We start from the raw sequence: 64,360 nt of genomic DNA on the forward strand, positions 1-64,360 counted from the left end.
TAAATATCAGATAATAGGGATATTATTATATTACATTATCGCGCGTATTATTACATTTTCTCTTCTTATTAAAAAAAGATTATATAAACAATGATTACATATATAATATCTTTTCGTATATCAAAGAAACACAAACTGCATTCTCTTATTTTAGATAAATACATATCAAATTTGACGACGATCGGATAGAAGGGATAAATTTTTCTTCATTGAAATTGCTTTACAACGTGAGGTAAATAAAATAACAGAGTCCAATCGATAATTCATTTCTTTGGATTAGAAAAAACAAACTTTTACATCGAATATATTACTTACTGTTCTGTTTGTTTTTGTTTTATTTATAGGACTGTTTTCAAGCGATACTGAATTTTTATTAGATCAAATTTCAATCGCTATAATTTAAATTCTACATTTCTTCTATTATTAGCAGAAAAACTTACATTAAAAATGAAAAATATATATATAAACAAAAAAACAAATGAAAATCCAAATAAAAAATGTAGAAAAATGAACGTATTGCATTCCGTGCATTTAATATTCTGGTATATATAGTAGAAATACGTGTGTATCTTTGATATTTAAGTTACATATCTAAAACTGTTTGGCTATACATATATATATATATATATATATANAATGAAACTTCTAGCATCCTCCCATCATTAAATTACGATGAAAGAAGCTTTCAATTATAAATATCATGTGAATATATATATATATAATATGATTAAGGAAAAAATGTTTCTATACATAGTAAAGAATATTTAGAAAATCATGAACGATGATGATCATTTTTAAAAGCAACACAACGGCTTTGATATGCAACGTTAGCTCTAAATAAAAAGTTGCTGAAAATAATAAAGAAAGAAAGAGAGAATGAAATATTTAGAAACTTACTTTATGAGAACGTATATATCTTACTGCATGTGGTAGTAAGATAGTGTATATTATATATTAATCATTTGTAGAATTAGATGGAAAAAATATGAGATAACACGATTGCAGTATTTTAGTTTTTTATTATAAAATGTTCATTTTCAAATCTAAAATTGTATGTGAAATATAATTGTTTAAAATCTGTCAGGCTTAGAAACTTTATCTTCCAAATATATATTATACGCATTTAAATTTTTTGAAGATAAATTCTCTCTAGGATTTGAAATATTATTATTATATATATATATATAATGTACATTATATACGTAAAGTTCTTCTATATTATTATATCATTTCAATGCGTTGTTAAGTTATATATTTTATTGTTATTAGTTATATTATTCGATAATAAGTATATAAAATTTGTAAAATTGTATGCAAAATATATATTGTAAGATCATACAAAAATAAAAAGTATACATACAGGGTGTCCCAGTTGTGTTTTGCTCAATTTTAGCAATATATTCTATGAGGAGAAATAAGGAAACCTATAGATTTTCAATATAAATGTTAATTTATATTAGATAATTGGACGCATAATAAAAAATTATAATTGTAAGTTAAGACAAACTTTTAATCGCAAAGAGAGAAAAGACTTTTAATAAAATAAGAAAAGTCATTATTACAAAATGTGCAATGCAGATAATTGATATATATCACTGTAATATGATGAAAACGACACTTTGATTTATTTACAAGATATAAAATATAAAATTTTTAAATTTCATAGATATCAAGTAGAATTAGAATGTGTCATATCGACTAATGCTTTTTGCCTAAGCGTATAAAGTTTTTTAACCCATTTATCAAAGCGAGCTTCTTGATCGTGCATAATCTGAAAGTAAAAAGAAATTAAAAATAAAATAATAATTTATAAATAACATCATTTATATCAATGGACTGTGTAGAATAATATTATATTTTCTTACCGAAGGATGAAATATACTTTCTGGTATAGTGCTTATATCTGTTACAGTTGGAATTTGAATAGTATCAGCGCTAATATCGATGACAATGTTTTTAAATTTGCTTTCTTTCGTATGAGAAGATGAAGAAGTAAATTGTTTAGGCATAAATCCTTCAGAATTAATTTCTTCTAATACGCTTTCCTTGATACGTGGTTCAATTAAAAAGTCATCTAAATAGAGAGAAAGAGAGATAGAAAGAGATATTTGTAGAAGATAAGTGTTAATATGTTGAATCTTTAGAATATTTCTTTTATCAACACGATATGAGATCATAAATCCAGTTGTCTCAATGAGACAACTAAAATGATACCTTTGGTAATGGGATTATTAGATTTGTCAATAATAGGTTTAACGGTAGACTGCGAACTGCTGGAACGACTTCTAGATTTATCTCTAGAATTAGATCTCATTTTTCTTTTGCTACGATCAGAAGAATGGGATCTACGTGTACGTGAACGATAGCGACGCTTATCTCTATCACCCGAATTGCTTCTGGCACTCTTGTAACTCTTGGAGCTTCTATCTCTGCCTCTACTTCTGGAGTGCGAACGATGTCTCCGTTTTGATTTTGAATGTTTAGATGATCTCTTACGATACGGAGATGATTCGCTTGTATCCGAACTGGTGGATCTAAAGTATAAAATTGATAATAATTATTCATTATTTTATATCAATCTAATATCTTGAATATATAGTTTGTGTATTTATTTATATATTATTATATAATTTGATATAATAGTAACAAACCTAGATTTTCTGCTGTGTTTTCTTTTGTATCTGTTGCTATAATCTGAATCTGAATCACTCGAATATCTTGCCATAATTGTTAAGTACTAGAAACAAAATTTTACTTAAAATCTTGTCTATAATTAATTATTCGTAATTATTCGTTTGAGTTATATCAATTATGAAACTGCTGAACACGTTTGTTTTGGGCATTGTCAACAAGATGATATTAAATGAAGTCTATTGTTATACTAAGGTGCTATTCGATCACATGTGTTGTCTAGATAATTTTCGTTTTAATACAAGTCAATTTGTTAGGATAAATTGTTTAAACAGATTGTGACGTCTTAAAACGTTTCCTCGAACGTGAATTAAATGATTATACGTTATTATAGTATAACAGAAACTATGTACTCGAACTGTATGAACGACCGTCGGTAAAGACAATTCCTATGTAATCAACTCGGATGGTAATTATTGTTTTGCTCTATCGGTAAAAAAGTTTTTTTTTTTAAAATATAACGAGCATTCACGCCATCTTCAGAACTTAAGATAAACTAATAAAAAGCGCGATGATTTTTGAATAAATACACAAATGTTGAATCGAAAAATACAAAAGGAACATTTTGTTGTTGTTTTATTAATTGAAAATAAAATAATAAGGATTTATTTGTCAAGTAGGTAACTGTGTTAATCGACATTTATTGCGATAAAGTGTCGGAGATGTTTCGATTTGATATCGGAAGGTAGCATAAATACTTGGAAAAGAAATGAAAAGAAAAAGAAGAGTAACGAGACGTGTTGTGTGTATATATACTTTGAAATGTTGCGGCGAATATACATCGCGATGTAAATACAAATATGCTCTCAAGTATAAAATACTTGAGTGACAGTTACATTAGCATCAACCATATCGTATAATGTTGCTCTTGCTTTAAGAGTTAGCATGCAGCACCCAGCCTCGGTTTGATCTGTTTGCACGTGCTTCCTTGATAATATCGATAGAAAAGCTGTTAGGTAAGTTGTCTCATGCCCAATAAAAAGGACCACGTATGCCAGGCAAGTGCAATCGTTGTATCAAAATGTAAATTAGTTTTTCGCGTTTGACGTTTTCTACGACGCACAACGGAAGAATATTATTAATTAATCATCTTAAACGATACGAGAATAGGAATGTTCCCTTACCTATTGCCGTTCGAAAATGAAACAAAAGTAATTTGAGTTTTGAACTGACTAGCCGAAAGAAAGAAAGAAAGAAAGGAAGGAAGGAAGGAAGGGAGGAAGGAAAGAAGAAAAATATAATTAACGAGTAATATATTAGGGTTGGGGGGGGGGGGCTAGGACAAATAATGAAATAAATCAGAAAAAGATGAGTCGCTTCGTTTAATCGAAATCAATAATATCTCGTTTATTACTTTGAAAAATTATATGGCTTCGATATGGTGAGGCTTTTTATTTTAATTTAATTTAATTTAATTTAATTTAATTTAATTTAATTTAATTTAATTTATTTTAATTTTAGTTTATAGTTTATTTGATCGCGAATAGGAGCGAGAGAAGCTAGAAAGATTCTGCGTGCGAGGTAACTCTACCCATTGTTTCACGATATTTAATTAATATTATCGTCTCTCTCTCTCTCTCTCTCTCTTTTTGTTTTCCATTTGATCTCTTCCTTCCTCCTTCCAATCCTTCGATTCTAAGCGTAACGATAGGAAAGCGTATATTTTCCCGGCGGAAGAGGAAAAGAAGAAGAAGAATTCATTGATTTGTATATGGAAGATTTATACGCGGTGTTCCATAAGTCACATTATCGAAATATCATATTCGATTGTATCGGAAAACCAAATGCTTAGCTTTCTCCTTTTTCGGTAAAGTAAAAGCTAGTGGGACACCCTGTACATCGTATAAATAATATCATCGAAAATAACTTTTGTTCTTTTTATTAATAATCGGAGAGAAATGTATGGTAAGAATGAATTAACGATTTATGGTTGTTCCTAAAAAAATAGCGATCTCTCGGTCAATCATTGTCACTGACTATTTTTCTTCCTCCTTTCCTTCTCTCTTTCTCTCTCTCTCTCTCTCTCTCTCTCTCTCTCTCTCTCTCTTTCCTTTTTTATTTATAATATTTCTTTATATTTTTATAATTGTTTGCCATTTTCTTACATAGAGATTTCAGTCTATGAAAAATAAAATACAGCAAATGTTATCATTATTACAATTATTATTATTATTATAATTAATATCATTATTATTATACAAGTGGCAGTGTGAAACGCCATAACCCGGTTGGGTTACCCTAACTTAAAAAAGAAAAGATACTAGGATATCAAAGAGATTATTTTTTAAATGCTGATTTATGTGTGTGTGTGTGTGTGTGTGTGTGTGTGTCGTTAATTTGAATGAAAAATTATTCCTCTTCATTTTTCAATTGAAATCAATGTAATGTGCATCGATGATGATGACGACGACGATGATGACGATGACGATAACGATAACGATGACGATGATTGATTGATTGATGACAATTGAAAAGAATTATATTTATATCTATATCGTATTATATTTTTCTCTTTTTTCAAAATGGAGGAATATCAGTAATACTGGTCGACATTTTGTTTTCTCTTCTCTCTCTCTCTCTCTCTCTCTCTCTCTCTCTCTCTCCCTCTCTCTTTTCCTCTGTCTCATTTATTCGAATCATGTGGAATTCGTGCAATGTAATTAATTTACTCACACTTGTACACGTATTTCGTAAAATGAATAATGTTGTTAATTTGTACAAAAGTGACCCAATTTTCATCAAAGTTCCTGGAAGCGAATGAAAGAAAGGGAGAGAGATCATGTCAATGTAATTAAGTCCACTCGTTCCTCTTGTTCTAGCCAATCAGAAACGTGATAAATAATACATGTAGATAAAAAAAAAGAAGAAGAAGAAGAGTCTTTCGATTAATATAACGATTTCAATGAACTATTACAAGAAATTTCATTTTTGGGCTTAAATTTTGTACGAGAGATATTTTTATTATTATTATTATTATTATTATTATTATTATTTCTAATTAATATTATAATTATAATGATATTTTTGTTTATTACGCGACCTCTCTGGGTAGTATCGAATAACTACAATGAGAAGAAGGTGTTTATAGAGAAGTGCCTCGAACCCCGTCAAAGGGAGAGTAAAAAGACGAATTGTATTTTATTATTATTATTATTATTATTATTATTATATTTTATTTTATTATTATTTATTATTAAAAATTAATAAACTAAAATTAAATAGTTAAGCGATTATGTGTTTAATACTAATTGGAAGGAACCATGACGGACACACACAGCGTGCTTAGGCGACAAATATATAGTATATATATATATATATATATTTCGTTGTTATTTTTATTCTTTTTCACGAATATTTGTCATAGCAATCAGACGCAATGAATTGTTGTTTGGATGCAACACTGTAACACTGCGATCCACCGTTAACATGGATAAGAGAGAGGATGATGAAATGTAAAATACTTGTGGAAGCATGATCGATGATGGTATAACAGTATTATTTATGCAGTTGTTTTACAATAAATAAGTCTTTAATAAATATCCTATTTTTAGATCGAACAATTCGTTTTTACGACTCATGTTTGAAAGATCTAGAAGACGATCGGAGGATCTAGGAATTTTAGGCGTTCAAACGCGTTTTCTCTTTCTTTCGTCTTCTTTTTCTTTTTATATTTCTCTCTCTCTCTCTCTCTCTCTATCTCTCTTTTTCTATTTTTTTTTTTGTCTTTTTTTATTTTCGTTTCAAAGTTTAATTCTCAGCAGTTCTACTACAGTAGCGTTTGAGAAATTCTGATTAACTGTTCTTTCACAAAGCGACTAATTTACTAGCTTTGAAAAATACATCGAGGATATCTATGACATATATCCGAACGACGATTTCTCTCTCTCTCTCTCTCTCTCTCTCTCTCTCTCTCTCTCTCCTCTCCTCTCCTCTCCTATTCTCTTATTTTCGTCCATCTAGGAGAAATATTCTCGATATGCCGACGACATTCTTTTCGTTTGATTGATTTCATATCTGCTAAGTTATCAAGATTTTGATTTACGAAATGTAATAGAAAAAGATGACCGACTCGAAAATGATTATTTTTTGGGAGGTCCTTTTCCTTGTTCGTCGTGTTATCTGTAAATTTATGAATCAGGATATAACTCGGAAGGATGTTATTTAACGGACTTTTACGAGGCTACATAATAAGTAAGAGTATTAAATGCTTAGTTAAATAATTATATAGCATTAATCAATATAACGCATAAACGCGAGGAAGATGATTTAAATCAATTGCAATATCTTGGGAATGGCGCGTCGTTAACGAAGGAACGAGTCTTTTCTCTTATCTTAGAAATGGTGTCGCTTTTACATAGGAAAGGTGTTACGTTTCGACAAGAAAAGTCTAACTGCAGTAAAGAAAGAAAGAAGAATAAGATAGGAGGATAAGATAAGATAGATAGAGGTAGAGATAGAAATAAAGCGAGAGAGACATACTTTAGGATTTCGCGTAAGGCATAGTTCGGCATCGAGTTCCAAGATGATAACCGCGGAAGTCATTCGAAAAAAGATAGATATGCAGATCGACTATAAATATGTACACATGCACCACGCATCTATTGTGTTCGCATAATAATATTTTAATTATCGTTTACATGGCCAGTCTCTCGAAACGCTCGGTGGTCGCGTTAGATTCGAAAGAGGAACCGTTAACGAACCCACCAAAATTCCACAAATCTTTCGACCGGGTCTCAGGAACTGTTGTGGTCGTGGTCGTGGTCGTTGTCGGGCTCAGCTTCGGTTTGTCGTTGACCACTACCCTCTGTTGCACGAGTTTTCGTCTTACTTGGGATGCGGCGTTCTTCTTTCGTTTGGGGGAGGAACGGTTCGAGGAGGAGGCCGAAGAGGACGAGGACGAGGAAAGCGAGGAGTTCGTCGCGGATACCGACGGTATTTCCCCGACTGGCTCCCTTTTCTTCCCTGCTACAATCCCCTCCTTCTGTTGCTCGTTCAATCGTAGACGATGATCTTTCCTTTCCACCATTTCCGCGATCGCTTTCCTTTTCTTCTTGCCCTCCTCTCTCGTCTCTTCCTCTTCCAGGCCCTCGGGTTCGGCCTCGTCCTCCTCCTCCCCGCCATCCTCCTTCTTCCTGGATAACGGGTTCCTCCTCCTCTTTGGCCAAGCGGGACCTCTCTTCCTTTTCTTTTTCTTCTTCTTCATCTTCTTCTTCTTCTTTCCGTCCAGCAAATCAGGCTTTTTACTTTGACTAATGGTGCCGGCGACGTTTGACTTTTTTGACGTTGCTTGTTCAAGGTTCTTACCGATGCTCGTGGTGAGGAGCTCCTCCTCCTCCTCCTCCTCCTCCTCCTCCTCCTCTTCCTCCTCCTCCTCCTCCTCATCCTCGTCCTCGTGGGTGGCGGGGGCGTTGGCGGGGGCGTTGGCGGTGGTGTTGCTCAGGTGAAGAACATCCGGCGTTGACGCGTCCTCCGTCTCGGTGGCGTTGCTGCCAGTCCTCGTCCTCGTCGTCGTCGTCGTCGTCGTCGTCGTCGTCGTCGTCGTCGTCGTCGTTGGTTCCCTTGGACCTTTTTCCACCAACGAGCTTTCCTCACCTATCCGGAATTTCTTTTTCTTCGAGGTCGCGGGGAGGGCTTGCCTTTTGCACGCTTCCTCGTTGACAGCCTCCTCGCAGGTTGCCCCAGATAACGATGACGACGACGACGACGACGACGACGTTTCTCGGCCTTCCGGTAATTGACACTGCGGACCAACTTTCTCCCCGGGTCTACACCGACGTTTTCTCTTCTTTCTCTTTTTACGTTTGCGACATCTAAACTTATCTCTACCATCCTTCTCTTGGGCTGGGAGATTCGGGCAGACGGTCTGCTGCTGCTGACTCAGGTCACCCTGGGGGGATTCCTGGTGATGCCGATGCTGTTGCCTTTGAGCATGACTACCGTGACGATGGCGGACATTGTGCTCGGCACCCAACATCTTTCTTTGAAGAGCTTCCACTCGATCCGGCGGTGCTACCTGCGTGAGCACCCTCGCGTAAGTCGACAATCTACCGAGCGTATGATCCTTAGCTTGGACCCTCCTCGGTTGTCCGCGACGATTTAATCCAAGGTAGAGCGTCCTCTTTCCGGTCGACCATTTTACCGAGCTGTACGTGTTGTAGTTGTGCTGTTCCAACGTCTCGTTGAACACGCAGTCCTCCGTGTACTCCCGCTGGAAAAAGAAACATCAACGTACGATTAGCTAGGCTAAATGGATTAACTTTAACTTTTCTCCCTTTCTTTTTTTTCTTTTTTCTTTTTTATAATAGAAACAATATTTACGAACGTTGGTTACGAGCAAGTGCACGCGAAATAAGTTCAACGATATTTAATATGGCATTGTGCAATTACTGGCTTACCTTGCCAAGGTTCTCTATAGTCAAGCGAGTTTTACGTCTCTCTCTCTCTCTCTCTCTCTCTCTCTCTCTCTCTCTCTTTTTACTTGAAACTATAATTTGCGATACCGGCATGATAATGAAGGGTCATTAGAAACATTGTGTTCGCTCAACCCGTTACTTCTCCTTCCTTCCGACCTTGTACGTAAAGAAAGAAAGAAAGAAAGAAAGAGGAATACACCATTTACAATTTGTACCATTACAATTTGTTGCAACTTAACGGGGCAGAAAAACACAGGACATTGTTCTCTCTTTGAAGAAGAGATATCCCTGGACATGCAGCGGAATTTAATAGCTTTGTTAGAAATCTTTTCATTGAGATCGCTCCTTTCCAGAAGAAAGAAAAAAACGAGTTGTAGGTTTTACTCTCTCCCTCTGTCCCTCTCTATTCGCGTTTGGTGATGTAATTATACGGGTCCGCACTCGGTGTCGGGCTGTTTGTCGAATCTCTCGTTTGTCGAACGTTTGTGTCGATTCGTTTTTGTCTCTTTTACTGACTCAGACGACTAGAATCTCTACGGTTATATATAGAAACACGAGGACGGATAGACGGGATAGTTTTCAACGTTGCGCCGCTTCTTCTTCCTTATTGCTGCGGTTAATCGGAACGAATGAAGTTGACATAGCGGGGCCAGGACCGCCGCGTATCGACAGAAAATTTATGCGCGGTAAGCCCTTCGATGACGGATTTATTATTAGAGAACCATTAAGGATACTTTAACTCATAAAAGTATCCTTAGTGGTTCGTAAGAGCTGTCTTTCAAGAGAAAAACAGGGACCCCCTAAGAACTTTAGTTTTTTCAGCGAAATGCAATTTCGATAAGGATGAAGAGACCTACTTCTAGTTTTTCCTTTTTTTTTTCTTGTTGCCTTTCGAGTCGTCGCATCGGCTCGCAAAAAACGAACCTTTCCAAAAACGAGACTTGCACCCAACGAGAGGTTTCGCTGCTATCACTTTTTTCCTCTTTTCAAGGGAAATTCTAGACACGTATACAATTAAATCTGGTTTCTGATCTTCTCAAAGTTTGTAGTATCTTTAAAGAAGAACAACAACGACAACAAAAAACAACAACGGAAGAGCAGAAGCTTCAGAATGAAAGAAAATCTTTCCGAGTTTGCAGGTGGAATCTTAGATAGGGAAGTGTGTAGTACGTATACTTACTTATGATACCATTGAATCTGGTTCGTCAAAGAGAAAGAAGCTGTCTTAGTTAGTCGCGCGCGTGTCATTCGTTACGCGAAAGGCTACTCTACCTTCGACACGGAAGATCTACGAGACGCCTTGATCTCTCGGATAGGAAACGGCTAAGGATTATGCGTTCTTTCCTTAAGAAGGAATGACAACTTTGCTTCGACGGATGAATTCCAAGGAATACTGCTCGCTTTATTTCTGTTTCATTTTTTTTACATAGAATCGAGCAACAGCCGGAATTCCACGAACTCGGATGAATTTCATTGAACGAAATCGTTCGAGGCCAATTATCTACGACGACGATCAAACGAAGGAAAAGTATCGGAAAGCACCGGCGGTTGCCAATTTCCCCGGCGACAATCGAAACAAACCGAATAAATAAATGTTTTTAAACTAGATCCTAGGATCTCTTTTAAACGCACCCAGGCAGCCACGCTATTATCACACTCGACTATTACGGAAATGATTATTTCCAATGCTAGATTTTCCTAGGCTTCCTCGATTCGCAACAGTCGCGTCGGGAGAAGGGATTATATATTTTATAGGGATACTATCGAGGAATAAGATTCTTCTCATCGTAACCTTATATAGCGTTCTTTTCTCACGCTATTAACGAGGTATAATAATCATCAAGTTGATGGTAATAAGCGTAACACAATTTACGAATCAGTTGAAATCTTTCCGACTGCGATGATTATTACCGAAGCGTTGAAATAATTTGCTGAACGATCTCTAATCGGGTTGGTTTCTCGTTAAACGGATGATACGAATGTTCCTCCTTCTACTAGGAACAAAATAAAGGGCAAAAGGTAGAAAAAAAAAAAAAAAAAGAAAGGAAGATCTTTTCATTCCGCAGCTCTCGTAGGAGAGAGAAAGAGATGAGATATACGATCGGTCTTTGGCAAATGAAATGACACGGAGAGTCGAAGATTTACGGCATCCTAATCGTTCAAGCGCCGTTGCTAACCCCACCGGACAACCTGTAAAGTAAGAGAGGAGAACTAATCGAATTAGCAAATTAATAGCTTTGGATGCTTTGGAAGCCGGATATGGGGAACTAACCACACGCGCCATGCCAATAATCGTAAATCATGGGATTGGATTTGGTAAGTCGATTTATTCTCGACACCATTTGACCACGATTAGGATTATACTTAATCCGTGGGAGCCTATTGGTTCGATGATAGCCTTTGTGAGAAAGGACTTGGTCGAGTGTAACGCCATCTCTCAGAGGTATCTATGGATAGAATATATTATTCGATAATGTACCAAGTTCTAACGCACACGGAATCATTTCTAAGGAACGTGTCCAATAACTTTGACGCGGTTGGATAACGAAAGTGTTAACGGACGCCCTGACGACGTTTAGGCTTGAAAATTACGATCTCGTATAGATTGTTCGGGTCTAAGTTAACACACTGGATTGGGGGGACGATCCACCGACAAACCCCCGTGTAGTTTACTTTCTTCTTGTCGTTTAAAGGAACCGCACTCGTAAACCAAGCAAAATACGATGTCAGCGTCTTCCATACAACAAGACGTATCGTTTGCGAGTCTTCAGTGGTTCTTCTTTCCAATTGTCTTCTAGTTGATACTACCTTTAAACGAACCGCTCGATCTAACGTTTCGTTTATACAAATCACTAATTGGATTCAACGTTAAATGGATTTCGTCGAAAACCCGTCCGTCCGTCCGTCCGTCCGTCATATTTTCTTTTACACCCGGAAAGATGCACTTTCCGATGGCGGAGAGGGAGATTTGAGAACCCCCATGGGGGTTTGGAGTTATGGCATCGGCCAGTGACCAGCGTAGAGACATCTCTCCTCTTCTGAAAATTATTTAGAGGCATTTCTTCAACGCCCACTGCTCGCTCTCAGTCACGAGCCACAAGCTGTTTGTTGTCTTCTTCATCGTCTTCTTCGTTCCAGGGCGCACTACTGGACCACCTTCCAAACTATTTATCTCTGACGCGAACCAAGTATACAATCCTTGCGTGCTATAATATCTTTCAATTTTTATTTTTCAATTACAAACCCATTGCATTATAAAAACAAACTTTTTATGCCTTTTTATTCCGCTGCCGAATAACATCGTTATCGATCATTATATCGTTAGTTTTAATTACCACCGATTTCACGTTTATTTCTACGGTTTTACGAGTTTTTACGTTCAGGCCTACTACCCCGCCGAACAAGATGGTTGTATATTCTAATATTTTAATCATCCCGATTTTATTGAATATTTGAATATCTATCTTTAGATTCTCTTTATAAGCCTAACAAACAAAGCAAAATAATAACCAAAGATATCTCTTTCCGAAGGTAGTCGGTATATGCTTTTGAACAGATTAATAGATTTTTGTTCTCGGTGTTTGATGTATCGCTGGGTCTAACGATGTTTATCGTGTTGGTAGAAATGCTACTTATACGCCGACCGGTGGAAAAATAATAAATCTTTCAGAATGAAAATCTACATTTTCTTTCTCGCTATGTGTTCTTTTCTACGAATAACGTAATTTAATCATCCCCCGTAGACGACGTATTAATCTTTCGTGTAGACGCTGTAGAGTTTTATGGGATAAATGTTGGGAGAAAAAAGCAGAACAAGTTCTGTTGCGTTGTGAAAGGGATGTGGGGTTGAGGCGCGGATGGTCCAGATTGATCGACACTTTTCTGTCAGGGTGGTCTCTCCTGATCCTCTCAACTGATCCCTCCCATTTGGTGTATTCCCTGCACGCCACCACCTTTTTTTCTCTCCAAAGAGTAAAACTTGTCCGTAAAGAGACACACTGATTTTCCATTTGGCAAGTATCTCCCATGGGAACTCCACATATGTCTCTGAAAGATCGTCGATAGGTTTCTCTTTCTTTCTTTATTTCTTCATTTCTACCAGTTGTTCTCTTTTTAGGAAAGAACATACAACTCTATCGGGGAGTGACACGAACGAATTATAATATTTATGTGACACCTCGAAATGATAAAAAGAAATGAAAAGAGGGAGAGAGAGCCAATTAAACTTGAAAGTCAGCCGAAAACTGTGGAAAACAACCCCCCGCTGTTGTTTGACGCGTCATTGAATCGTCGAGCCTTCCCTTTTTTTTCCTTTTCTTTTTTTTTTTTTTTTTTTTAGATTTAAGGCTCTCTCTTCGAGGGTCTTTATTTTTCCCTCGCCTAGCTTCTTTTCTCGATTCCTTGTATTTTCGAAATACCTGTCATCAAGGACATGGATCCTTAGATAAGAGGACAAGCAAAAAAATCCTTCCACTTGTCCTTCTATGTTAGACGTCATTACTTAGTTGAGTTAGATGATTTTTATAATCGATTATAATCGTAAGAAAATCAACGAGCTCTTTTCCGTTTTCTTCGTCTACTACTACTACTACTACTACTACTCATCCTCCAAGTTTGTACCGAAAGTCGTTGAGCTTTATCGCGTATCCCAAGATATTTATTCGAGGCGTTTCGTTTTATTGGTACCTATACCTAAGTACATAGGTGGAATCGAAAGTTGTCGTCGAGAGGTTGCCGAGAGGAGTTCCTTCTTCTTAAGTTGTTCCTACTAACGTTGTTAAACAACGTTTCCCTATCTCAACGTGACTCGCTCTCTCTCTCCAAACTTCTTTAATTTATATACGTCTACTTCCTCTTCGCGATAAACTTTACTCTCGTGCATTTTCTACATCCGTGAAATCCGTGGATCATCGAGGAACACCGTAACCAGGTCTATTTATCGATCGCGTGGGTGGATTTAACTGCTGATGTTCTTGCCCATCCTAACAACTCTCCGCTTCTTTTCGTTACTCCCAACGTTTTCGACTTTCACTTTCTATCTCTCTCTTTTTATTTCCTCTCGTCTATCTTTATTTCGATAGAGAAACAAGAAAAATAAAGATACCTCAGGGACACGCGCGAATTAACACGATCGTTCCATCCAATTGATTATCTTAAAGGTATACGTTTTAATGATTCCAATTTTTCTATTTTATTTATCGAATTTGACAAATACAGCCATTCGCGTGTCTCGAACATGATCATCAAATCATTCAATAAAGAGTGCTTTATGTTTATTTTATACATCTTAACTTCGCATACTTTTTTTTTATTTCCTTCAGAAGATTGGGAATTTGACGTTGTACAGTGGTTCTCGCGTTCTCCCGTAATCTAATATTTTGTATTTATTTTGAAAATCAAAAGGGAAAAGAGAAAAAGAAACGAAGACACCTTTCACGTGGGCGCGATAATTAAAGGCACCTTTATCTAATCCGAGTGGTGGGGCTGGGCGATCGTTCTTTGATGAGATGCCGAGAGTAATTTGGGGAAAGAAATCTTTCCAATCCTTTCCTCTCTGGCCGAGTACAAATGAAGTATTTAAGATAATTAGCCGGGGCAACGCGCGCTCCTTTCCCATTCCATGGCGAAAAATCCTTGAGGAAAGAGACCGCCTCGCCTTATTTCTATGTGTTTCAACGAGAAGGTGAGATCTTATCTTTTGGTACAGACCAGGTTCCAACGGATTCCCAATTTTCAGGGAGCTTCCATGGAACTGATTTACGTGAACGTATCAACTAACAAGACGGAGACGATTAGCGTTGTTATTTCAAAGCTAGCCAAAGCCCAATTCGAATACGTTTTTTTTCCATCTCCTCCAAAAAGTTCCTCGATTAGATTAACATTATTCTTTCGTTTTACTAAAGACGAGCTGACAAATTAGGCTATTTCGAATTTTTCGACTCAAGTGCAAAACTTGTTTAAGTCTTCCATTGAAATACAAATAAACGTGTTTCCCAAAGCAACATAATAGTAATAGAAATAAGAATAGGGAGATTTGATTTTACCAAGATTACTAAACCTGCTAGAATTTCTAATAACGTCTAGTCAAATTCCAACTAACACGTAACTCCCCCATATATAGGAAGCACAGGAGTATAGGCAAGCCTGCTATTAACACGAGCACATCAGATTTCCGTAATAAGATTTCAAGTTCGTGTACGACTTAATCCACTTTATCAGCTAAGCCCACGCGCATTGATGCTAACTTTCAATTAACTCTGTCGTCGTAAACTGAGAGAAATAGAGAGACTCGCTTTGAGCCACGTAACTCGTTTGAAATTTATATAATCCTGTTTCCCGAGTAAACAAAAATAAAAAGAAAGAAGAAGATAAGAACCCTTAAAAAGTAGGTGCACATAAAAAAAAATGGGAAAGACATAAAAAAAAAGTAAATCAAGGTATTCGTTAAGTCGAAGAATCTACGCGAAGAGGATTAATGATCGGTTAGAAATTTTCTAATCGAAATAAACGTTAGATCGAGAGAGTCGTGTAGAGAGTTAACGATCGGCCGATCGAGCACGCGACGATCGTTAGTGAAAGAAGATCGTCGCCAAGTAGAAATCTCCTCGATCTGTTACCACCACTTCGGGAGATAGGAAAAAACCAATGGAAAAGCAAAGGAGGACACATAGGTAGATAGACGGAATGATTAGGTACAGGGTGCCGCAAAACCTTAACTCTATTATTTTTCCTTCCAACTTTTTCACTTTTTCCTTTGGTCAAACTCCCTCGGCTGCTGCTAAACGATTCACGTAAGCGGACACATATTTATTAATAAAAGAACCTTCGTACTTGGTGTCCCTCACGCCCCCGCCCCCGCTCTCGCCCCCGCCACCGCTCTCGCCCCTCCTATTAAGTTATCAAAATTTGGGGCAAATCATTTTGCAACGCCCAGTATATATATATATATATATATATATATAAGCATATGCGTGTGTATATCATCGCGGGGACGTTCACGGCATTCGAACGACCTTCGGATCTATTCTCGATATAACGTAATACCTGCCCGGAGACTTCCGTCCGAGTGTAAGTGGCCCATTTGCATCTCGTAAGCGGATAATCAGACCGTTCGCTTTCTCGTTACCGTTCGCGTATGTGTGGTAGTACTCGCATGTGAGAGAGATTCCTGACTAGCAAACGCCGATCGACCGCCGAGTTCTTCGCATTCCACGTTACTTTTCTTCTCCCTTTCTTGCCCCCCCCTTACCCTTAGCCTACCTAGCAACTTTTAACTTATCATCTTTTTTCCCCCCTACTTTTTTCTTTTATTAGCTCTCTTTGTTTTTTCTTTTTCCTTTTCTCGGTTGAGTGAGAGATCGAACGTTTATTGTAATTTATTGTCAGAATTTATCGTAACGCGTGATTTTTTTCCTATAAACTCGATGGGAATATTTCAATATTTTTCCTTTCTTCGAATGTTTGTCTTGCATGCTATTAAATACGAGTTGGGAGTTCTACGTACACGCGTACTAAACTCGATCAAAAATTTCAAATAAATGAAAAATAAAGGAAGGAAATAAGGGCGTTGACGGTCCCTTCGAGGTGTTGAACGATAGGAGCTTTCATCGAGACAAGGTTCCTCGATGTTTATGGCCCTTGGCAGGAACACATGCGTGCACGTGTCAATAGGGAGGACAGTCAATTTGAATCCGTTGGTAGAAAAGCCACTCGTCGAATCCTCTCGAGCGTGTTCATTTATGAAAAGAACTTTACGAACAGTTCGAGGACGAACTACCGTTTCTAATCGAGTTCAAATTTCACGCATGATCGAATAGAGCTCTCTTAAAGTATTCCAAAAGATTTATAGACCGATCTGATATATATATATATATATATATATATAGGGTGTCCCAACATTGTTGTTTGTCGAGGAATTTATAAATTTGCATGGTTCGTTGATCGCTTCGTTAATAGATTGACCATGGCAATGGTTTTTTATTGGTCGAGCCATTGTCTCTTCCATTCGTCTCCATAAATTTCGACACCGGTGGAAGATTGAATTTTATTGATGGCTCGATCGAATCTTTTCGCAAGATAGAATAACAATAGGTATATAATTATATAACAGGACGAATCGCGATATTTGAGGCGAAGGATGCTTAATTGTATGAATAATGGAGCAGCAGTCGTCTCGAAAAAAGTAACCGCGTTCCTTCCTATACCATAAAGGAAGCGAATAAGAGGGATAGCAGGAAAAAAGGGAAGTGCACAAAGGGAAGTACAATAAGGGAAGTAGAAAAAGGGAAGTAGAAAAAGGGAAGTAGAAAAAGGGACACTTTCAAATGGATTTAGCGGCGAGAAAAGGAGCAAACGGTGGTGCGGTCGAACCAAGATAAACGGTACATGCAAATCAAAGAGAGGACGGACGATGCTTTTACATCGAACGCGTACAACTCTATCCAGTTATTCTATTCTCTCTTTCTTTCCGTTTCCTTTCAAATACCAACTTCATACGAATACACGCATTATTCCAGGCCTGACGTTTCCAATTTCTCTTGAATATTTGACAAAAATACTATCCATATCTAATTTAAAAGTAACGAATTTGTATAAAAATATGATGTAAATAAAATGACACATTCCCCCGACACCTGGTGCGCGTGAATATCTTAGCCGCGCGCGAGCAAATGTAAAAAATGGACAACGAGCGAGAAGTGATTATTTACATCTAATAAACATGAGAATCTCGTAAAAGTCAAATAAAAAAGAAAAATACGAGAAGCGATCGTTTACAGCTAATTAACATGAACATCTCGTATATTAGTCAAATATTATTATTTTATGAAATATCTTGGAAAATGAATAGAGCAGCCAATGTATAAACGGTAAATGTATAAACGGTAGGTAAGCAGGGAATTTGATGTCAGTAGTAGAAACCTTGAGCAAACTTCATTCATCCATAGAATTTAACATTAGCCATCAGTTATTTTCTCGATAGGATTTAAGTGTACTTAAAGTTTCTGTTCGAAACGCGACTACGATAGAAAAAGAGGGAGAGAGGGTCGCGTGGCAGAGGATTTATCCTCATGGGGAATGTTGAGAAGAGAGTAAAAGAAACTGTTGTTGTTCGAATAGACCGAGAAGAACAGATCAGCTATATTTTTCTTCTTGCGTTAAGTTAAAGTGCAAGTTTTTCAATGGACGGCTTCACTTACCGAGCCATAAAGCAGACCGCAGGAATCCATACAGAGGTAAAGGCAAGTCGCGACACCCTGGATCCTCAGTTGACCTCTCGACACCGACATCCTTTGAAAAATCGCTACAACGAGAGAACAAAATATATATACATATATATATATATATCATACGATATAAAAAATGTAAAATATAATATGCGAGAAACAAAATATGAAAAGGCTTACGCCATATGCCTACCAAATATGCCTACCAAATGATGCCTACCAAATTATGCCTACCAAATTATGCCTACCAAATTATGCCTACCAAATAGCGCGCGAGAGTCTTTTAATATACTTATATATTTATGAATATACCGGGTGGCTCAATAATTTTTATCCCTTTTAAATATATCCAATATTTCGTAAAGATATTCAAAGATTTTCTTTCCAAAAAGTCCTTACCTAGGGGGTCCTCGGTCCTAAATATGCTGCCAATAATTTATTTTTAAACACACCTTTCCCCAATACTTACGAACCTTGGGCTGCTTTCTTCTCTTTCATATGGGATCAAATATTATTAACATAATTGCTCTCTATAACAAGTTTTATTTACGAGAATTAGATACTTTTGTCAACGTCTTACCTTAAGAAGACAAATAAAATAATAACGTTCACCCTGTACGTCGTGAATTTTGTCAGCAAAATGAGAAAAACACAAACTGTCGGAGAAACGAATCGATACAAAGGATGATGATCCTTGTGCCAACTTTCTTAGACATGCAAAATTTCGACTCTTTTATCTCCGTTAAGAAAAAGATCTATAGATCTTGGCGCGAAACTAACGATATGAAATTAACGACATGAAATTAACGACATGAAATTAACGACATGAAATTAACGACATGACACATCCTTCGAAGATATTTCATTGAATATCTCTAGTCCTCTCTTTTTTTTATTTCACTGTTAGGTCACCTTGCGCGGTTAATATTACTTTCTATAGAATTTATAATAAGTTTCGGCGAGAATTTAGGAAAAACATCTCGTCGTAATTTGAACTCGTGTAGCATTCGGTGCAAATGAACGTCGTCAAAGAATTTTCTCGATAAATCCTTGATGATAGCGGTGGTAAGCGTGGTAAAGTATGATTCGTAAAAGTATAGGAGGAGAGAAGAAAGAATCGTTAAAACTCAGTGTCGTAATGCGATGTTACATTCTTATTTCTCTCTCCCTCTCTCTTTCTCTTTCTCTTTCTCTTATTTTAGATCGAGCTTAAGTGGAGCCCATTAAAAGAAGGTCCGTAAAAATGGCGGAGGAGGCGCGGTAAGACGCGTGCTTACAATGAGAAATCGGCCTTGTTATAGACGAACAGGGTGAACCCATAAGTGTGAGTACCAACGCGAAAGAGAAAGATAGTTGAACTCAGCGGTACGTTTAAAGCCAACAACCATCCCTTTCTATCTTCGTTTCAACGATGATAAAGAAAGAGATCTAGAGGTAACAAGCTGTTCTAAGCACAATTAGGTAGAAATAATCGTGGTTGCCGGGAGAATACAGGCTGCCGTTAGTTATCCCTACCATCTGCTTGGAAAATCGATGATGATAGGATCTCCTTCGAGGGTATTATTACGATCTACAGATCCGTACTATACTGCAAGGGAGAGTATGAAAAGAACTGATGTTAAGAAGAGGGAACCCGCTAATCGGTGCGGCATGATTCCTAAAGGGCGCTGGAGCTTACATGATTGTACGCCTTATTGAAATCAACTTACGCGATTCGTCCCATCAAACTTATCCAGATTTTACGATAACATTATCTTCCCAAATATATATAATAAATATATTTTTTTTAATATTTCTTTTTTCTTCAGCAGTCTTATTATACCGAAACTTCCGCCGAGCTCCCTTTCTTTTTTCAAATCTTTCTCCAAACTCGTCAGCTCATTCCATTTATCGATACAATTATTCATTTCATTTGTATACGCGACGAAGACGCATATACCTATTCACTTTTCCCTCTCTCGATTATTATAATCTTAGATAAATTATTTGGTCTTCTTAAAACGACGAAAAATGAACAAGGGACGCGAAGAAATCCAGTTCGATCCTTCTTTCCCTACCAACTTTCCCCTGCCTCCCTCCTCCCGTCTTTCCGCATACCTTGTATTAACGAGCATGATGAATATATATATATATATATATATATATATATAATATATTAAAGATTAATGTGCCGAGTGTGCGATAAATTACAATAGCCTACTTCGGTTTATGGTTGTATATGTGCTGTATTATATATAAATGTATACGTATATAAATATATAGTCGACGTAATTTAGTTTGAAAATATATGTAAATGGATGTGTCGTTAAAGATCAATGATATCATTTAGGTGGAACAGATTCTTTTCATCCAATAAAAAAGTGATCAAAGTTAATGTATAAAAAAGACTATAATGATTATTTATGAGGCATAATGAAACATTTCGGTACACTGTTAAATATCGCGTAGATTATTAATATATTTTTCTAATCACGCGTTACATAGACTTGATCGATAGAATGAAACGAGCAACCATATTGTTTTTGTTTGTTTCTTTTTCTTTTTCTTTTTTTTTTGCAATCGGTATGGAAGAATTTGAGCTGGAAGAAAAAGATTCCGATTCTCACTCTGGAAGATATATCGTTTTAAGTATACACCGCCATACTACTGAAGATATTTTCTCGTGTGCGCGTGTATTTAACGTATATATACCTGCAAGTCGGATGCGAGTGCACCACAGCAAAGTGCAGTTAACGACCTCCTCCTGTTAACGAACGTCAGCGGCTCTAATTGAGTCCCTGCATCGTTTCACGCACAGTTCGCCTCCACTTTTATTATATCCGTTCTCTTTCTATTACTTTTCTAACTTGTTTTCCCTTATTTTGATTTGAAATGTTGTTCGATAAAAGACTCAGTTCCTGCTAGCACGAAGACATTTAGGGTGCCCTATTTAGAGAAGTGGTCGACATTTATTCGACACTATAAATCATAGTTTAGTTAAATGATCGAAAATTCTAATTGAACAATGTTCGACACGCGTAGTAAGCAGCGCAGACTAAAAAGAAGATAATTATTATTATTATGTATATATATATAAAAATGATTGAATAATATGTAATTTGGCTTGGTATAAAAAGTTTCGATCTGCATTGAAATTTCCATAGGAATATTATTTGATGTTGAATATTATTGCACGATAGGATGAAATGCATAGTTGCGCGAATGGAACGAAATGTCGATCTTGAAAACACGTTTCCTTAAATACATACACTTAGCAGTCGCAACAAATGATACGGCTGCAGCAGAGCTTAAAGGGTTAAGGAAGAATTTGAAGATCTAAACGAGACGAAGAGGAATGCTGTTCCGGATCGATCGTCTACATATATATATACTCGTGTACATATATGTAAGCACGAGGAAATGGAGACATCAACTCGAAGAAACTGAAATCTTATAAAAAGAGATGAGAAATCCTTAATCCATCTTGAGAAAACTTCTTTCTCGTTCGTTTTAACTTTCGATACTCGTGGACGTCTTTAAAAGGACACCTTTAAAACACTCCGAATCTCATGGAATATTCATTACCCCGTCATTATAATACCATGGTGGGGGAAGTGCCGGTGGTAATTACTAATGAACCCGCCGACATTCATCTCTCGTTCGATGGCCTATCACTGAATTACAAATACTAACGCATATACAGACGTTAAACGTATTCGTATCGGTACATACACGTAGAAAGGTGCCATGTACTTACATGCGATCGTTCCCATAACGGTATCGACCTATGTACCAAGAAATCGATCGGGGATTAACGATACATTCGCGTACATTTTTTTCATCCTACTCAAAAGAGTAAAAACACCTACCAAAATTCTCATCTTGTAAGGATCAATTTTCAATTCGCGAAGGTTCATAATTTTCATTAAATTTTTGCTTTACGACCGAAAACTCGTTAACTCCAAATTCTGAACAAAGTAATATTCAAAATTGATAAATATCCGCTCTCAAATTCGTGATCTCCCTCGAGATTAATTTTCATTTTACGATCGGTGCTAACTGCGAATTACGAAGAACAAAATTGGGATGAAACAAGGTAAACTTAAAAAATCAATAAAATGTAGTTTTTCTCAGGGTGAACAATCACGAAACGAATGTTAACATTTGGATAAAAGATATGGGATGAAATGTAGTTAACTTGGACCACCCTGTACAATTAGTAAACCAACTGGATTGGTTCGTATCTCAGTTCCTTTGATTTCTCTGAGCTCCTGTAGGGTGTTCTTCCAGTTGGCCCGATCGCATTCGTTGCATATTGTATTACTCTGGATAATGTTTAACGAGTCCACTGACTGAGAGAGCGAGAGAGCGAGAGAGAGAGAGAGAGAGAGAGAGAGAGAAGGAGAATCTGGTCGTTTTAACTTCGTCCAATTAGAGCGCCTGTGTAAACCGATACGTCCGTAATTAAAGACTTTTTATCATCGGGTATGGCAAACTCGCATGAGATAGCCCCAAGTAATTTCTGATTACATCAGGAAACGAATAGTAGGAAATCGCAAAAGCCTTGATAGCAATCTAAATGCAATGAAATTCACGGTATCAAATTTGTATAATTAATAAATCATAATATATTTGTGATAATCCAAATTTATGTGTCTAGAAATAAATAAAAAATTATATATATTGAATTAAATAAGACATTGACATTTTGTGTATTATGATTTTATTGTTAGAAGGAAGAAAAATATCTATCCTCTATCTAAAATTAGGCACGTACGCGTAAGATTGAAATTATTTTCAACTCATCACCGTGTTATTTCCAATGAGAAAAGAATACGTGCCAAATCGTACACGCGATTCTACAAGCCTATAAACGCAAACACGCTTATACGAGCGAACCCCTCGATCCGACCTTTGCTTCTTCTCGGAACAGATTTCAACTGGCACACGTTTTAATATCCGACCACGCGATCTTTATTTCGCGACTTCGATTTGAAGAACATTAACGAGAGGGTCAAAGAAAGATTAGAAAAAAGAAACGCGTGGAGGAGAAAACAAACATTCGTTGAATTCTATTGTAACGTTCCCCATAACTTTAGCGAGTAAGTTACTGCGAGAAAACACGACTCTAACACGGTTCTCTTGCACGCCTCTCTTGCACGCCTCTCTTGCACGCCTCTCTTTCTCTATTTTAATCCATCTATCTTTCTTTCCTCTACTTCCTATTTCAATGTCTCGCAAGTTACAACTTTCTCGTAATCGCAGATTACGTTCATACGGATTTATATCGGACATTGAAGAAATTTAGCACCATTGCCATTAGACAGCCGGACATTAACTAACGAATGGACTCGTTTTAACGATCTCTTCCGCATATCGAGACAAACTCCCTCCCCCTTTTTTATTTTCTTTATTATCTATTTCTAATCAACTGCCATAACATAATATTTAGTGGTCTATTATCATACATTAGATAAAACCTATTAAGTTGGCCAATAAATCAATGAGGTTTTTGTTTTCTATGCAAATAAAGGCGAAAAAAGTGTGTCGATTTATTGGCCACGCATAACTGGCGCATATACGTCAAAGCCAATGTAATTAATTTGAATTTTTGTTGAATTTTCCGTTCGCACAGGAACTGCATTTTCATTTTTAGATTGTCAACAATTTATAGATTGTCAAGTTGTCCTGTAATTGGTGGTGCTACGAACGAGCAACGAAAAATAAACTACATGGAAAAGTTTGAGTAGAAAAAAATGGATTATATAAAGATTTGTCTTCGAGACAAACGCATCGATTAAAATAAGTTTGGAAAAATGTAAATATTTCTTGTTTATGTAATTAATGATTCATTTTATCTTATTGGATACGAGACTTGATAAAGATAGAAAAGTTGTATAAAATAAATAATTAATCGTTGACTATGCAAATGTGCGAAGAACGCCCGCGGTACGCTGTTATACTTTTTCGAATAAAACGAGAAGATATCTTTGAGCGGCACTTTTGTTTACGTAATCGATCGTTAAGACCGTTTAATGAGACTAATTACTAATTAGCTAATAGGATTATCGTTGGAGTGCTTTACGTATAAGTCATGGAATTATACGGTAGAGGAAAAAGGAATAAAACGTGAAGAGAAAAAGAGATAGCGGATACATTTGATATATGCAATTACGTCAGAATCTTTTCTTAGTACTATGACGTTGAAAAGAAAAGGATAGGGGAAAAAGAAAAAGAAAGAAAGAAAGAAAGAGAAAGATTCGAATCGATGAAAAAGAGGGAATAGAACGATTTATTATGTTGCCCGATCAAATTTATGCTCATCTGATTAAATTCCAAAATGTCCGGACTCTGAAGCAAACCTTTCTTGAATATTTCCTTTTCTCTTTCTCTCGGTTTCTCTCATTCACTAGAAAGAAGAAGAAGAATAATAATAAGAAGAAAGCGTATCTCGTAGCAAATTAGCGTTGATCTTGGTTCGGGTTAAGTGGAAACTAAAAACTTTAACGAGGACAAATAACTGTGGAGGTTGATGCATAGTCCCTACACCCGTTACTCTTGTTGTCGCTTTAAGACGTTGATTAGATCCGAAAGTTATGGGGCCTCGAAGGATTTCACGACCAGATCGTAATCCGAACATGACCGTGAATAAAGAAAGACAAAATTCATCCGGATCCAAAATCATTAACAACGATTACCCTTCAATACCCTCAAACTACTCTCTCCTTAATTAAAATCATTTATTTAATGCTATATTATTTTGTTGGCTTTACATATGAAATATTAGAAATTTTCCACTAGGCCACTAACCCGACGGCCGCGTTATGTCACGACGACGGAGAAACTCGAAGTGTCGCTTGCCTCGTGCTTTTTCCTTCTTCTTCGTTTTCCTCTTCGTTTTCGTCTTCGTTTTCCTCTTCGTTTTCGTCTTCGTTTTCGTTTTCGTTTTCGTCTTTGCAGTCAGAGACACGAACGCTCTTCTTCGTCGGACGTAAAGAAGGAAGACGAAAATAGAAGAGCCTGTTGATGTTCTTAGTCATACATGTACATATGTGCGTATGTGTACGGACAGTTCCTTGTCGTTGTCTCCCAATGAAAAGTCACAAGCCCCCCTTTACGCTTATATAATAAATATTAAATATGATCATGTTCTCTAAATGGTTGTCATATTGTTTTATGATAAAGGGGTTGCAACCCTTTCAAACTACCCCTCATGAATTCCCTAATGAATGGGAATTGGTGAAAGGGTTAAATCATTTTGGAAGAAGGGTAAATGATATGAATATCAATAAAATACTGATTTCACACATATTTGCAGGAAAATAGGAAAAACTTGGATGATGGGTAGCTTGAATTTCCGTGGAAGATTAGTTTGGAATGTGAACGGGTAAATTTGGGATCATTAGTTGGACTCTTAATGAATGAGAGGGAGGATGGAAGAAAGTAGGAAGCTTTGTATTACTTAGATCAGAATTTTCGATCGTTTTGGATGCTGGAAAGGTTTCTCAAAAGGCCTCTCTTCTATTCTCTTCCTTTCCTTTCTATTCTATTCTCTACTCTCTCTCTTTTCTGTTCGTTTCGTTTCGTTTCTCTCATCGAGTATTCGTGCTAGACGTTGGAACGATGCCCGGGATGAATTTGGACGGACTAATTGAAGAAGTTTCGCGCTCCGGAATTCGAGTTTTACTTCAACTCTAGTAAGACTTCAACGAAGATTTTAGATCCTCAGTGGACCCTCTGTTCTCCTTAGCTAATACTTAATAATAGAATTTTATATGATGTTTTACATTTATAATGGATCTTTCTTTCGAGATAGACTTTGTATATATTTTCTCATTTATTTGAATTTTCGATATTATAACTTGCAAAATGTCCAAAATTATCTAACACTATGGGATAGGATCCAAATTTTCGTAGGAAGACCGAAAACGGTAGTACGAAAATTCACGCTGGGAGAAATCTAAAACCTGGCAGAAAAAATAGAAGGAAAAGAAAGGGTTTTTACAGACGACGACGACGACGACGAAGAAGAGGAGGAGAAGTAGGAGGGAGAGAAGTAGGAGGGGGACGAGGAGGAGGAAACGTAGTGATAAATCGTCGTTGGCGTGGTCTCTTTGCTCGGGTAATTTGTGCCGCTAAAGGTCCGCAAGCTAACATAACTCTTTTTGGTAGGCGCCTATGGAAACAACAACGACACGTGAAACACGCGTCCCCTGACGCATGTAGATACATAAATACGACGATCGAGTTTCGAAAGAAATTTCGTAGGGAGGAAGGAAGGAAGAAAGGATGCGTTTAGTAATAGCTTTACCTCTAACCACTCTGCGCTGAAAAACGATAGAAAAGGAGAGGAAACGAGAGGGAACTATAAAAATTCCAAGCGTGATTTAGCAGCCGATAGGCCGACGCTAAATCGGTACGTACCACTGAGTAATTAATTAACTGGATAAAGGAGTTTCTCTTTCTGAAACGACTTAGCGGTGTCCCATGACCGCTGCAAATCCATCGGCAGTTAGTTCATTCGTTTAGGAAATGAAATAGGGATGGAAGGAAGGAAGGAAGGAAGGAAGGAAGGAAGGAAGGAAAAAAGGAAGGAAAACAAGAGAAGAGTTTCCAACACTTGGAATATTTCGAGATACTGCTGAGAGATACACAAAACAAGAAGAAAAAGAAGAAAGATGAGGATTACATGCTCGTGGAACGCGTGGTTACATGGGTATAAAGATCCTTTCTTCTACAAATTTACCTCGCCCTATTCCTACTTCTTTTTTCTTGTTGTCTTTTTTTGACTAATAACACGGTGGTTAAACAAAACGCTCGATTTGTTTCGGAAGCTTCCATGGAATTTGTAAAAGAAAACACAAAAGTCCCCTTCCCCCATTCGAAGTCGGATAATTTTCGAATCGATATTCCGAGTTTTTTGACGTCTGAAGAGAATACTACTAGAAGAAGGATCAACAGGATAAATGTATTTTCTTTCTTACCAATATCAGAATGAACTTCTCGAAAGTGGGCATCGCGTTAAGCTGAACTGCAATAAACGCTGATTTAGAGGGCGTATCAGCCGACACCGAGCCGACACCGAGAAACTTATGACGCATGGCGACGTTTCCCATTCCCTTCTCCCACGAAATAAAAAACATATTCCTATATAAAGAATAAGAAAGAAAGAGAGGGAGGGAAGGAAGATTCAAAGTTACCCATGTTATCTCCTCGGAGACCGTGAAACCGAAGACGAGCAATTACCGAGTCCAGCTCGTCCTTGCTAATTAACGAAGCGGATGGAAGAAATGCCGCAAGACTTTCCCTTCCTTTCCCTTCTTTTTTTCTCTTGCCTTCTCCACGATAAAAAGAGCTGGGCAAAGTGTCGAAAACGCACCCGCCGTGTAATCGAACGATACCAATCTTATGGGGTACCGAAAACGTCTGGGATTTCTTTAGTCTTACGGGGTGGCCGGAAGAATTCTACACCCGCCCACGATACGATATCCCACCAGTCTCCTGGATAATAAAATATATCTTCCCGACTAAGAGATAGATTGGGAACCCTGGTCGAGAGGAGGATTTTTCCTCTTTTAAAGTTAAGATGATCGGTCGGAGAAGGTGTCATTTCATATCTTGATAAATTCTTCAATCTCTCTTTATCGATTAATCTGATATTTGTCTCGAGGTAGAATGTTTTAATCTTGATCCTTGTTAAGACGTTTCAAGGGGTCATTTTATTTTATTTTCCTACAACAGTTTGTGATTCCTGTAGATTTTTCCTTTCAAGTTCAGAAATGTGAACCCCATTTAAATAGAAAATCAATCTCTCCATAAGAAAAATTGCAATAGCCGATAATGATGTTGGGGTAGAAAAGTAAGTAAGTAATACCAGAAAGAAAGATCATTTTTCAGTTCGCAAAATACCTTCCGTTCCACGCGGATTATGACATTATCGGAATAATCGATGGTGGAGGGGTTGGTTGGTTGGTCGGATGGTTGGTCGGTTGGTTGGTTGCCGACGGGCGGCGATCTTTTGCCAGGACGTTGATTTATCGAATAAAGTGTAAGGCCATACCAGCACTTTGGTATTCCCTTACCCTCGTGTATGGTACTTCGTACACGAGAAACGTTTCGCTTGGGAACGTTTTGTATGGGGAAGTTTTGAGGCATGATGTATGATCATTCGAGCGTTCAACGAGACAACCCGAAGAAGTAGTAGGATGGTAGGGTGGAGCAGGGGCTGGAGCCGGGGCTGGAGCCGAAGAGAATTTTACGAAGGGCCACACGCGTTTGCGAAACTCTTCGTTCCTTTTTCTTATTTTCTTTCGGTGAGAACCAAAGATACGAGGCTAATTCTAGCCCCTACCTAATTGCCCTTTAAAAGATAAGACCCTTTATACAAATCGCACTGTTAAATCGTTAGCTAGCAAAGACCGATCAACTAGTTTCATCGGTACTTCCCTCTTATCCTTCGTTACTCCCACGTTTAGTTAGAGTTACGTTCTCGTTTTCTCTACGCGAAATTGCCAAGAGACGATCTATAAAAGCCAACCTATCTACTACTATGTACGTATGTACGTTCATGCGTATATGTGTATAACGTTCGAATAACTGAGCTCATAAAAGTTGTAAAATAAGACGTGATTTCGAACAAATGACTGTAGTCATTTTAGAAAAGATTTCGATTCGAGATATTGTCCAATAAGTCCACGACTTCAACTTTATTGGTTCCGCAATGGAATATACGAAGTCTGAGCAATTGTTTCATTCCTTTGGGACAGGGGTGGCCAACCTAGAAAGCTTTTATAAACATACCATACGGATACTATTCCCACCACCTTTTATACTTTTTTACGTTCATGGTTGGAGATGGAAAACGGAAATAGGATTTCGATGGATTAGACGGGAAGAGAAAAGGTTTAATTAAATGAATTAATGTACGCCGAAAAATATCAAGATGAATTTGATATTTTTACTTACTTCCTTAGAATAAGTATATGTAAGTTTGCAATACGATATTTGTCCAATGCGTTCCAAGTTGGCCACCTCTGCTTTAGGCTATTCATTGGTGAATGTAGAAATAAGTTAAGTACAGTATGCAATCGTAAATGTCGACACTTTTTATCCCCATATTTATTGTTTCTCTATGGTATCTATGTTATGGGTTATCGAAGATACACCTTACGATCTCTTTTTAGATGTCTCTCGTTAAATCTTTACACTCGGAGTCAAGTCAGTTCTACTAACTCATTCGTATATCTTCGAATCTAGTCGGGGAAGGTGTATACAAGTTATACGAAAGGTATATAATCATTCTATCCATATATGTTGTAAGGGGCGGGGTAGAAATGTTGTCGGGGGCGTGAGGGATACACCTTTTCAATTGTGATGACATCTTTTTTAGTAACGCACCAAAGTGCCTACATGTTTTATGTATATATGTTAACGTCAAAGCCGAAAATCAGTCATTGCTAGTAATTCCTCGGCATTACTATTTTGATACTACAATTTTGATATAAGTTTATTCGAAGGAATCAAATACACTGACACTGATATGGTTAATTGAAAACTTTAGTTCCCCCCCCCCCGAATAAAAGAGTATCAGTTTCGAGATATCGCATGGATCAGGAAAGATGAAAGACGAAAGAAACTGGGGCAGATGCGATCAACGATACCCGCAGATGCCATTCGTCAAAATCAAAGAACACATCGATGAAGTAGGATGTTGGTGTGATCGAATTTCCTAATATTTGCTTGCTCGTGCCAGGTGGAAGAGGGAACAACTACGTCAACCGCAGAGACAATGAATAAGATATAGCCTGAGTTAAGTTAGATTTGCTTCCATAGATTTTTCGAAAGACGAGCGAAAAAGAAGGAAAAGAAAAAAGACAAAGAAAAAGTGTAGAAAAGGGAGTAGAGTTGCGTTTGTTCGAGGGTTAATCCATAAATGGGTCCCCGAAACGTCCTCGAATAACAGGGCCCTTATTTTACGGATATCAGCTTTCCATGATTTCTAAAGTATTCTTTTGATGTTTATCTGGCAGTCTGGCGAATTTTACGAGGTATACAATGAGAAAATAAAAATGGAAGAGAGCTGGTTAGCAGCAAGAGGACTACATCACCACTATACGATCCTTTTTGTAACTCTGCCATCGACAGATGCCCTACCAAACTTCTTTTCTGCTTCCTTTTCCTTCTACTATTACTGTTCTTCCTCTGGCATTATACGGGGAATCCTAATGGATTCGCACGATTACCAGGCAAAACCTAACTTATAAAGAAAAAGAGAGGTTCGCGTGTGTTAGCGGTTTCATTCCCTGTGGTCTCCCCGTTTTCTGCGGTCTCGATGCGTTTTGCTATTTTATCAGAGTACGTGTTCTCTCTCTTTCTCGGAATACTTTTTAAAACGGGTTCAAGTGTAAATTGCGCTACTACCATGTTCTTCACTTTCGATGTTCATTCCAACGAATCAATGCCGGATCGAATCAAACTCTAAAACTAAAAAAAAAAAACAACTTTCAAACAAATTCCCATTAAGTTATATATTTACATTAGAATACGTTAGAGAGAAAGAGATCATTGGAAAAATAACGATAACGTATATTGAAGAACTCGGCTTGACATTAGGTTCATTCCCGCGCAGATATCGAGTCTCGAAATTACGGTCAGTTTGATAAGAGGAATGCAATTGAGTAGAATCTTTCTGTCGTTTCGTAAACGCAACTTTTATTTCATTGAAGTCAACTGAACGATCTACTAACAAACTATAACAAAACTAGGCCAACGAAACGTGGTACATTACTCTGGAAAAAAAAAAAAAAAAAAAAAAAAAAAAAAAAAAAAAAATAAGAGAAAGAAGAAAGGGGGAAAGAAAAAACGAAATTGAAAGAGACAAAGAGTAACCATGACAATAGCATGACTATCATAGTATCTTACTTATCTGATTGAACATACAAATCCCACGTGTTGATTTTTTTGTTCACGCCCACTTCTGATAGAAAGATAGAACTTGTGATCATGTAATACATGCGTTTTTAAGTATACAGAGATATATGTATGAATACATGTGCGCGGGTGTCGTTAATACGAAGTAATCGTTATTTTGAAGAAAAATACAAAGTTTTTTTTTACAGGAACGAAAGAAGACTACAACTAAAAGAGCTAGCGTTCATTGACATCGCGCGCGCTTCATTCGTATTTGTGTTGGCTCGATGATAACGTACTCTGTATCATAGACTTCGACTATGAACGGAAATTACATGTATACTTATACATATACGACGTACATTGATAGTAGCTACGATATCTGTAAAACTTGAGCAATTGCTTGTGAATTTCTCGTGAAAGTGATATAGAGGGTGGCCTAAAAATTTCCAAGTAAGCCTGACGATTTATAAATAAATATTTGTATAAAATTCCAAGAAAAATTGTCTGGAGAAGTTGTCAGGCAAGTAAATATTTGTTATCATTTTTATTAGAATTCCCGAATTGTCTTCCAAAACGTTGTGTACCCGGACCTTGCGTACGTTGGCCGACACACTCTTGATCGGGATAAGTCAAGAAAGGTTATCTGAACCCTCCTCTCCCTCTTTTTCTTTCTTTTTTTTAACTGCGTAGGTGTAGATGTCTTACTCCTCCCTTTGGAGAAGGCTCAACGCACATTATGTCAATGAGAACGGGGCCAAATTTATCGGCTTGGGCCTCGGGAGAAGACGTTTGGTATAGTATGTAAATTGAAAAGTGGCTTGGCCTATGGGAAGCCAAAAAGAGAGAGAGAGAGAGAGAGAGAGAGAGAGAGAAAGGGGTGGCGGTGGGGGAATGAAAGGGGCAAAGGAAGCCGTTTGTTTAGTCGCCTCACAGAGGGTGGAGTTAGAAACGACTTAATCTTCATAATGAATGCCTTCTACGAGCTCGAATGATTGCTGAGAGGATACTTAATTATTTATTTTTCATATATATATATATATATATAACCGATAGTTTCTTTCTCTTTTATTCACTCACTCAGGGGGTCCATCTTCCTCCCTCTTTCCATCCATCTATATCTTTTTCTAAATTTCTTAACATGAGAAGACTGCCGTTGATAGCTCGATAGATTGAAAGTGACGATGCAAGATATCCATCCCATCCCGTTGATTCGTTTCTTTTTATTTTTATTCAACCCGTTGAGATTTCTTATTCGGACGATGAGACAGGCACACTCTTTCTTTCTCTTTCTAATGTAACCGAGATGATAACTATCTTTGATAAAAGCTTATACGCGTATACAGATAGAGACGAATACGTTTAGGAAGGATGTGTGGTGGATGCTGCCCTGATGATGATATGTATCGTTTCACGCCATCACCGAAAAGAAAGTGAAACCTGTTTCCGATCTATATTCATCTCTCTTTAGCGTTCAGGTGGAACCGCCGCCATGCCGCGAGGTGTTCGCTCTCTTAAACCTTTTTTTCTTTCCTTTTTTGGATACTTTGCAAAAGGGTCCAACAAGCTGCGGCCCAATTGTCTCGAACGAATCATCTCCGGTATTCGACCGATTATAACTTCATATATTTTTAGCGCTAAGAAAATTGTAGAAACGACACGCGAAAATGATAGGATTGACGAAGACTTTTAATCACACCCGAATCCAACATTTTCAACCTAACGAACTCGATAAATACTAATTGTTTTAGCTATTTCAATGATATTCTTGGACGGATCGAGATTAGGAAAAGATAGACAAGGTCAGGCGAACCGAATAGATCCGACAGATCCTTCTTGAGTAACATTGCCTGACCTGGAATCTCGTAGCAAAGGAAGCAATGAACTTTCGCGCGGAGTACAGAGCACCGAGTATTGCAACCGGTGTTAGAATCAGTGTTAGAATCAAGTAGTGGTAGTCGTCATGGCACAGCTCCCGACTGTTACTCGTTTGTCTTTCGAGTTCGCAACCGACGTAAAGACCAGGATTTATATTTAGTTCGTATCTATTTTCGTGAAGACTCGTTACGACCATTACCAGTTACAATGAGCTTTTCTTATATCTAACGAATGATCTTTGACGTTGTGATTCAATCCAATGGATTGATAAATTTTCATTCATAGATAGCGAAGAATATAGAATCATTCTCTTTCTGGGGGAGGGGGGGGGGGAGAGAGAGGGGGTAATCGGCACTTTGAAAATCATTTAAACTTACGTTCATCCACGTTTGCGTTCGCTATCAGCTATTGTTGACGTCAATTTTCATTGGGGGATATAAAAAGTGAATAAAATAAAAATATATTGAATAGAAAGTTATGATGAAAGTACTCGCGGCTTGTCCACTTGCACGGGACATTTGCCCGTATCAATTAACATTAGTTAGCATCCGACTAATGCGGAAATTGCGCGCTCTCAGAGACATTAAGTGGTATAAACGGCCGTTAACGTTTGCCACGACATTTGCTTTTTATAAAGAGCGAACGTAAAGAGGAGGCAACGAACAAAAAGGGTTGGCCGAAGGGTTACGGAGGGAGGTAAGGTCTAGGCTTGCCGGGTTTTATACGAGTCATTTCGGTGAACAAATTCTTCCACGAAGGAGGACGCGAGAATGTCGTCAAATAAAATTGAAATTATTCTTAATAGTTCAACTTTGAATTCCTAACGCATCGATGAAATACTCTGTAATGCGTTTTATGCGTCTGGTATTTTAATAATATTCAATTCTAATTGTTATCGAAATATCAGAATCTTTATTATTTCATTCTTTTCCGGGACCCCAAATGTTTCAGGGATAAAAGGGATAATGAATTTTCGTAGGTTATAAATTTTTCGACGATAATTAAAAATAAATTAAACTAAAATAGGGAGAGTAAAACGCGCCGGTTAAAATACAATCCGGTATAATGGCAGATCTTAGTGAATCATAGGTAGGTTGGACTATCGGATAGTAATAGTATCCCAGACATATTTATCGTTCTATTAGTTGTTAAAGAAAAGTAACAATGTGTGGGCCTCTCTGTATGGACCTTATAGGGCCACACGCAGAAACGGGGTATACGTATATTGAAAAGGATAGGCGATTGAGAATGCAAGGAGACACGGAAATGCGTTAAAGGAGATTAAAATACGAGAGGTGAGAGAGGAGAGATAGAAATTCAAACGGTTGGATAGATAGAGAAATGTTGGAATTACGTTTCTAGGCGAGCTACAATAGATAAGCGTTATCCAGGTGCTAGGTTAGCTCGTGTTCCATATCATTTTGTTCAGTTACACCAGGGTCTCCCAACATGGATTCTTGCTAGAACCCGATACAGGTGACAAATCCAATATTTTACGTTACTACTCTAAAAAATCATATTACATTCCTTCTCCCTTGTGGTCACCAATATTATCGACAACTAGCCAATGTTGCTGATTAAATAATCAATATTGTAGCTATGATTTGATAAGAAAACCAAAATCGGAACTTGTTTGATTATTACGTTAAAGTGTATGGCATCATTTAGAAAGGTTGGGAAACACTGTATTACAGGATTCCCAGTCTATACGACCTCATTATTATCGAACTTAGTCTTCCTACTTTCCGAATCGTTTGCAGATATACTTATAGTATGGTATAATAAAAGTATTCTTTCGCGAGATTATCGACAGAAGATGATATCAGTTTGTTTTATAGTATTTTTTTTTTTTTATCCAAAATCATTCCTTATCCCTATTCCACCTACACTATGAAATTCAAAGACAGTTAAGGATGACATGCAAAAGCGAAGCCGCACTAATTGGGTTACACCGTTTAACTCGACCGCGTTTTGTTATAGGAATACCTTTTTCGAATTTCAAATGGGTAGCAGCATCAGCAGCCCCTGTTTGGCTTTAAAAGATCGGTTGTTCTCTTCTATTGTTTCGAAAGTTAAAGAGATGCCCAGAATTCATTGGGTGGATAAGACAACCAACTAACCAACCAACCAACCAACCAACCAACCAACAAACCGGCTTCTCTTTCTTTCTTTAACTCTATCTCTCTTTCGTCTCGACGTCCGAGGATTCATGAATTCGTGTGGTGCAGGTATAAATAATTCATAGGCGCCATGAATTATATCGAATTCTCGTTTAAGAACTTCTCTTTCTCTTTCGTTCTCTCTTCCATGTTGTACCCGCTTGTGTTTCTCATGCCGCAACGTGTCACGTACGAGATTTCCGAAGAGAGCGCGTTGTTCGATCGTGCGATCCGACATTTGTTAAACTCACCTAGATTCTCGCCTTCCATCAGAGAGAAAGAGATATAGATATATATGTATGTATGTATGTATGTATATATACATATAGTCTCATCGATATTATCCCATGGGGAGAGAGAACCTGCTCGCCCTACAGGAAAACTTGTTCCTACGATCCCTCATTCACTATCTATCTTACTCTTTCTCTCTGTCTCTTTTCTTTCTGATCTACAAGTCAAGTTAGAACATCCACGTTTTCCATCTTCTTCGTTTCTACGATGACGTTCGGTATCACCATTAATGACTATGACATGTTCCAACTTTTCATTAGGACTTCAATGAAACTGTAAACTTTTACATTTTTATAATTATTTTCTTCAAATTTGTGTTAAAAGACATAAAATAATTGTTACATCAGAACCGATTGAAAATTTGTACAGTTTACTTTAAATCCTGTTTACGAGCAATAACCTTTCTCTCTTTTTCTTTTCGGATCGGATGTTTGATAACTTAGCCAAGTATGCTCATTGGACTATTACTACGATTGACAGTTTCCGTATGTATCCACGTATGCTTATATAACGGGTGTATAGACATTTTGTGTCCTACTAGTGAAAGTATACTTGGTTGATTTCAATTATTAGCAAGAGTGTTGTCTCAATCAATCTTACCAAGTTTCACCCTAATGAGGATCATTTTTCCAATGATTTTATTAATCTTACTTTAAGGTCAGCAGCAGATTTTTAGCACCTATCCAATATAGGTTCCAATCCGTGCCATAAACTTGTTTGTTAATTTTATCATAAAAGCTATGAAACAAAGTTGCAGATTAAGATAATCATATGATCATATAATTTTCTTCCTTTTTGGTGCAGCAAGGTTTTAATACTCAACCTATATAAATTTTAATCCGTGTCGTAAATTTGTTCATTAGGATTATCATAAAACTAAGAGACATACAATTTCTAACGATTATAATCGTGATCATAAAGATTTTGAAATTACTAAATCAAACAATTACATAAATCAAGAATTTTTAATTATTATGACTCGTTTATAAATTAAATTTCAATTCCTCGCGTGTTCTTCTATCAATAATCCTTCAGCAGAATTTCAATATCCACTCTAAATCAGTTTGAATTTTTAGGATTAAGTTGTTTATTACGGTAATTATAAAATATCGAAACCATAAAGTTTTCCAGCAATGAAGATTCACTAATTAGAACGATTTTACAATTCAACAATCTGGAAATCCGCTTAATGACTAATTCACATAAAATAAATAAGGAATATCCCAAGAGTGTTAAAGATTCCGCATTGAATCGATAAGATATTGTTAATCGCGAAAAACTTGACATAGGAGGATATTAAAGGAATCGCGATATCCTTAAAGTGGTAAACGTGTTTAGCGTTCCAGCTAAAACCTTCCATACGGCGGTTCCTTCCGCGTCTGGGGATCCAGGCGAGCATCTCGCAGACATTTGAATTTATTAGCGGGGTATTTCGACCACCCAAGTAAAACAAGCCGTTCGCGTAGCTGCTGCTGCTTCACGAGGTCGAGTTTTCGAAAGGGAAACATGGAGATAGAAGAAGAAGAAGAAGAAAGCGTTCTATAGGTCAACTTAGAATAGAATCAAAGACGTCGCGTTCCTCCGTGTGCCACCACCATCGTCATTTCTACTAAGAGCCCAATAGACGCATGCGTATTGACAAATTTCATTAATAAGCTTACATTACAAATAGTATATCGTGTAGGTGTATGGAAAGTACAACTAATAGGAACATGTATTTATGCGTGGATACATTTACGAGTTACTCGGTATAGTTAGATTTAAATAGGAATATATTACTTAAGAATTATCAGGCGTGGGTGAGAGACGACAGGTCGAAAGTTCACGTTCGAGGAACTTGCTAGATGTCGGTTGCTTTAAATAGTATTAGTAATAGGAGGAATAGTATGTGTGCGAGGAAGAGAGAATGCATTACGGCGGGAGAATGAATGGAGTCTCGAAGAGACAAGGTCAACGAAAAGAAAAGTCAATGAGTGATCTGTCTGCCAAGCAACAACATCGACTAAACAACTTGGAGGACTACCTCTACCGCATCGGAATGATCTGTGCAATAACAATATGATCACTTATAACAGGTAGGGGGTCTGTCTGCGATCACGGTGCATAACTTATTTCCTATCTTTGATTTAGCCACCGACAAGGAATTACCAAGGATGACATAAAAAACAACAAATGCTCTTACTATCGATCTTCTCTCGAATTGAATTTACTTGGCAAATCAATCGTGAGATCTTTGATATGCGATCGATATCGGTTAAGAATTCTGTTCTAAGACCAAGTCACGAAAGGGGTCAAAACATCGCGACGACGAGAGTTGACCAATGTAAATCCTTCGAAAGGATCGAGTTAGAAAAGCGATCGATCATGTGTGGGTAACCTCGGACGACCCCTCGGACGACCCCTCGGCTAACCCTGAAATCTCTTCTTCCTGAACCATGGGACAAACGTAGGGAGAGAGAAACGATCGAACGTCACACGTCGTGACGTTGGCTCGAACGTTCAACAGACGGCCACCCAACGTGTCACCTTCCCCTCTTAACGTTATCCCCACTATATCTCGGTTGGCCTCATCGCTTCTTACATTCCATCAGCTTGTTATATAACGAAGCGTAACTAAGAAGTGGTGTGCTCTGTTAATGCTGACAACTAACACGATTCACGTTCTGTTAGCTATGGATTTGTACGAGCTTATTACCAGCTAGGAAGAACTTTCTTATCAGTTCTTTGCCCGCAGCTAACACTTTTCTCTTCTTCCGGTTAGCCAAGCATCGACTATAAATAGGCTTTCCTATAAAACGCAAGTATAAATATGTGCTGCTGCTCTATATGTCTAGGTTTTATCTGTCATTGTTTTTGTCCGTGTTTTCTTTCTTTATCAATGATTCCTTTGAAGTATCTATCTTGGAATAGCAGAGTGCACCGATATCGTTTGACGAAGGATCATTATTTTTAGGATTAGTGGAAAATTCAAAGATTCCACTTCGTCGAATTAGATCGTTGATTGGGTCGTCGACATCATTGGCTTATTCGGAATATCTTTTGCCAATTTGAAGAAACATTTGATCGGTTGGGAAGAGAACATTTCTTGTAAATAAAAAAGCAGAATAAAATTATTAATCGAAAACGTTAACTCATCGAGTCGGATATCTCTATCGCAGGAAAGCGATCAGATAACCCTGCCTTGTATGCTGCGATCTCTAGTTCGATTCGAAGTTGCGATTTCGAAGTTGCGATTTCGAAGAGACTCGGCAAAATTCGGCTCTAGAACAAAAATGTGAACGTGTCTTATCTGTTTGTAAGATCGTTCTTAGATGTTTGTAAGATATTAAATAATATATAAAATGACGACTTTTTGATAATTCTTATCTCTTATTAAGAAATCTAAGATATTGTTAATGTGTGAATTCGTTTAATCATTTGCACTAACGCAATCTAATTTATACCGAAGCCTGTTGATTATGAACAAAGTGTCAATATTTTTGAAGAGAAATAATTAATCATTTTCAAACGCTTGCAAAATATATTTCAAATTTGATTAATTCAGCAAAGAGATGATTCATTGATTTTTGTTTAATTTTAACGTTATGTAAACTCAATTTAATTTTATCGATCGCGTAAATGAATCTCTTTCATAGTTGCACATAAACATTTATATTTGAAGAACTTATAATGTCTAGTATGGTGTATTTTGGCTTAAATTCAAGTAAAATCCTTAATGCACGTGATGCACTTTTGCTCGAGTAAAATATCAAACGTGGATCAGTGCAGTAACCTAAAACGCATTCGATCTGTTGATCATAGTACATTTTAAAAGCAAACATAGTTTCTTCTCTTATATAAGAACGAACAAATTCTCACTTGTGTGTGTGTTTGTGTGGACTATGTGTCCATTACAACGAAACTTGTACTTAATAATGAAAAAATAGCGATTGGTTATTCCATAAGAGCTCATAAAAAAAAAGAACTAGAAATCGGTTGTTCGATATTGATTTCGTTTTTGGCACGGAAAGACACTGATTAAAATAAACGATTAGAGATAAAGCTAAGGTATTATTTTCTAAGACGACGGGAATGTGAAATGTGCGGTAAAATCAATGAGAGAATCGTTTAACCGAAACGAAGATCGATGTTGTCGGCACCTTTGAGCAAACGAGGATCCGACCGAGGTCGTTGAAACCTTCTCTGTGTGTATTATATTCTTACCCCTCCCAACATCCACCCGCCGTTCTCTCTGTGGGGGTCGATAAACCTGGCCGGTCCTAATCAGTGCTTCTCGAGTCTCTGATTGGTAGTACCTATGATGCATTATATCCTAACCCCTATTCCTAACTTTTATAAACCACCACCCTTTTATTGTAGGCTAATCTATCATGATAATATTGAAAAATGGTCTTCTTTGGACCATTGCTTCCGACGACAGTTTTGAAAGGTTGCTGCATTGATATACAGGGTGTCCTACAATTAGTTCCTTTTCATTACTTGAAGAAAACTAGAGCAAATGCAAATCCTACTTATGAGATGCACCCTATATATACACAGAAAATTCGTATAAACAACACGTGAATTGAGAAAAATGATAAACAAATTTAGATCATATATGTCAGACGAGATGAGATAGATTTCGATTTTCGCATTTTTATCAGAAACAATTTAAAAGCGGAAAGGTGTAAAATGATGATAAAAAATTAATAGAGGTGTTCTAGATGATAAAAGCGCCTAAGGCTAAATAATTCAAAGTGGAATCCTAAACGATCGGTTAGCAAGAGAAAGGGTTGGGTAAAGTGAGGTGAAGGGTTTAAGAAGATGGTAACATTGTAAAAAGCGTGAAACCAGGTAAAAGAAACGCACGCACACACACGCGCGCATTTTTTTTTCTTTCTCGATGAGCGAGTGCGCGTGTGCATGGCGCAGGAAATGTCCGAGAGGTCGTTAAGTAATTTCCCTGTCGGATTATAGAGGATAGAGATTACGAGGTCTCGACGCTTTAGAATCTTCCTTAGACCCTCTGCTAGGTAACAAGAAAAAAGGACAAAAAGATAAAGAGATATGCTTCCGGAATGAGACCTACGAAGACGAGGTCGTCTACGGTTCGCTGATTCGGAACTTTTCATATTGGCTAGAGATAACAAAGTCCTTCTTACGATATCTTTCCAAGAATATTGTTTAGCCTAGAAGCTTTTCCTAGTTCTCGAGGATTTAGCAAAGCTTTTTTGTTTAAAAAAATTCATAACTCAGGGTTATTGGACTGGATTCATCGAAAATACTGATTGGTCGGAGATAAGATATCGTCCGCAGTCCTTTTAGTAAACTTGCAAACTCATCGTCTTTCCTTATTTCTTTCAAAATTGAAGAAGAATACAAGGTGGTGAAAATGCCTTGGTCGAAAATTTCTTCAAATTTCTCTATATAACTTAATAATATAATTAAAATGTGTAGTATTTTTTAAGAGTATGGTGCTAATTATCAAGGATTAGAATTGCACGAAAGCAAAATAATATTACTGTGAAAAGTACTTTGAAATGTTTTTCAAAAAGACTTATCAGAGGAGAATTTTTAGATGAAAGAAAACGCGCTGAGATTTCTAAGTGGATTTTTCTAAATCCTCCTGAGGATCTTTCCACGCTTGAGGAATGATTAATATCTTAGCTGGATGATCAGGAGTGATCACCAGCACAACCACCATGGTTCGATGAAGGAATATATACTTGGAAGATAAGAATAAAAGAAAGGAAAAAAGAAAGAAAGGCTGAAGATAATTCGGTGAGTAACGACTAAGTGCTTTCTCGAATGGTTAACACGTAAGAAGCTTAAGCGTTCTGACCGTAAACGGCACATCTCATGGAATACCACCACCATGGACCCCATGGACAGACAGAAGGACGATAAGCCGTCCGACCATACCAAAGTGATTCTTGATTCCAGTGAATCTAACCAGAAGAATTAGGTAGATCTTCTAACAATTTTCTATGCCCCTACTACTACTACTACTTTAACACCATAAACTATATTTCCTTGAACGTTTTATGAGAAATATCTCGTTTTACGAGGAACTAAACGGGACTTTGTATGTGGTTTAATAAAATATCAGACTATGGGTTGAATATCTTATGGGGTATTATCGTGGCCGATGACGAGTCCTTTCTTTCAGTTATTGCTTTCTAAGAGATTAAAAAAAACAGAGTGAATTGTTAGGATTGTTACGATGTACAAGAAGCGATGACAATGCTATGGTATTATACTTGATTGATTTAAAGCTCTATCGACGATAACTGTATCATTGAAACATGAGATACTTGGTATTATACCAATTGGTATATGACAGTATTGAGACGATACCATAACGTTTTAACGTGATATACAATAGTATTCTTGATATTGCATTTATCTATTTTAGATTGGGAAGATACTGATATTATTATTATTAGTTTTATTGTTTCATTATTTTATTCGTATTATTATAGAGTGGTCAAATAAAAAATCCGAAAATTGAGACAAAAAGTACAATTTCTAGTACGTAAGCGAATTGGCATAATTCGAGAATCATTTTACAGTCTTTCACCACAATTACTCTACTCTAACTACTATTTCCGCCTCTGGTTAGCTAGTTAGTTTAGCACGCGTCACAAAGCATTTCAAATAAATTACTAACGTTTGGTATTACGTCTCAATTTCGTTTATTTTTGAAAGCTTCACGAATAAGAAGTGGAAGTAGGCGAGCAGTGAACTGGGATACAATGTATTGGATGATGTAAATAAAATAGAAAGAAGGGAAGCAGTAGAAGAAACGCGTTACGAGTAGATGAATGTTACCGATGTGAAATATAACAGAATTATATCGTGCCAAAGATCATCAACCTCTTTTCTTTCCGTGGGTGTCATTTTCATACAAGATTTTCATTATTTTCTAAACTCTTCATATTCATTCGATTGCCCATAGTCATTCGGAATTGGAGATATGTTTGAATGTTAATTCACAAAATTGACAGAAAAGTTAATCTTTCTTTAGAGAACTCGTGAAAGAAGAATGTGTTTCAAGGCCGAGTTAATCATGGGGTAGAGAGGAATAAAAAAAGATTCCTCAGACTTCTTCCGACTGATTTGACTCATCAACCGACTCGACGCGTTGGCGTTTACCATGATACCAAAGTATCCCATCAAAAGGATTTACAATCCTAGCCTTGCTAAATTTAAACGTCCGAGAGTCTCCTCGAGTGCTGATAAATTTCGAAGCGTAGATTAGTTTGGACGTTGTTGTTAGAATATAAGTTGATACGCGCGTACGCGTATAATAAATTTTTATATCGGTACATATGTCCACGACTTACCCAATAAAACAATACCGAACGTTTTGCAGTAGAAATACAATTGCTCTAATTCTAGCCCATAAAACAATTAAGCGTATAAATAAAGTTCATTTAACATTGATTTCATTGAAAAACATCGATAAGTCGTAGACGCTGTTTAATTATTCGTAGAATATAAACTATGATAATAGATAGTAGCGCAAAATCAGTGTTGTCGACACCACTGAACGTGTGGTATCAATATTCCAACGGTGACTTTCCTTCGATTAAATCTAGATCAAGCAAAGGATTACGTGGTATACGTGGTGAGTGCAACGTTTGAATCATATTACATGCTATTGAAGGGATAAGGAACAGGTATAATACTTTCTTTTGCGTTTCGCTTAAGTGATCATAGACAGTGATACCAATGGATAATCCTGGTTCAACGATCGAATTCATGACTGAGATTTAAACCCTTTTACTTTTTCTTCTCTAACTATAGAACCGATAGAATGAATTCTTTCCTTGGATGCGTTCCGCAACTTGTGCGAGTACGTGGAACAAAAATAAGCAGAGACAGAAAAGTATCGGTTTATTGTGTGTCTTTTTAGAGATCTTATGGATCTATGCCAACGCGAGAAAGCATTTCTCCTGCGAGTATTCCACCAGTCTGTTGCCCGACTACTCCCCACGAAACCCTAACAAATTTTACCAATTCGTTTCGCTCGATATCATTCTCCCACTTCACCTATCCCCTTTCGAGTCCTACTTCTCACCTGTTTCCGATTCATTTACAATGGGTACGAACATTCAACCTACAGTTTTCTTATTATTATATTGATTTTGCAAATTCTCGCCAAATGACTACTGTTGTTTTATTTATCACACCGGAATATTTGCTATTTTAATAGATTAAGTTTGTATAGACAGTTCGATCGTTTGATCATTGGACGTAGAGACTTGTGTTAATATACAGAAAATCGTATTGGCTGGTCAATATCAAATGTAGTAGTATCCATTCAAAGTTAATTATGTTTCCTTCGAAAGACATTCATTTATTTTTCTTCAATGGAAAGTGTATAAGAGATAAAGATGGACAAAATATTGATCTATACAATGTTTGTTATAATTCATTAAATTGAAAAATGATTTTATAAATTTACCTTGTATAATGTCGAGTCCAACGAGTGGTTTATCGAGTGGGGTCTATCGAGTGGTCTATCGAGTGGTCTATCGAGTGGTCTATCGAGTGGTCTATCGAGTGGTTAGGGTTAAAGGAAAATATACCAAATCCGGAAGAAGACGGGAATAAAGTTTAGCGACTAATAATAATTAGGCCACATCTCTCGAATTAGAATGCTGCTTCCGCTAACGACCGAGAAAGAAAAAGAAGGAAAAGAAGAAGAGAAGGCAGACGTGGAACAGAAGACAAAAATAGAAATGTTCAGTGAATTCGTTCTACTCGGTGTAGTTTGCGTTCTTCAGTAAAACTAATGTAAGTCAATTATCGTTCTGTGTCATCTACTTTATAATTTACCATGAACGAGTCTCAGTCGATTTAAAACGCGAACATTACTCTAAACCACTAATATACATGTATACATTTGTAGACGCGTGTGCGTAAAAGTACGCGAAGACAACGACTTGTTTTTGGTCTCTGGGTAGAAACGCGTTTATGCGATTTTCTGCTTCTCGTTGAAGAGTTGGAAAAAGATGGTTTAACGTGTTACCAATGAGAGAAAGAGAGAAAGAATGAGTCAAATGGGGATCAAATTTACGAGTCGTTCGCGTTTCAATGTCAAGAGTAAGAATTTGTTTCTTCCTCTCTTTCTATCTTTCAAATGTCTCATTTCTAATCACATTGGTTTAACTAAATTCCATGTGTATTGATTCTTCTTTTCATTCATTTACATTTTTATTATTCTAATAATTATTTCTACGCGTACACATAAAAACATAATTGAAATGAAATAAGAAAACGAATATATCCGAAATGATTTTTCTTATAATTCTCCTCCGTATTTGAATTTATCATAAATGTCATTTTTATATATTAATATAAAAACTACATTGAATTCTATTCCCCTTCTAAATTCTATTAAAATCTATTTAAAAAATGATCCGTGACAAAGTGAAGAAAAAAGAAAGAGCTCGTATATAAAATATTAATCTATCTATTCACATCCTTTTCCCATTCCCAGATACTTCGTGAAGATAAAGATAAGTGATGGGAGCTAATGCTCCCATACTCACACACTCAAAATCTAGCAAGTGCCGACCTTTTGACTTTCACTATCATTAATAAAGATTCAATTTAAAGTGACGAATCCCGTCGAGATTAGAAAATCGATTAGGACGATCACTTTTTAAAAGGATTGAGAACCCCTTATCGATCTTTGGCAATGATCTTCGCGACTTATCGAATTACGATTAAACACTTCCGCGTTCTTAAAAACCCTTCGAAGGAAAAACTTCGTCTTCTGGTCTCGTTTTTACTTTGATTCCTATTATTTGTCGATCCTTTTTCTTGATTTATCGGTAATTTTATCGAAAAAAAGAAACGTTGATGTTGAAATGAAACAGTTGGAGAAAGAGAGAGGGAGAGAGTTTGTGGTTTTTTCCGGTATAACGACATCATTTCGTTCAGCTTGGTTGAAAACTGGTGTCATTGGACTGTGTCCGAAGAGTTTGTCTTACTCGTATCGTTAAAAATGTTTACTCTTCATAACGCCGCGTGTAAAACATGTTTTACATATTTATATTTAATATAATGTATTCCAACGTCTTCCAAAATAATCAAAACCTAATCTATATCACCCGTTGTTAATGAGAGATACTTATTAACATTATAATTTATATTATATATAATTGTTGAAAGATATTGAATTCTATATTAAAGGACTATGAAATATGAAATATAATTAGCATGTAAAATAAATATTTTGTATGTAATAATATATACATATGCGCATACCTAAGTTATATATAAAACGTTAGGATATAAGTAAGGAAAAGATGGCGAGAAAAGATAAGAGTAGGGTAACGTGATTTACAAAGTTATCGGTACGATCTCTTTCTTTCTTTCTCACAACAAACTAACACACGGGCACACACATATTATACGTACGTACTCTTTTGGTCTCTTTACACCAGCAATTCTTGGCACCCACGCAAACAGTAACAGCTATGTATGCTGACCGACCGATTACGTTGATGGTGCTTTTAATTGAAATATCCCGGACGTAGGTTATGCAAATCAGATTAGTGTCCAAAAGGTGATCCATTATTAATGGATTAATATATGCAACAAATTGTAATATACATATCGTAGCGTTCAAATGTTTGCGTAAAAGTTGTTGCACATATGCTTCTTAATTTAATTTTTATTCTAATTTTGATTTATAATATTTATCTCTTCCTTTTGTATATTCTTCCTTCTTCCCTTTTTTTCTTTTTCTTGTTCTGGAATCGGAGAGTAAATAAAAACGTTTGAAAGGAATGAGTGTCGGGTTTGTAAAGTTCCCTTACCCGTTGCGGGCAAATTCCTTCGGGAGAGATAAAATCTTTCTTGATTCTTGTAAATTAGTATTAATTACCTTGCAACCCTTTCATTAAACATCGTAAATATTACTTTCAATTACGCGTTTAATTACTCAGTTAACTGCGATATTGTCGTTTCTTTATTTTCTATATATTTTTACAAGAGGTATATTTATTGGTATATAATAACCAATGATTGCCATACGAAACATATAACATTTACTTCCCTATATGAGAAGCATATCGTAATAACTAAAAGTTTATTCTACTAATAATATTAAATTATTATACACTAATATTATAGAATATATATATGTTACCGTCAAAGCCGGAAATCTGTCATTGCTAGTAATTCCTCGGCATTACTATGAATGCAAAGCGCCTTCAGACAAAGTCGGAAATAAGACTTTTTACAGAATTTTTCTTAGGCATCGAATATAATAATTTGATATTCTATTCGATAGGGAACAAAAGATACAGATTTCCGTGGAAATCTCTATGAATATCTGTCTAACTAATGTCTAGAAAATATAGCCTGATCCTTTGCAAATCAATCTAGTTTCCGATAAGTTATTTTACACGTAGGAAAAAGGGTGTACTTTAATTTAATACAAGAGTCATTCAAATCTATTCACTCTCTCCTAGTATAAAAAATATTTACAGAAACTTTTCAAAGAAATTGCAAAGATGCACAATTTACAGCATTGCTTTCTCTGACATTTTCTTAACTTTACATGCTAAATTTATAACTCGATATGGTATTCTACGCGTAGACAAAAGAGTGTACTTTAATTTAATACATGTGTATCAATATATTAAAATAATCCTATTAAATATCTAGTAAATATAATAAATAATATTATGAATACTATTAATACGTCTATTGATTTGACAAATGGGAATAAAAATAAGTAGGATTACAATCTTTGAAAAGTACTTAGTGTTTGTAATAATATATGTCTAATAGTTGAATACATTGACATAGAAATATGTATATGCATAAGTCGTAGAACGATCTCGATTCATACTATTCGAAATGAACCATGTGCAAAGATGATAAATGAAGCAATGCCGCCGTCTCGTATGCCGTCTCGTAGTAGAAAAGCCAGTAGCTTGGTTTTACACCTTTATCGTTAAGAAAAGAGTTTAAACTGTCGGCACCGGTGTGTCTATACAGAAAGCTTTACGAATCGCAACTATACGTTTATCTATATATGTATGTTATATGTGAAAACTAGCTTACGAGATAAAAGATAATCCAGCTTAGATAGATTTCCAAGAATAAATGCAAAGAGTTTTCTAACGTATCCTTATTAACAGACAAAGATCTTTGTGTCCTAAAGAATTAGGATCAAACTTGAAGACAAATGAAAGTGATTTCATTGAATTAATGATTATAAATTAATATGAAAAGTATATCTACACTTTCCAAAAGAAATGTGTAGAAATTGAATAGGCAATTTGAAATGCATAAATTTCAAATTACAAATTGGATTGTTATAGTTAATTAAACAAGTTGGAGCATATAATCGACAGGATCATAAATCATTCTACTTTTCATTTCTTTCTCTTGAATTGAACAAAATTGTCGTTTCGCACAAAATAAGTCATCAACGCATATATATTTTGGCATGTGTATTACCGTGAGATGCCAAATGCAATCACTTCATCTACAATTTGGAAATAGAGAGAAAGAAAGGAAAAGAAGGAGAGAAAGAGAGAGAGAGTATCTACAAATACAACAGGGCGATCTAAAAGGACGTTGAAATATTTCTTACATTCTTTCATCGTATATATTTGTAATCTACTTCAGTTTCTAATTTTGTTCTAATCACAATTTGTAGGTTGAAATATTATTTTTTCAATAAAAAATATTCATAGACATCACCCATATCATATAAAATCGTATTTTTATTTCCTGGTGGAATAAATAATCCTCCCTTCCTTACCAGTTACCCTGATAGTATAATTATTAAGATTTATGACATAATCGTGGTTAATTGATCAGAAGTACGACGACCTGATTCTATCCCCAATGCTTTCAACGAGACCAGACAACACACACGTTCATAGATACACGTATATAGAAGCATAGATACATATATTCTATGTACTTTCTCTATCTTTTTCTATCTTTCTTCTTCATTAGAGTTGAAAGCTTCGGCAGCGTATAAATACCAATAGTAAAGATGAATAATAGCCGAAAAAGTAAACTTTGATTGATTATCCAAGAGGAATACCTACGATCATGCTCTAAGAATTTTTATAATAATCGATCGATACAACCTTTCTTTCTATTTCTGTTTTTCCTCTCGACAGTCTTTACGTCTAAATCACGTACATTCCAAGTAGCGAATGAGAGGCAAGTCTTGTTTTATCGAGTCCAATATTACGACCTTTACAGTATTTGATTTATGAGGTAGGTTCGACTAAAAGAAACATTCTGACTGCTAACTCTCGTATACGTTATGTTTTTCTTTTCAGTGATCCTATAAGTAAAACAGAGATAGAGATATAACGAAAGAGAAAGAAAAATAGAGAAATTATAAGAATATGGAATAAAGACATTTATAACAGCAATTAGTCAATTCAATCAGATATCACAATTATAACAATTGACCTCGTTGTATCTCCCATTTCATTCCGTACTCTGATTTCAAACTAAAATTCATCTTGACTACTCGAAGTTACCCTGAAGCATAGTTCTACAAACCCATTCCGAGTTTGCTGTTTAAGATTTAGGACCCGTCCTGCCGACATTTAAGTGGCCTTTCTTCTTTTTCTTTTTATTTAAGTTAAAAGTACCAGAGGAATACCCAATAGCAAGCTGTGTTGCATTGCACCCTACAGTCTCCAAGGATTCATCATCGATGCTTTTGTGCCGGATCCTTATTAGTAATTTTTTCTTGCTTTTTCTTTTGAGTATACGCCTACGTTTAGTTTTGTTGTTGTTGTTGTTGTTGTTAATGTCCATGTCTCAAAGTTTTGACCACCCGCGTTATACGATTTTCTAGTCTCTCTCACGTGGGGATAAAACAAACGACTATGGTCCTACTTCGTTATAGTCTTCATCCTTCCACTTAATTATACCATCTTCGATTCCTTTGTAATTAGCTTGTAATTTTATCGTCGATTCGAAGATTGGGTGACGGCGTTTTTAAGCTTTTATATGATTCTTCTTTGAATTTGATGGGGGAGTTTTGTTGTAAGGGAATTTTCGAGAGGTTCTTTTCTTTGAAAATGATGTAAGTTTTGAAATATAAAAAATGTCCTAATAGAATCGAATCTAAGATCGAGAAAACTATCGATAATGAAGGAAGAGGGAGCATTAAATTATCAATTCATACACGTCCTTCTTAAACTCGTTACGAAATGCGATATTCAGATACTCTCAACGGGGAGGCGCGCAACATGCTTCGTTATGTGAGAGGTAAGTTGTTCCTGCATAAAAAAGAAGACTGAAAAAAAGTAAAAAGCAGGTAAAAAAGAGTAAAAAATAAAATAAACCCTAGAAGTAAGTTAGTCACCAGTTCTTCTCGTCCTTGTCGTCCTCACCATCGTCCTCACTCACCATCGTCCTCACTCACCATCGTCCTCACCATCGTCATAGTCGTATTTATTAATTTTATGAGATTTTATGGGGAAGGTGGAGCAAGAGTCGATGTCGCTTCTGCCTATTCATCATCGGCCATTTCCGAGGAGTATTCCGGTAATAATTCAGAATTTCATGGGGTATGTTGGAAGAAAGAGAAGAAAGAGGTAGAAATTCTTTAGCATAAGACGAAAGGAAACAGCTGTCGTCGAAGGGCACGAGCGATTTTCTTGCTTCGTCTTTTATATCACGGGATAAAAGACGTGGGATCGTTTCTAAGTTAACGAGTATCCAATTAACAACATTATCTTCTACCCTTTTATTCCCCTCCCATAATCCCTCCAACGAACCTTTTTGTTTCCCCGGCTTTCAGCTAGACACTACGAGTGAAAATGATTGAAATTGTTGCGTTCTAGATAAGAATAATAGGATGGTGTTATTACCGTTTATCTTTAGATATTATTATTATTATTATTATTAATATTATCTATGAATATAATGAATAAGGATTCCTTAAGGAACCTTATTTTCCCAACATCATTTTAAAATTACAATCCAAAAAATACAATTCTGCTACAGTATTCTTATTAAATAATAATTATATTGATGAAATAAAAAATATTTAGGCCATCCTTAAATGTTAAACTCCTGGAAAGAAAGTCGCGTTCCTCAAAGATTTAGTACACATATTCACGTAGAATGAAAGAAAAGAGAAAGAGAAAGAGAATGGTAATGCTAATTCGGCCATTTCGCGAGTTTATCTTCATGCAATCATGTTCGTTTTCTTTCTTGGAATAGCCATTAAGATAAAAGCCATCTAATAAAATCTGTTCGAACCCTGTTTGTGATAGGAAAGAAGAAGAAAGTTGTCCGATAAGATCTCAGATCCAACCACGTATTTAATGTTAATTATATAAGCCTGATTAAATTGTTCTTAAATAATAACGATAATTGACATTATTTACATCTTCCTTAATTTAACATCGTTCATATTATAAATCTATCGTTAAATTGAGATTTAACTTTTTATTAGAATACAAATTGTTATTTGGTGTTTTCTCCCTGGTCATTGGTAACCTCCATGACAATTAACGTATCAAGTTTTTTAATAGAACATTTAAAAGAAAGATTGAAGTGTAAGAAAAAGATGAGTTTAAATGTAGGCATATTTTTGTACTTTTCCTGCTATTGCTCTCCCCTTTCTATTTGTTTCCACTCTTCTTCTTCTTCTTTTTCTTCTTCTTTTTTCGATTCTCTTTAACTTCATCTTCAAATACCAAGTAAATAATATTTCAATAATTTCGATCGAAATGTCAGAAATATAAGAGAACAGAATTGACCATTTGTAAACAATCATAAAATATGAATGAAGTGAAAAGAAGAAAAGGAGTCTAAATTTAAGTGCAATTTTATACACAAGCAGGAATGAGAAACGATAAAATTCGACTGTTTTTAAACACCCATAAAAAATCAATGTAAAATAAAAATAATACCAGCGTAAATGTAGATGCAATATTTTGACGAATGCATATGCGTGTGCCTGTTAGGAGGGTGAATTTGTTTATTAGATATTTCAATTTTTTCGCATTACAGAAAAAAAAAAAAAAAAAAAAAAAATAAAAAATGAGGGAATCCAAATTTAGATGCAATTTTTCTGAATGCATATGTGTGTATGTATAAAGATATGTTTTTTTTTTTGCTTCTAAATGTTTCGATTATTATCTTTCCGGACAATTTCTTCCCTTTCGATTCTATTCTCGTGGGTGTGTACTTTATTTAACGGAACTTTCGGGGAGTAAAAGAGAAAAAAGTGAAGAGAAAAAACAAGCGCCGGCGCATGCCTCTGAGGAATATTTTTCTTTTTTATGGGAAGGCCAGGGACCTAACGGCGAACTTGAATAAATAAATACTCGTAATAGAAAGAAGAAGAAGAAGAAGAAGAAGAAGTTGAAAGTTGAAGAAGATGGAAAAAAAGGTAGTCATATCTATTTTTCACGCGATTGTTTCCTTAAAGAAGAACCTGAAAATACTTTAACCACAATCTTAATCCCTGTTGCCCTTCTACTACCAATCCAACTGCCATCATTTCGTTCCATTACTTGGAACTTTTAAGTATTCTACACTCATATACATATCGATCATCTAAATTTACAATTGAAGTGAAAGAAAGAAGAAGCTAACGATCCAGATACAGAAAAAGAAAGAGAGAGAGAGAGAGAGAGAGAGAGAGAGAGAGAGAGAGAGAAATAAAAAAGGTAACAGGCGTAAATTTAAATCGCACGATGCCTCGAAACTCGATGAAAAGTTTCAAAGGTCTCCCGTAGACTAGTTTAAGAGGTCAATTGTATTCTTGGAACATAGCACATACACCCACACAGAGAAACGCTTTCTAGATCCTGGTTGAGCTTCCCAATCGGCATTCTAACGTTAAATTGGCCGATTCGAATTTCGATCGATGGCTTAGGAGTTCTCTGAGGGAAATTCTCTTACGTTATTCGAATCCTGAACATTTCGATAGCGCATCGAGGTCACCAAAGCCCCTATCAAATCCTCAGATCTAATTTTCGATTCTAATTCTATCTAATATACGACTCATCGATGAATATTTCCTTGATCAATTTATAAATAAAAATAAAGATAAAAAAAGAAATCAATTTCATATATTGGACAGTGGACTTGTTGGGTAATATTATCATTAATTACAGTCAACTTTTCTAATCACGATCTCCGTTTGCTAGAGGACTTTCATCCTTATCTTAAACGATAATTTTACTTTTCCACGAGCGATAGATTAACACTCTGGTTAATTACGATAAATAGATATTTGTAAGTATACATGTATGTGTATCTGTCTTTATATTTATGTATGAGCGTATGAGTGTAGACTTGTTGGATGTAAACGATAATAATATACGATCTTATTTAAGAAATTTATGATCTCGATTATCGAGAAACTCCAATTTTTCTTTGACACTTTAACGCGCGCGCGCACACACACACACACACACACACACAGAGAAGGTTCTCATGTGTTGTAGAAAACACATTAAAAGAAACTTGATATATCCATTAATACTCTATCACATCGTTTCTCAAACTATAATACATATACCACTAATGGTATATTAGATTATTTTTGGTGGTACAATTTTGACACTAAATATTCGAATCAATGTTCAGAAAAAAATATATTTTTTAAATATTCTAACCAGTTTTATTTACGGATATTATTAAATAATATTCATTGGAAATGTTTTATTAATTGATTATAAATATTTCATTTCTGGATGCATTGATTTCAATTGGGAAAATACTTTTATGACGATACATATATTTACGTGATAGAAAATTGAAAATCTTTGAGAACCTCTGCTTTATCATATTGGAAAATAAAAGAGAGAAATATGACATAAAAATGTTTAATTACATTTAAATGTGTCATCGTTGAAACGGTAGATTTGATCGTTTTTAGTATAACAGAAAGAAAAGAAGGAGAAAAAGAAAGGGGGAGAGAAAAATGTGTGCAATTAAAAGCTACGAGCTTTAAATAGGAAGAAAGAAAAATATTCTAGTAATATTTATAATGCATGATTGCACTTTGAAACCTGTCATCGTGTTAAATTCTAAACGGTATAATCGGGTGTTTTAATAAATTCTAACTGTAATAGATAAAAATAAAGGAAATATTAAGGAAATTAGTCGAATGAAGAAAAGACAAAATGTAAAAATAAATAATAATAAATAATAATGGTGTGACTTACTGTAGTCGGAAGTGTCGTCATTGGATCCGTTAACCGTGCCATCAGGCAAGATCTGTAGATGACGATTCTTGATGTACATCTGAATCTTCCTGGAGGCACCAGTAATGTGGGAGAGATTGGCCGATCTCTCAGCTCTGACACCGGCGTCAGTGATCAAGTCGATCGGTGCACCACTTACTACAACACTACTAACGATGCTACCGATTCCAACTAAACCAGTTAACTTTCCGGGATTAATCCCGCAGAATGACGATGACAAAGAATACGATCTCGCACTAAGCTTAGGCACACTCGATTTTAACAGTCCACTATGGCCAAACGCAAGGAGAAATAAAAGGAAGGCTAGCTGAAAGTAGAAACGACACTTTTGTTTCAATGCGTATTTGGTATCGGCGAAAAATCTCGAGGATCGGGAGGAGGATGAAGAATAAGAAGATAACGAAGCAGAGGAAGATGACGATTCTGAGGATTTTGTAAAGCAGTTTAAAGGAAATTTATGGGATATAATGACACTCCCCGTGGAAGATGCGTAAGAATAGGAGGAAGAGTTATTGGACAATGAACTCGATCGATCGGCAGCCCGTTTAAGAGGTTCCTTAATAGATCGCGAGCGATGACTAGAAAATAATAGCGTATTTTTTTGAATAACGCGACTCCTCGAGTTAACGGACGAACAGGAGGACGACGAGGACGATAAGGATATAGATGATGGTAAGGAGAATGTCCGATCATTGTTAGAAAAGTTTTTGCACGAATAAAGTTTGCGATCTTCCTTGCCGAAGGAAGATGAATAATTCGTACGTTGGTAGCTCCGATCGCGGAATTTCCTTGGTAAGGAAACAGTCCTGGACCGTAAGCGTCGATGAATAATAGTCTCTAGGGAACAAGACAAGCTTCTTCTGTTGGAAAATCTTTTGCTCGTCGTCTTGGTCGTCGTTGTAGCGGTGTTCCACCAAGTATTAGTATTAACAGTAGCTGCAGCATTAGCGCAAGTAGTAGTAGTCGTAATACTCGTGCATGGTCCGGAGATGTAAGTAACGACATTCTCATTGGTTAATATAGATTCAGCATCCTTGATAAGATCAACGTTAGATCTATGCCGTCGATGATGATAACTATGATAACTATGATGATGATGATGATGATGATGATGACGACGACGACGACAAGAAGAATTTCGTTGAAAGCGATCATCATATCGATTCAGGCGGCGAGTACAACCACGAGGATTATTGACTTCACCACCGATGACTCGAGCTTCCTGATGATGCCTTTCGTGAGACCTTTCATGCGACCTTTCGTGAGAACTCTCGATGATAGGATTCGAGAGCCTTAGAAGTAGCTCATCTTTCTTAGTAGATGTTGATAAGAGGATTGGTTGAGGGCAGTCGGCACGGTAATGACAGTGCAGCACCCTTCGCCCGCCCGTGTCGATCTCAGTGGGCATGACGTTCTCATCTACTCTCTTTCCTCTTACTCTTCCTCAATCCCTACTCTACTTTGTCTTTTATTTTCAAGCGATTATTAATAAATACGCTCGATTTCATTGGATATTATTTATCTACCAGCTGCTAACATCTTTTTTCATTCGAATATATTTTCCCTTTTGCGTTAGCCTAGTTTTCTTTCTCTCTCCCTATATCTCAACCGATCTTACTCTCGATTAGGGCCCCATATCACTTCCGCCTTGAAAAGCCGATTCTCGATGAGAACGGAGGATGCTGCACCCGGTCCACTGGCCGCGTACTACATCTTCGATACTCTCGCATCATTAACAATCTTCTTCTTCTTCTTCTTCCTCCACTTCGTCCTTCTCCACCTCTTCTTCGTTTTGTTCGTATGTTGAATATACGTGTTTTGTAAAAAGGACAGGCGAAGAAGACTCTAGGCGCCGGTCAATCCTCTTACTCTCCCACACGTCAGAACGGTTTGTTCGCGAATATCGGGAACCAAGGGATCGGTTTACGAGGTGGCATCTGATCCCTCGTCGACTCTTTTATCTTATTTCTTTTTTTCTTAGTATATACTCGGCGCGTTCGATCTGCCGCCGGAGGCCGACGTAAGTCCCTCTTTAAACGGTTTTCTCGATGAGTTACCTCGGCTACCGGTCGTTAACGCCGCCTTTTTCTTATTCTTACCTCTACAACCTCAAGTTACTTTTTTCTTCGAACCTTTTTAATCAAGACACCACCGATTACAACCGATATATATATATGTCTATCTGCCTTTAACTTCACTTTATGTAACGGTTTTTACACCACTTTGTCCTTTTACTTTTATTTTTTCTTTTTTTTCCAAATAATTTCGGATCAAAATCTCGTCTCTGCAATAGTTTGCTTTTCTGCGTCCTTTGAATTTTTACTTGGTGTATTCAAGTTATTCTATGATTTCCTTTTTCAATTATTCGGATTATGATCAATCACTGTGTAGATTATATGTATGCACTTGATCGTTGCGGGCGATTGGATGTTTTTATTAACGTGCAACTATGAAAAAGGGCCACGATCATCACCCCACCATGAACAACACCATCACACATTACATTGATCGATAAGCACTTAGAAGAAAGCTTTTGACACTATCACCTAACACCACCACTTGAGCTTGTTATCAACACTATGCTACTACACCACTCGTGCCACCGATTTCGTCTAACTTTTATTTCTCTTTCTCTCACCGATTTCCGTCGCGGGAAGTCTGACACCTGCACAAGCTCTCTTTTACTTCGCGATGAATGAAAGTATTACGAAGGATAGTGTACGTTCTGTGTGTGTGTGTGTGCGTGCGAGAGAGATAGAGAGAGAGAGAGAGGGGGCTATAGAACCAGTCCAGGAGTGACAAATTTAATTAATTAACAAATAAAAAAAAAACAAGAATTAATACAGAGAGAAAGGACACTTTCAGAAGAAGAAGAAGAAGAAGAGGAAGAGGATACAATTTAATCTTCTATCTGTCTCTCTCTCTCTCTCTCCCTCTCTCTATCTCTCTCTCACTCTCTTTCACTCGTTCGTATTTCCTTGTTCTGCTTCCGGGTGTTCTCCACAAGGGGTTGATGATAATGATGATGATAATCAATGCCTCGTTAGAACCTTTATACAAAACTGATAGCACAGTTAATTATTATGCGAATTAACTAATACTCGCGTGTTATTTTGATCTGAATAATATTTCCTCGTGGTAGTTGGTATAAAATATTACTGAAAGTAACACGCGACTCGTGTGCCCGGTATTTAGTTGAAACCGGTAAACAAAAAATAGAATAAAAATAAAGAAAAGACGAATCGGAATAAGAATAAGATTCGAGAAGAAGTAGAATAATTATGGTAGTGTATATGAGTGTGTGTGTGTGTGTGGGTTATCTCTGGTCGAGGTCGGATGATGCCGGTGCGGCGTCCGAGAAACTACTGAACGAGTCCCGTGGTTCTGTTCTCTGGCAGAGCGGCGGCTCGGCCACACGTTGCTGGTGCTGGTGCTGCTGGTGTTGCTGCTGCTGCTGGTGGTGTTGTTGCTGCTGCTTCTCCTCGTCAATTCGTTCTCGTAGTAGAGAAACAGAACGCCGGTGGTGGCGGCAGCAGCAGCGACGACGACGGCGGCACGAACACCACCACCAATACAACTTTTCTTGTATTAACTTCTCTGTCGTTGAGAGTAAAACCAATACCAACGCAAGCTTCGGGATCGACGAGTTACTCACACCAAACTCTACCGACACACCATCCATCCCGTCCCGTCCGTTAATGACGAACTTGCGTTCCTCTCTATACCTCTATTCTATTATTTTCTGCTACTCTTTATAGTGTGCACCTTACTACTATTCCCTTCACATGGTCCTGTTACTGCCTATTACTATTACCAAAACTCACTCACTTATTCTCTTTTTATTTAATGTTCTAGATGTAATCCTAGTGCAAGCACAGTACTGCTACTATTACTATTGTGCTAAAATTCGAGAAACGTAGACACTTTCTCTAATCTAACACAGCACAGTATCGCTACTACCCCCCAATATCAAACACTATACTATCCAATAAGAAACTACCCTTTTACACTTTCTGATTTATCCCTTTTAAATGTACACACATATTAGTTTAAAAGTGTATAAGTTTATCCGTCTATAGAAGTATTATAGTAGTAGTTCCTAGTGGTAATCTCGTGTTGTCTCGTTTCGCCCGGTTCCGTCCCATCCCAGAGACGACGCAGCACGCGACAGATCTGGATCCTCCTTTCCCCGCTTCTCTCTCTCTCTTTTACTCTCTCTTTCTTTTTCCCTTTTCTTTCCCTCTCTTTTTCAATCCTCCTTCTTCTGCCTCTCTTTCTCTCGCCCCTATCGCAACTCCACCACACGCGCCTCTCTCTCTACACCTTTCTCCTTTTTATTCTCTTTTCTTATTCTCTTTTCTTATTCTCAGACCACGCGTATCTCTCAATTCAATCCACTACAATTTCCCCACTCTACTTTTTTAATCTTCGATCTCTTTTCTCCCTAGTTTTAATCAAATGAAAAGTATTGACAATTTTCATATTTTTTTTTCTATTCTTGCTCTTTCTCGAATTCCAATAATATCATCCCAAAGATTCAAAGAAACCGTCAGCAATTTTTTCTCGGTCTATCTCTTTCTCTTTCTTTTTCTACGAACAAAGAAGCGAACTAGAGGCACTTCTAAGGCACACTAATCGCTGGAATCAGAAATCTTCATCTGATAATCCAAATAGTTTCATTCGTTTGGATTCATCCCTTTTTAACCTCGTGTTCTAAGCTCTTTCTCTCTATTCTTTTTCCGAATCACTTTCACGATTACTATTTGGTTTTTAATTCCATTTTCCAGTTTTCATTAAAAGTTTCAACGCAATTGCTGTCTCTTCTTCTTCTTCTTCGTTTCTCTTTCTTACAAATCAAAGATGATAACGATGAAGATGATGACGATGATGATCGTCAAATGCTTTTCAGTTCTTCCTTAATTCATTCGTTTACGTACGAACTTGGTCTTCTCTGCATATTCCTAGAATTTCAATACAAATTCTATGGTTACTATAAATGGTTTTTTTTTTATTTTTTTTTTTTTTTTTTTTTTTTTTTTTTTTTTTTTTTAAGTAATGTTTCAATTTTTTCGTTTCAACAACAACCATCAATTAAACATGTTTTTATGTGAACAAATATTACGAATACAATTAATAATCCTAACACTGTGTTAATTTCAATATTAAAAATTAAAAAATAATGTGTATTTATATGCAAATGAACGAATGACTTACAAATTTCCATTTTTACTTGTATAAAATAAAGAAATAACATTGCTATTATTCCTATGGATTATCTACATCCGATTATCTAATTCTAAGAACGCAAACCATTTCAAAATGTTATTTGGAATTGAGAATAAGATTAGAAATCGTGTCTGAGGTCTTTACCGATCGTCATGATGATAATGTAATCCTTGATACTTGCTCTAAGAGATTATTACTATTTCTCTATCTCTTTCATACACTTTCGTATATATAGTGTCCTTTAAGAAAGCTTTTATTGGGAAAGAAGAAAGTTATGAGAGTGCATTTAAGACGGAAACCAGACGCAAAATTCTTAAATGAAAGTTTCTTGCTCTTTATATTATATGTACATTCGAAAGTAATCCATCAAAATGCATCTCGATCAAACGTTAACTCACTTTCAACGATATCAATTACAATGAAAAATGTTATTATTGCATTGCACAAAAAGAAATATTACATTTTTGTAGACAACGTGGATACACGATCTTGTAAGGAAAAGAAAAAGAGAAATAAAATTATGATAAAATAAAAAAAAAGATAGAAAAAAATGTTGGTCCTTTTGATGGAGGAGACGATAGTAAATTTTCCTTTTATTCAGTAGCAAAAGAGGAAGTTTCGTATTTACGAGAGGGAACATACGTAAAACGATTCTCAAGTCAGCTTAAACATGACGCGTCACTCAAATGCAACGTAAGAGGAGAAATGGCAAAAAGTTAACGAAGCGTGAGTAAGTCAAGAAACGATTCCAATGGATGGATGAGAATGGGGGATGAAGGGGGATGAAGAGGAGGAGCAGAGAATAAACTTGCATTTCCTATATACTATATTCTTTTCCGCTCGAAGAAATAGACGTTTAAGAAGCGATCTTATCAGGGATACGTCGTCTTTGGTGTCAACGAGTTCTAAGATGTTTAAACATGCTGCATAGAAAATTCATGGTGTCTTCTTTTCTTTCTCTCGTCAAATCTTTGGCCTTAGACTTGAAATAGGTATTAAAAGTAAAATGGTGAGAGCTTTGGTTATATGATTTGTCCAAAATAATCAAAAATACAAGAGAAAATATTTGGGATATATTGGCTAGAATGCAGCACTACACATATCTCTAAAATAACAAAATATTCAAATAAATGTGAAGGACAAAAATGAAAAAAAATTGCGCCCAACGTGGGGCTCGAACCCACGACCCTGAGATTAAGAGTCTCATGCTCTACCGACTGAGCTAGCCGGGCTGTTGTAGTCGTCGTCGAATACTTTTCTATAATTCTTCAATCTCTTTATATATTATCTCTATTAAATAAATAATAGAATAAATATTAATTTGTCACGTAATTTAAACAAATATCGATACCTAATGATCCTAGTATTGTTAAAATTGTATTAAAAAATACTGAAGGTGAACAAAAAATGACAATATTTGACCATTACATTGATGATTTCTAATCTATGACCATGCATTAGAATTTATGATCAGAGATAGTACACAGGTGCAGTAATAAAAATAGTTTTCAAATGTAGATACTTATTTTGATTTACGAGATATTTGCATGACTAACACAATGCTCATGAAAATCACACACAATGGTAAAGAAAAAAAAATAAAAGAGAAAAATTCTCCTTGGCATTTACGAGTATTCGTCGCTAACGTAAAAATCCCCGGAGAATTTCGAAAGTAAAAATAAAGATTTGAAAATCTAAATACACTTGTTACTACTTTGAGAATTTTATCTTTTTAAGATTTGCTTATCTTTCCTTCTCTTTCCAATTCTTGTCATGAGCTCATATTTAGCATAACTTTGGACTTAGTCTATCATCTTATCACTGAAACAACTCTAAATTCTAATGCGACAGTCAGTCTGAAGATTAAGTTTAGTTCTAAAGTTCGGTCAGATCATCGTATTATTTGTTTCGTTTCATGTGAATGCTTTCATAAAATAATAATTAATTTTTAAAATCAGCTAAGTAATTTGGACCCATCTAAAAACTTCTGGCCCCGTGTTACTACGAAAACACTGAATATTATCGAATCTAAATATTTGAAAGAGATATAATAAAAATAATCCCTACGATAATATGATAATAAAGTAATTATTTAAATGTACGAAAAAGGAAAAACTCCACAAAATATCTGAATCTAAAACTAAGATAAATGTAAATTTGTATATACTTAGATGATTTTTATTTTTTTATGGGGGAGTCCTGTTTAGACAAGTACGACACTATTATAGATCAATCTTTACTCATATGTGTATACGCGTGTGCGCGTGTTTTGACTATAGTTAAGCTATTTGTGTGGCTATTTAATTGGCGGGGGCGCCATTGCTCTATACATTATAATATAATAACGAGCCTTTGGGATTTTCAGGAAGGATGATGTTATAATCATCGTTTGGGCAACGGCGCTTGAATAAGGGCGTGACCAGGATATGTATGCTAGTATCGAAAAAAAAAAAAAAAAAAGGAAAAAGAAAAAAAGACCGAACTTATGAAAGGGAAAGATAAGCCAATGGCGTAAAAGACCACCATGAAATATTTTACATTTATTATAGTCAAATTTTGTAAGATCATAAATCGATATAATTGTTAGGCAAAATTTATTATTACGTAAATTAGAAATAAATAATAATTGTTTTCTTAATCTGAAAATAAAAACAATCACGTAAATTGTTCGTAAATATTCAATCTATTTTAATAACGAAAATATTATACTTAAACGATCGGACAAATAAAATGAAAAAATCCTAGCATAAAATCCTACGCCAATGTGGAGAGTTCTTATTAAAATCAAGATTGAATTTGCTTGAAAAAATGTTTAAATATACAGTAATCTAAACGAACATACTTAAAAATAAAAACTATTAAAAAGAAAAGAAAAAAATGTCTACATAGAAAAGCTACGCCAATGGGGGATGGATATTCGAGTTTTATAGTTTAATAATAGAGCGGCGTTGTAAGAGTGTTTGCTTATCGCATCCCTGATTTCCGAAGACGAAGACACGGTAGAAATCGAGCTGCTTACGAAGAAGAAAAGAACAAGAATAAGAAAAGCAAGAGCAACAAAATGAAGAAGACAAAGTGGAGGATAAAATAAAAGGTCAAAAGCAAAGAAATCTTGGTGAAGAAAATAAGAAAAGAGCAGAAAGAAAAAGAGTGGAGGAATGGAGGTAAAAGAAAAAGTAAAGAACATAAAAAAAAAGTAACAAAATGGGAGATAAGGAGGGGGTGGGGGCATGTCCTTAAAACCTTTCTCGGCATCCATCCTTCGGCATACCTCCCACCTGCGTCCCATACTCCTCGTTCGACAATCCACCCCCCTGCCTGCCCCCAGTCCTCAATCCTTGCGCCACCCCATATCATCGAAAGGCGAATAATCGGAGCATAATTTCGGGCCTTTAAGGCATCCCGCGTATTTCGGACGTTCGATCTAATATGTCGAGACTAAATCGTCCTTGGTATGCGATGTATAAACTTCCCCTCCCATTCCTCCCTCTTTCCATCCAACTAGTCACTACTACAGGTGCATATATGTAGCATGAAAACGAGTTAACATAATTTAATGTGGCTTCAGGCGCGATTTTTATTTCTATTCTCGAGTAATAAACGATTATCGTAATAACAGTGATTATAGGGGAGGAGGTGACGAGGGGTAGGATGGAATTGGCGACGGGGTAGGGTGGAATTGGCGACGGGTCGTGGTATGTGTTAAATTCACATTTGTTGACGTTTCACTGCACGTTGCGTTCGTATTTGTTGCATAGATTCAAGTGTGGAATATTATTGACTAGTCTGAGTAATTCGTATAGATTTTTAAACAAATTATTGGGGCCAATAATTTGTTTTTTTTTTTTACACTTTTTTCTAAAATTTCTATTTAAATGCATAATAAAGTATTCCGCATTCTACGTTGCGTAATTCTTCTATTTACCAATTTCCTCATCGCGTTTAGCATCGATGATTTCTCAAACTACTTTATTTTCGAATAAATATTTTCTCGTATATATCATAAAAACAAGCAATATAAAATTACAAAAGAATCGTAGATTCATTAAGTTCCTAGACCTGAAACAGATATATTCATTGATTAAGCATTTTCTTGCAAACATATTCTAAATCTTTGGTACATCTCCACAAATATTTGCAGTTTTATTTACTATAGAATTTTAAATAATTATATTTAATATTTAGTGTTCATATAAGTGTGCCTTCAGAAATGCATTGAAACATATATTTTAAAAAACAACCATTCAAATAAAAGAAAATCAAAAAGGTTTGATGTTGAATCCAAAGATGATCACCTGTAACAAAAAGAAAACTATATTAATCATCTACACTTGCAATAACTATAACAAATTATTGACGAGCGATATAATAATAAAATAAAATACAAAATACAACTAGAGAGCCATTCTCGAAAAGTTCTAACATATTGTTGAACTTTTGAAAATACCTCAATAGCCTGTAGTTGCCCTCTTGAGCCACAATTAAGTGGGGGCCTCTTTGGCAATTAGCCTCTTCTTTTCTTCGTACCTTACTGTACTTGGACATTCTCTATGTGCAAGCAATATAAATTAAAATCTATAATGAAATATATCCATCATACAAAACGTCTACTATCAGAATGTAGTATTCTAATTCTCTATTATTACAAAATTCATTTACATTTTCCGTTTATTTATTTAGCTCGTGGACTATCAATGAACTTAGAGTTCATTGACCATACACGAGCACATTTATTCGAATGTCCAAACAGATAATAATTTCCCTCGATGACCTAATAACACTCTGCACTTTTAATATCAAGTAATGAAATCGAATTGAAATAAATAATGTAAAATAAACGTAATGCATTTTCTTGCAATACTTTTATTTCATTTAATTGTTATATTGAATTATATCAAATTATATCAAATATTTCTAACAGTAAGACAAATTCGCGATTGTGCGTAGTGCTAATCCTGAAATACTTAAAATTAAGTATCAAATACATCAAAGACATTGCGGCTTTGATTCGACTCTATCTCGTACGAGATAGAATTTTTCAAATGATTGCAAATGCCTACGAAATATGATACATAATAAATATTACAGAAGAGTCACAAAATAAATTTACAAAACAAGCATAATAGAATGAGATGATTAAATTTTGCAACAATTCTGTATAAACCCGGAGGCCGMATTTCCACTCCGGAGTGGAAACAAACCTAATGCCTTTTCCGGGCCCTACCTGCTTAAAATTAAAATGKTCACATTTGCACAGAGAAGTATGCTACCTGCCTGACAATTTTTGCGATTTTATATATGCAAACAATTCTAAATATGCAACTCATATTTAAAAAGAGATAATACACATACATACCCACCCACTCACTCCA

The 64,360-nt window shown here is 36.1% G+C and overlaps 2 protein-coding genes and 1 non-coding gene across 3 annotated transcripts; all 3 read right to left on the bottom strand.

The window, feature by feature from the left end:
* Positions 1 to 1,513: 1,513 nt before the first annotated feature.
* Positions 1,514 to 3,046, bottom strand: LOC106790630 (luc7-like protein 3). Its single transcript, XM_014755681.1, has 4 exons — positions 2,652 to 3,046; positions 2,215 to 2,534; positions 1,866 to 2,074; positions 1,514 to 1,771 (listed from the first exon to the last, which is right to left on the bottom strand). The coding sequence occupies exons 1-4, from the start codon at positions 2,723 to 2,725 to the stop codon at positions 1,670 to 1,672; spliced, it is 705 nt and encodes a 234-aa protein (XP_014611167.1). The 5' UTR covers positions 2,726 to 3,046; the 3' UTR covers positions 1,514 to 1,669.
* Positions 3,047 to 5,924: 2,878 nt separating this feature from the next.
* Positions 5,925 to 56,635, bottom strand: LOC106790651. Its single transcript, XM_014755716.1, has 3 exons — positions 53,724 to 56,635; positions 18,302 to 18,405; positions 5,925 to 8,899 (listed from the first exon to the last, which is right to left on the bottom strand). The coding sequence occupies exons 1-3, from the start codon at positions 55,168 to 55,170 to the stop codon at positions 7,325 to 7,327; spliced, it is 3,126 nt and encodes a 1,041-aa protein (XP_014611202.1). The 5' UTR covers positions 55,171 to 56,635; the 3' UTR covers positions 5,925 to 7,324.
* Positions 56,636 to 60,147: 3,512 nt separating this feature from the next.
* On the bottom strand, positions 60,148 to 60,220 carry Trnak-cuu. The gene has a single exon. It is a non-coding gene; the product is annotated as a tRNA-Lys (tRNA).
* Positions 60,221 to 64,360: the final 4,140 nt, after the last annotated feature.

This window comes from Polistes canadensis, unplaced genomic scaffold (assembly GCF_001313835.1).
Source record: "Polistes canadensis isolate GaletaPanama2010 unplaced genomic scaffold, ASM131383v1 scaffold_252, whole genome shotgun sequence".
In the NCBI taxonomy this organism is placed as follows: Eukaryota; Metazoa; Arthropoda; class Insecta; order Hymenoptera; family Vespidae; genus Polistes; species Polistes canadensis.

Coding starts and splice junctions, on each gene's coding strand:
- LOC106790630 (XM_014755681.1), bottom strand. CDS start 2,725: ATGGCAAGATATTCGAGTGATTCAGATTCAGATTATAGCAACAGATAC. Junction 2,535..2,651: donor AAACACAGCAGAAAATCTAG/GTTTGTTACTAT, acceptor TTTATACTTTAG/ATCCACCAGTTCGGATACAA. Junction 1,772..1,865: donor AAAGTATATTTCATCCTTCG/GTAAGAAAATAT, acceptor TTTTACTTTCAG/ATTATGCACGATCAAGAAGC.
- LOC106790651 (XM_014755716.1), bottom strand. CDS start 55,170: ATGCCCACTGAGATCGACACGGGCGGGCGAAGGGTGCTGCACTGTCAT. Junction 18,406..53,723: donor TGACGACACTTCCGACTACA/GTAAGTCACACC, acceptor CTCTCGTTGTAG/CGATTTTTCAAAGGATGTCG. Junction 8,900..18,301: donor GCGGTCTGCTTTATGGCTCG/GTAAGTGAAGCC, acceptor TTCTTTTTCCAG/CGGGAGTACACGGAGGACTG.